This window comes from Pan troglodytes, chromosome 6 (assembly GCF_028858775.2).
Source record: "Pan troglodytes isolate AG18354 chromosome 6, NHGRI_mPanTro3-v2.0_pri, whole genome shotgun sequence".
Lineage (NCBI taxonomy): Eukaryota > Metazoa > Chordata > Mammalia > Primates > Hominidae > Pan > Pan troglodytes.
The window spans coordinates 165,932,463-166,001,955 of record NC_072404.2 but is presented as its reverse complement, the minus strand read 5'-3'; the positions used below and the strand labels follow the sequence as shown (position 1 = coordinate 166,001,955).

The 69,493-nt window shown below is 53.7% G+C and overlaps 1 protein-coding gene across 2 annotated transcripts; it reads left to right on the top strand.

The window, feature by feature from the left end:
- The first annotated feature begins 8,895 nt into the window (after nucleotides 1-8,895).
- KCNH2 (potassium voltage-gated channel subfamily H member 2) lies at nucleotides 8,896-41,673 on the top strand. Of its 2 annotated transcripts, XM_024358086.3 has the most exons (15): nucleotides 8,896-9,120; nucleotides 12,016-12,246; nucleotides 27,213-27,377; nucleotides 28,446-28,889; nucleotides 29,447-29,658; nucleotides 34,097-34,525; nucleotides 35,110-35,497; nucleotides 35,826-36,025; nucleotides 36,527-36,779; nucleotides 37,901-38,094; nucleotides 38,407-38,506; nucleotides 39,064-39,336; nucleotides 39,424-39,610; nucleotides 39,884-40,061; nucleotides 41,429-41,673. In XM_024358086.3, the coding sequence occupies exons 1-15, from the start codon at nucleotides 9,045-9,047 to the stop codon at nucleotides 41,576-41,578; spliced, it is 3,480 nt and encodes a 1,159-aa protein (XP_024213854.1). In that variant the 5' UTR covers nucleotides 8,896-9,044; the 3' UTR covers nucleotides 41,579-41,673. The 2 variants fall into 2 exon arrangements, with proteins under 2 accessions (XP_024213854.1, XP_024213855.1); XM_024358087.3 differs by lacking the exons at nucleotides 8,896-9,120; nucleotides 12,016-12,246; nucleotides 27,213-27,377; nucleotides 28,446-28,889; nucleotides 29,447-29,658 and adding an exon at nucleotides 31,148-31,554.
- Nucleotides 41,674-69,493: the final 27,820 nt, after the last annotated feature.

Genomic DNA, 69,493 nt, shown 5'->3' with positions numbered 1-69,493 from the left:
CGCCTGGCCGAAATTGTCCTTTATTCCGGGGATCCAGAGTGAGAACGAGGGGGTTTCAGGGGCAGGCTGAGGCCTCCTGAATGCTCACCATAGGTGCCCTGTCTTGGGCTCTGAAGGCCCTACATACAAAGTCATCCTATCTGCTGAGGCAAAGATATAAGGTTACCTCGGACTTGAGACGGATGGTTGTCAGGGATCCATCTGACAGGCCCTGCCCCCTTCCTGCCTCCTCCTGTCTCCCTCTCCTGCCACCCTCAGCCTGGCCCAGTTTCCTGGCATGGTTGCTGTGGCATCTCTTGGGAATTGGAGCTTTGGGCCTCAAGTGTGCCCAGCATGGAAATTCCACAGCAACTGTCACTGGGATCGTCTGGACAGAACCCTCTCAGGTGCCCCCAGGAGGGGCTGGGCCCTCTCTCCAGACCAGGGTGGGAGGAGCAGCCTTTAGAGCCCCCTGCTGATTTGTGAGATGTGGAAATCCTGACTCCAAGCCCTGGAGAACCTTCAGTCATTGGTGACTTGTCTTTTTTCCTGCTCTCCCCAAATGGATTACATGCCCCTGACTCCCAGTGACCTCCCAGAGGCGTCCCTGACATATTTGCTGTTGATGATGACCTGAGGCTTCCGAGGGGCTCCCAGGAAATGGGGTTCCCAGTCTGTCGTCTGGTTTCCTAAGCACCAGCCCCGTCTGCGCTGGGCACTGCTGAGCCGGTCACTGCTGAGCCCACTTCCTAGAGGAGATGTTGTTCTGCTGCGCGGATCCAGAAGGGGGAGCTCTCAGGGCCTGTTCTTCTTCAGCAGGGAAAGATCAAATGCCCTCTTCCTGGACATTTAGCGCCCCAGCATTGCAATAGGCCTTTGCCGCCACCTTCACACCCTCACTGGCTCTATCTGGCCCTGCACTGGACTGCTGGTCCCCCAGAGGAACAGAGATGAGGTCCTGACCACAATTCTCAGCTCAGCCAAATTCTCCCTAAGCCTTCCTCCCTTGCGAAGCCTTCCCTTATCCTTCTGGCCTTAAAACGATTCCTTCAGACCCTGAAGTCAAAGCATTCATGGTCTGTCTGGGCGCCGTGGCTCACACCTGTAATCCCAGCACCTTGGGAGGCCCAGGTGGGAGGATCGCGTGAGCCCAGGAGTTTGAGACCAGCTTGGGCAACATGGGGAGATCCTGTCTCTATTTTACAAAAACGAATAACATTTTTAGAAAAAGAAAAAGCATTCATGGTCTGCACCACTTCTTAGACTTGGGATCTAGGACTGTGTAACTTCTCTTGTCAGCCGCCATTATTTGTATTTGGCTCCTGTAATATTGTCTAATCATGGGTGAAAATATTGTCTTCTCAACGAATTGCAAATTTTGTAAGGCCAGGGACTGTATTGTATATCATATATTTTCCGTAGGAACACTTCTCAGTGGGGGGCACATAGAAAGCTCTGGATAATTGTTTGTGGGTATATCAGGGAGAAGATGGAGTGGGAGACCTGTTTGTTTATTGTTTTTGTTTTTGTTTTTTGAGACAGGGTCTCACTCTGTTGCCCAGGCTGGAGTGCAGTGGTGCTATCACGGCTCACTGCACCTGGGCATGGTGGCTCATGCCGGTAATCCCAGTACTTTAGGAGGCTGAGGAGGGTGGATCACTTGAGCCCAGGAGGTCAAAACCAGACTGGGCAACATAGTGAGACCCTGTCTCTGAAAAAAAATGCAAAAATTAGCCAGGCATGATGGCGCACACCTGTAGTCCCAGCTGCTTGGGAGGCTGAAGTGGGAGGATCACTTGAGCCCGGGAGGTCAAGGCTGCAGTGGGCCATGATTGTGTCACTGCATCCCAGCCTGGGAGACAGGGTGAGACCCCATCTCAGAAAAAGAAAAGTTAACAGGTAGCTGCAGCCTTGACTTACCTGGCTCAAGCGATCCTCTTGCTTCATCTTGCTGAATAGCTGGGACTACAGGTGTGTGCCATCACACCCAACTAATTTTTTCTTTTTGTAGAGATGAGGTCTCGCTATGTTGCCTAGGCTGGTCTTGAACACCTGGGCTCAAGCCATCCTCCCGCCTCAGCCTCCCAAAGTGCTGGGATTACAGGTGTAAGCCACCGTTCCTGACCATGCAAGACCTATTTGAACCTGAGTTCTCTTCTCAGGTCCTTGGTGTTGGCTGGCTCAGCATCTGATGATCCTTGGGATGGGCTAGGATATGAAGCTAGTGTTGGGTTAGCATTTTTATTCCAAGCTGGGGTAGGCTCTTAATTCTGCCTGATATCAGCAGAATGAACAGCAAAAGTTCTGGAGAGCTGACAGAGCAACCTCTGTATCTAGAGTTCTCTGGTCTCTCTCTCTCTCTCACACACATATCTCAAATTTCTTTAGCTCTTGTTATATGTGGTATGTAATCTCCCACCTGGCCTGGTGTGGTGGAAAAATCACTTAACTAAGAACCAGGAGACACTATTTTATGTCCAGCTCCATTTCTAACTTGTGGCACAACCTTGAGGCAGAGTCCTTGTCACTGTGAATCTCTGTTTTATTGTCTAATATATGAAAGTGTTTGCTTCTGGCTCTAATATTTCATAAAGCAACAGAAACTCCCAAAGGAAATCTCAAGAGTTGCAAGTGTAAAGTTCAGGGGTTTATTCATATCTTTTCCTGATGGCTGTCAGAGGAGTGAGGGAGGAAGGCACACTCTGAAAGCGCATGAGACATGGTTTTCTCAGCATTGACTGGCAAACCCAGCTCTTGCTTCACCCCGTGCTGCCTCCAGGAGCTACTGTCCAGCTCCAGAGGCATTTTCAGGATTTGGGGTGACCATCTAATGCACTGTGTCCTGAAGAGTGCCTCAGTCTTGTCACCTGGGCTGCCCTCCCTGGTTTTCTGCTGAGCCTGCCGTAAAGTATTTTCAGCACCTTGGACAGAGACAAAGCTCCAACCTGGCTGGAGGCATTGAGTAGCCAAGAGAGCTTGGGATCTCCTCCAGGGCCAGCTTTCCTGGCAAGGTTGCCCAAAGCATGTCTTGGTTCTTCATATTTTTTAATCCTTTGAAGGCACTCAAAAATAAACCCCCTAATATATGTCAAAACAGTGCACTAGTTCTGCAAACTGTCAGGGCATTTTTTAAAACAAAACCAACCTATTTTCTAGAATAGTGTTAGGTACACATTAAGTGCTTAGTAAATACATTTAAAAAGGAATACATGCAAATTCAACCTTCAGACAAATGTCCCAGCCTCCTTATAATAGGATTCTTTCTCCCCATCAGTCCCTCCTGTATAGTAATTCTGGAGCTTCTAGTACTTGCTAAGTTTTGCAGCCTCACTTGAAGCCCCTTCTTGTGTCTAAAAATCCCAGTCTTTAAATCAAAGGAACAGATGACTATTAAGTTTTCAGGCAGAGGAAACTGAAACTGGCCCCTTCTCTTTCTCATCTGGGGGTAAGTATAGATTGGTGGGGAAACCCACACCTGACTCCTCTTGGGATCTTGCTTTATGAAGATGTTCACCACCTTCCTTTGTACCTGAGAAAGCCCTTACCATGCAGAAGGACCAAAATCACCCAGGAAATTTTCTGAGCTGCCCCAGCCCACTCAGAGCCCTCCTTCTTCTGAACACCCCTCCACGTATCCTCAACATCACCAGATTGTTCTTCTGACATTTCATATCCAAGTTTTTTCATGCCTATTGGTTCTTTTCCCGGTTAGATAATGAATTCCCTGTGTTTGTGGTTTCCAGTAGATGCTACTGTGATGCAAACACAGCAGATAAAATGGGAGATTGATCAGTCTTGGGGGCTTCTATCTTGTCCTAAGGGGTCTCCTGCACCACTTATTTTTAGTCTGACATAAATATGCAGGATGGATCATGGTGCTATTTGTGGAGTAACCATTGGCTCCAAGTGCACCCAGGATGAGAGAGCAGAGGCAGGAGGTGGAGGTGAAGATGGCTATTGAGGAGAAACAGAGGAACCACTCATGGGTGGGTGTGTTGCTGTGTGGAATTAAGGAATCACTCACTGCTAGAGCTGGACGGGATCTCAGAGATCAGCTTGTTTGGTCTCCTCATTTTACAGGTAAGGAAAATGAGATTTAGTGGTACTCCTAAAGTTACACAACAAATGGGCCCTTTTCCATCACCTCTGACCTGGTTCAAGTGTTGGGCATCTCTCCCTTGGACTATTGTATTGCTCTATGTGGCAGATGATATTTTCCCAAGGTGGTCGTGCCAATACATATGCTTTTCTTCCAGTGTGACAGCAACACCCCTCCACTGAGAGGTGGGGGTCTGTGTTTGTTCTCCTTGCATCTGATGGGTCACGATTACAGCAGAAGTTGTTTTATGTGATTTTTTAAGGCTAAGTTATTCAAGGAGATACAGCTGCTGACTGGTCTTCTCTTGGGACACTGGCCCTTGGAACACAGCCACCATGCTGTGAGGGAGCCAAGTGGCCACACAGAAGGGCGTCGTGTAGCTGTCTGGCCCCAGTCCTAGCTGAGGTCCCAGCCAACAGCCAGCACCAACCACCAAACGTAAGTAGATGAACCTTCCAGTCTCTAGTTTGGAGTAAAGCAGAGAAAAGTGGTCCTGGTGGAAACTACCCCAGTTGCAAATCCATGAGCAAAATATATCCAACTAAACCACTGGATCTTGGGATGGCTGTTATGCAGCAATAGGTAATGGAAAAACCTCATATCCACCTCATTTTCTCCAAACTATTATACACGTTTCATTCAATCAACAAACCTTTCTTGGATACCTACTCTTTGCCAGGGTCTGTACAAAGACAGACAGAATATTTACATTCATGGATTCTGCATTCAGCTGCCACTACTGTTTCCTGCCACTACTGTGTCCCCCTTGCAGAGATAATAAAATTCATAGTCCTCATCCCTCTGCAAATGGTGCCAGCCTGCTGCTCCACTGCCACCACATCAAATTATTTTGTCCTCAGACCCAATCTCCATTCTCCTTTCTTTATATATCCTTATGTTGTCTCTTCTATCTGCAATGCTTCTGCCCTGCCCCACCTCCAACCTTCAAGGACCTGCTCTGAAATCTCCTTCCCTGGCAAGGCCCTCCAAGACTCCTCCGGTTGAAATTAACCAACACCTCCTCGTAATCCCACAGCACTGACTGCAGACTGCAGTTTCTGTCTGCCCACCGTCTCCCTCAAAACTCACTAGACTGTGAATCCCTGGAGGAGGGATCCTGGCTTATCCCTCTTGTCCCCCAGCAGTGTCTGGCACAGGGCCCAGTACTTAGAAAGCCCCCAGTAAACACTTGTCGATGCAACTAGTAGCAGAACCAGAATTAGAAGTCAGATCTCCCGAATCCTAGTCCCCAGGGCCTTACTTGCTTCTTTTGACACCACAAAGGCAGGGAAAATGTCCCACCAAAGGTGGGGATCAGGTTGTCCAGAGAAGACCTTGGAATGGACCAGGGGTTGGCGGGATTGCTACATGTGGAGCTGCAGAGGGCGATGAGTGAAGAGTGTCCTGGCTCTTGGCTAGGGGTTTCAGGCGGGTTCCTTCCATCCTTTCTTCCTTCTTTCTTTCCTTCCTACTTCCCTTCTTTCTATCAATAAGCCCTGATCATCCACTTCTGGAGGGGAAACATGCTGTTTCTTTGATTCTTTTCTTCTCCAACTCCAGTTCACATCTGAAAAAAATCTCTATTCTGGGGACCCAGTTGCACAGAAAAACAAAAAAACCCACCGTGTTCAAGCATCAAGGGACCTGCTCACTCTGTTCTTCCTTCCCCAGGGTTTCCCAGGAACCATTGCTCTGTAAGCTGTCTCTCCTGTGCCCAGCCGACTGGAACTGCTTCCCAATCCCCTGTGGGTAACCCCAGGCTCTCCTGGGCCTGACTTTGGTGGTGTCTTGCCTGGCCCGCTCCTTGGGGGACCTCTGGCAGAGTGGGCTTCCATTTCTCTTTCTCCTTCCAGGATGTCCTGGCTCCATGCCTTCGGACTGAGCAGAAGCAGAGAGCAGGGTGGGCAGGATGCTTGCTGCAGACTTTTCTCCCTAAATTGTTTCTTTTTGGGAGCTGGGAGGAGCCTGGATATCTCACTGTAGCCTCTCTGTTCCCTCAGTCACAGGCAGGGTGCGGGAGAGCTCTTCCCAGGAATGGTCTCTGAAATGGCTCTTGGAGCTGAGATGGGGGTGGGGCAGATTCTAGAGGCTTAACAGCCCAGCTCTTGGTATTAGGGTTGGGCACTTTTCTCTTTGTCCCAGATCTGGGGGTAGCAGAGGTGGGAAGTTGAAGGCAGTGGGGGCTTCTCCATCAGCTCATCCGAGGCCCAGAAATGTTGCTTTGGGGAGAGCTTGTCCCCTCTCACAGCTTCTCTTCCTCAGCTCAATTCTTGAGTGTGGGGGCGGCTAAGTGGGTCTGCCTTCAGGCTCTACCCTGAGCCTCCAAGGAAGTCAGAAATCTACATTCAGCTTTGACTTCTGAGTATGTGGAGTGGGCTGGGGGGAGAGAGGGAGAGATCTGTCTCTCCTCAGCTTGAGGGAGCAGCTCTCTTCTTGCCTCTGTGCACAGAAGGAGGGCTACCCCGTGCCTGGGCTCCTCTCTGTTTGGGAGGATGAAGGGCTCCTCTGACTCCTGTCTTCCCTTTGGGATAAGAGCAGAGGCCTGTCCCAGCAACACGGGTACAGGAGTGGAGGACAGCTGGCCAGCTCAGATGAGTGGCTCCTTCCCTTCAGGGCCTGGCTCTCCCTCTCCCTTGGTCTGGAGAGAGGGGGAGGCTACAGATGTCCCTTTCCCTTCTCGCTCTCCCATGCCCATTCTCAGCTGCTGGCCTTTGCTCACTTTCTCTCCATCCCCTGGCCTGGACAGGAGGACACTTCACTCACACATGAATCATCCTGGATTCATGGTAGGCAACCCAGCAGCCAGGGGTGGCCTTGGGGCGTGGCGGGGGCTGGGCCAGTCATGGACTAGGTTCTACCCGGAACCCAGATGTGTTGATGCACCTGATGCCAAATGCTACGCCAAGGAGAAGCTTGTGCTGTGGAAGGCCCTGGGCCCCCGGGGGGGTGAGTGAGGAAACTGCTGGCAGTGGAGAGGGCCTGAGGAATAACTGCACAGGCAAGAGCCTCTGGACTTTTTTAGCATCAGCTGTGGAGCCACCTCCTTCTCTCCCACTGGCTGCCTCCCTGAGTCACTGCCCACCCACCAGCAAATAAAAAAGAGTGTCATCTGCTGGCCAGTGGCCCCATTTGGCCCCAGTGTTTGCATCTTTGTGCTCCTGGGTGGAAGGTGAGAGTCTGGGTAGGGTGGTCTCACCACGACAGTTTTCTGCGCCTTCCTCCTTCGGGACTCCGCTTCCTTCCCTGCCCTTTGTTCTTCCCCTCCCCCCATGATGGTTCTCGCTGGTGACAAGACCCAGCCCCTGCTCCAAGGACAGAGGCAGCTGCAAGCCCTCAGGAGCCCCCACATGGCCCCATCCATCTAGACAGGTCTCTGATCCGGCTGCAGGGAGGGGACCCTCGGCTGTTCAGCTGCGACTCCTCCCTCCCCGCCCGCCCACTCAGCTGTCAACACTCGCCTCCCCGCCCTGGCCTTCCCGGGGCCCTGCCTGACTGCTAAGTCCGAGGACACCGCGCCCGGAGACCCTCACTCAGACCCATGCAGGCGATGAGCAGGCGGCGGGCAGACACCCCGCCTGCCCTTGAGCATCCCTAGGCCTCCTTGCCTAAATAAGGGAGCCGCAGCTGGAGCGAGCCAGCTGGCCGGGGGGAGGGGCCTGCGGCTAGGCCAGGGCTTTCCGAGGGGCTGGGCCGTGGCCGTGGCCGCCGCCGCAGGGCCCCAAGCCCGCCGATTGGGCGTGCAAGGCTGGCCCCGGGCTGCCGGGGGAGGGCGGGCCGCTCGCACACGGGGATCCCCTGGTTGGAACCTCGCGCTCAGGGACCTCTCTTTGATCCTGCAGCTAGGAGGCCGCAACTGCTGTCAGAATGTCCCTCTCTGTGCAGCTCCTATGCAGAGCCCCACAGAGGGCTCTCTCTCTCTCTCTCCGTGTGTGTGTGTGTATATGTGTGTGTGTGTGTGTGTGTATATGTGTGTATGTGTGTGTGTTGGGGCAGGGGGCGTGCCCCTTCTAAGTTTAACCCTCCCTTATTTCAGAGCTCTGCTGCTCTGGGGCCTCCAGATTGTCTTGCTTTTCCTATTTCCAGGGTCTCCCTTGACCCCGGGCTCGTCTTCGAGGGCCCAGGCCTTGCCCCGGTCACCCACAGTAGGCACTGAGCGCGTGCTGTGTATACCAAGCCAGTGCTCGGCGTGGTGGGGAACCAGGGCATAAGGACCCGCCGTTTCCCTTCAAATCAGGTTTCTTAGTCGCTAATCTGGGGTGGGGGTGGAATCCCTTCCCCCATCCCGGCCGCCTACAAGCCGGCCATGGCACCTGTCCTCACGGTTTCCCCTGCCTAAGGGTCCCTTCCCCCTCTTCTGGGCGCGCGAGTCCCAGGGGCTCCTTGGCAGAGCGAGGGGCTGGCGCTGGGGGAGCACTCGGCGCGGCTCAGCCAATGGGAAGGTCGGGCGCGCGCGGTGGGGCGGGAGGGGGGAGAGAGGGCGGCGCTGCGGGCGCGCGGCAGGCGGGAGGGGGCCGGGAGGCGGGGGCCGGAGCCGGAGGGGCGCGCGCCGCATTAACCCTTCCGCGGCCGGGCAGAGCCGCAGGCGCTGCCCGAGCCGCGGGCGCTGGAGCGGCTGTCGGCGCGGTGGCAGGCGGGAGCCAGGAGCCCGGGGCTCGGGCGGGCGGAGCGCAGCGCGGGGACGCGGCGGAGCGGGCCCCGCGGCTCGGCGGGGGCCGGCAGACAGGTGTGCCGGCGGCGGGCGGCTCGCGCTCAGGCGGCTCCAGGCCGGGCCCGGGGTCCGGAGCGGGGAGCCGGGAGCCGAGCGAGGACCCGGCGCCCGCAGTCCAGTCTTGGCCGCGCCCGTGCTCGGCTTGGCCGCGGGGTGCGGGGACCACGGCCCGGCCGGGCCACCCGAAGCCTAGTGCTGGGCCGGGCCGGGCCGGGCCGGGGTGGGTGGGGGCCCGCCCGGCCCGCCCATGGGCTCAGGATGCCGGTGCGGAGGGGCCACGTCGCGCCGCAGAACACCTTCCTGGACACCATCATCCGCAAGTTTGAGGGCCAGAGTGAGTGGGGGAGGGGGCTGAGCGGGGAGGGGGCTCTGGGGGCGGGCCGAGCTCTTCCGAGTGTGGATGGGGGGGCGTGCCCGGGCCGTGTGCGTCGGCAAGTGCGAGTCAATGGGGCCTGGTGGGCCCCAGGCTTTGGCGAGGGGACGGCGGGGGCAAGGCTTGGTGCACCGGGGCCGTGGGCACCGGGCCAAAGGGTTTGGGGTTGGGGCTTGGGGCGGGAAACTCAGCTCAGGCTTTTGGGATCGGAGTGTGTGTGACACGCTGAGTGTGCAGGGAAGGGATGTGGGATGGAGTGTGCAGGTGTCCCCAACTCTGGGTGCGTGGACGTGGATGGGGCTGTGTGCAAGGGCATAAGAGTGTGTATGACCCAAACCCTGGGATCCCGAGAGTCCAGCGCGCACACTGGTCTTGCCAGATCTTGACTGTGTTGTGCCTGAGGGACTGAAAAGCCGTGGATGCAGGGTCAGCCCATAATCTCTTCTTGTGTGTGCCGTGTGTATATGACCCTGAGCCCATGTGTCACCCGTGAGTTAGACCCTGTATGGGCGGTGGGGAGGTGTCTTTGACAAGGCTGCGAGCTTGTGGGCTCTGTGGAGACGGGGTGTCCTGGGGCTAGAGCTGGGCTTTGAGGGTAAGCAGCTCCCTGTGGTACCCCCAAGTTGTGGGTTTTCTTGCCCTGGACACTGTCACCTAATTCCCTTATGGGGACCGGGAGTACAGCACCCCTAATGCCTGCCTGGTAGGGAGGCTTCTAGAAGGGTCCCAGATTAGGCAAATGTCCTGGGGGTGGGCAGCATTCATGTGCCTGTCCCTAAGGCTGCATGAGCCACAGTGGGTGTGACTGCCAAGGGCCCTGGGAGTTGGGAGAGGATGACATTCCTTGCCCATGACCCTGTGAGCACAGGACAACGCGTGCTTGTAACGGTGGTTGGGGGAAGGAGGGGTCAGTCCGATGGTCAGTATTGTGTGAAGCGGAGGAACAAGATGATCCTGAGGGGGTGGAGACAATGACACTGGTTGAGGGCCTCCCTGAGAGGTGGGGGTGGGCCCAGGGGGAGGCTGTGGGCGGGCCTACGAGGAGGCTGGGATGGATGTGGGGGGGTGCTGGATTCTAGCCCTACCTTTGCCACTGACTGCCATGTGACCTTGAGTGACTCTTCCCTCTTTGGGTCTCAGGTTCCAGGTCTGTGGAGGAGGGGCAGGCTTTCTGTCCCATCCCTGTATTCCAGGATCTCAGTGAAGGGTGTGTGGTGGGGTGGGGCATGCCTTCGAAGAAACTTGCTCTTCTTTCCCCAGCCTGGGAGAGAGGACAAGGGGTGGTTTTTCTTCTATGAAGCTGGGGTGTGTGGCTGGGCCTCTGGACTGCCTTGGACTGTGGCAGAGCTGGAGGCCGAGTTAGGGGGTCTTTTCAGGTGACAGGAAACCCTGACTCCTGGAATTGATGGCTGCCTGGGAGGTCTGGGGGGCCTTGGGAACTGGCCAAAAGATGACCCAGTTCCAAAAGGCAACTTTCTGGGGGCCAGGGGAAGGGAGAATCGAGAAAGGTGGGAGGAGGCCAAGTCCCGATGGCCTGGGCCTATCTCAGGGTGCCCTGCTGCAGCCCAGCCTTGCACGTAGGATTGCCTAGGGCTGCAACCTGAGGGCTATGCCTGCTGGGGAGGGGAGGGGAGGGGAGGGGGAGAATTCCAACTGCTACTGAAAGCCCCAGCATTACAGGCCAAAGTGGCCGGAAACTTCTGTTTATAAAAAGCTCTTATCCCAGGAGCATCTTGCCTGGCACAAGTGAGGCTGCTGCCTGCCTGCTGCTCACTCGCCAGCCTGGCTCTCCGGGCAGGCCTGGAGTCAGGGAGCCAAGTCTGGCAGAAATGGAACCATGGGGGTGCTTATCCAGGATGAGGCCAAACTGAGGAAGGCCTCACATCCCTGGGCAGGTCCCCTTTCTTGGGTCTGTTTTCCTACAAGTGGGGCCAAAGTCTCAGGCCCCGCCCAGGCTCCAGGTGTGTCCAGGGTTTGGAGCTGCAGGTCCCTCTCTTTGCTTCCTATGACCTTGGGCTTCTGCCTGTGACCCTCAGCTTATTCTTCTGCCTCTGCCAGACCAAGGTTCAAAAGCTGGCTCTATCATTTACAAGCTGCAAGACTTGGGCATGGTGCCGAACTTCTCTGGAGCCTTGGTTTCTTCATCTATAAAAGGAGGATAATAACACCTACCTTATGGGGTTGTCAGAGGACCTAATGAGATGCAGCGTCCTTAGGTGTTCAACGTGTAACTTCCCTCATCCTCTCTGGCACACCCACCCCTCAGCTCCTGACTGCCCTTGGGACGGGGGTGGTGTGCAGAAGTTCTAGGGGGTACTGACCTGGTAGGATCCTCAGATAATCGGGGAGTGATTTCCTAGGGAGCCTCAGGATAAGGAGTGGCTCAGGGAGCGCCCCCCAGTCTGGAGAGCAGGGAAATTAAAAGCAGAATCCAGAGAGCCGGTGCAAAGGGAATCCTGGCCGCCATCTCTGGCCTTTCCCAGGCTCCCTTTCTAGGCCCAGTGTTTATCCCTCCGCCGCGGCTGCTGACACGCGTTGCTGACACCCGCCAGGCTGGCCTCAGCCTCGGGCATGGAGGAGGCGGCGGGCTGCTGGCGGCCTGCCCGGGGGAAGCCACGCAGCCCGCCCGCGGGCCAGGCGGAGGAGGGGGCGCGCCGCGCGGCCCGGCCGGCCAGGCACCTGTATCGGGGCACACGCACAGCTGCGTTCGCCCCCTGCTGGGGACCCCAGTCCCAGCCATGCTTCCTGTGGCGGGGAGTCCCCGGGCGGCTGTGTGAGTGGAGAATGTGGGGAAGGGCTGGGAGTCCCCGAGGCTGGGGTCCCCGCTCACGCGCACTCTCCTCCCCGCCCCCCTAGGCCGTAAGTTCATCATCGCCAACGCTCGGGTGGAGAACTGCGCCGTCATCTACTGCAACGACGGCTTCTGCGAGCTGTGCGGCTACTCGCGGGCCGAGGTGATGCAGCGACCCTGCACCTGCGACTTCCTGCACGGGCCGCGCACGCAGCGCCGCGCTGCCGCGCAGATCGCGCAGGCACTGCTGGGCGCCGAGGAGCGCAAAGTGGAAATCGCCTTCTACCGGAAAGATGGTAGGCGCGGGCCGGGGCGGGGCCACGACCAGGGGCGGGGTCAAGAGGGGCGGGACCACGGCGAGGGGCAGGGTGCGTGGGGGTGTGGGGGTGTGGGGATGTGGGGGCGGCTGGAGAACGCCCCGAGCCCGGGCAGGGTTCTGTGGGGGTGTGACGCGGGCGGGGGCCCTGCGGTGTGCCTGTGGGAGGCGCGGTTCCGGGGCCTGCGCCTCACTCTGCTGAGATGGTTTTCAGGAGGGCAAAGGAGTTGCTAGGCTGTGGGTCTGGCTCCTCTGGTCCTTTTTTTCCCTGGGCAGGTGTGGGCACGTAGAGCAAGTTGGACTAGAGTTAGACCGAGCTGGGATGGCAGGTACGTGCGTGGATGGAGGTTAAAAGTCAGACTGGCAGTTGGGCGCTGACATCCGGGCACAGGCCCCTATCTACCTTAGGGCAGTTGCTGCCAGGTGACAGGTCTGGGAGATGTCATGGAGGGACAGGAGGGCTGCAGGACTCTGGCTGTCTCTGCTGCCCCCCTCCTGCCCTGCGCTTCAACAGCACCTGGGGGAGGTGCGTGCCTCTCCCCGCAACCTCAGTTCCCTTTGTCTCAGCTGTCGAGCGCCCCGCCCTGCCACCCTCTCCTGCGCCAGGTGTCTTTACTCAGCCACCGCCTCCCAGCACAGCTGCTCTGGGCTTCCGGAGAGCGGATAAACAGAGCCCGGGGTGGGGCTCCTCCCACACCGTGAATGCCCTGTTGGGGTGGGCTCTGGTCAGGGCGGGCAGAGCAGGAGGACTGGGGTCCTGTGGGCAGAATCCGGCTGCAGAGGCGGCTCTGGAACGCGTGCAAACCTTGCTGCTTCCTAGCGTGTGTCCCATAAGCATTGACTCAACCCTTGTGAGCCTGGCAGGCACTAGGCTCTTGGAGATGGGCAGGACAGATGAGGCTCCTGCCCTCAGGGAGCTTGTCTGCTGTAGACAGTGAGCACGCTCTGCTTTCTGTTTGGGACCAGGCCAGCCAGCTCCATGTGCCAGCCCTGTGTGCTCAGGGTTGGCTGGGGTGGCCCTGCAAAGCTTTGCATCCTCCAGGCTGTGCTTTTGCAGGCGTGCACAGTCTGTGGCATCACTGGACGGCACTAGAGGGGGCATGGTCCCTGCACCCTGTGGAAGAAGGTTCGCTCACAGCAAATCAGGGTTCTAACTGGCAGGAGGCAGGGGCTGTGAGACTAGACTCAAACCCTGAAGGCAGTGGATGGTTTCTAGGGGCTAGACACTGGGCCAAATGCTTTACTTCTCTTATCTCAGGCACTCTTCACAACCCAGGGAGGTAGACACTACTGTTGTCTTCATTTTGGGGGATGAAGAAACTGAAGTTCACACAGTCACACAGCTAGAAAATAGCAGTTGGGAACGGAGCCCACATCTGTCTGACCGGAGCCCTGTGCGCTCTGTTCTGTCTGTCGTATATTGAAAATGACACCAGGTAGTTGCAGGTCTATCTGTATGCTGTACATTATCTCATGTGAAATTTTATTGTAGAAGTTTGCCAACCACAGGTGTACTGAAGAGAATGTGAACCCATAAGTCCTGGGTTTGTGTCTAAGACAATGCTGGAAATTATACACTACTGGACAAGTTGGTTGACTTCCCTGGGCCTGTTTCTACTTCTGGGATAACGTGCCTTGCTTTGGACCTTCACAAGGGTGCTGAGCTTTCATAGAGAGTGCCTGCAACGGGCTGTGCTCTGTAAACACGGTGCCAGTCCCACTACGATGTAGCTGTGCTGGGGATTTGGCCTCTTGGCAGCAGCGGCTGAGGGCTCTTTCCTTTGGCTGTGGTATGTGTGGAGTGCTCTTAGGTGGAGCTGGCCCTCCCTCCCAGTCTAGGCTGGCCCCTTCTGGAGAGGATGGCTATGGGCCCCCTTCTGCAGAGAAGTTATTTTAGGATCACCTAATCCAAGCCATTCGACTTGCAGGTGGAAGGACGGAGAAGCAGAGGTCTGATGACCAGTGAATCAGTGGAAGGAGTGGGATTAGAACCCAGATCCCCAGCCCAAGTTCAAACTTGTCCCCTCTCCAGGTTACAACTCCAAAAAATGGGGCTGTGACCCAGAAAACTCTGTGCCAGCAATCTCTGTCTGTCCCCTTCTTCACTCTCACCTAGTTTCCACGGGGCTCAGGTGTCTCCTGTTGGCCAACAGGCTGGCCTGGCACTCAGCCACCTAGGACCCCATGTATCCTGGCATTCTAGGCCTGGGGTGATGCAGACAGATTTCCTCAGCCTCCGCTTCTTCTGCCTTGAAACAGTCCCTCCTGTGATCCCCGGGACCTGGCTTGGGCTGCGTGTGTGCGTGCCTGTGTGTGTACTCACACATGGGCCCAGTAGGGAGGCGGAGGTGAGGAATGCCTGTGCCACCCCTTGTTTCTGTCCAGGTCTTTCTCAGGGTCTCTGCCTGGGCCAGCCTCGGGTAGGGGGAGCTGGGCAGGAGGGGGAGCTGGGCAGGGGGTGGAGCCTTCTGCTGGCAGGCGCCGCCGTGGACAGCTGTGCTGTGTTGGTGCCTCTAGCCTTGCTCTGCGCAGTGTCAGGGCCTGGAGCCAGACAGCCCCATTATTTAGTTGCTGGGACTGCTGGGAGGTGGGGAGGCTAGACTGGGGGAGTGTGGGCTGAAGGGAGAGACACGAGGTGCCTGGGGCTCACTGGCCCTGTGCCCCTTGAAGTCAGGCCCGGGATTAAGGTGGAATTGGGGGCAGAGTCCAGTGGTGTGAGGCTGGCTGGTGGTAACATCCCCGCAAGGCCCTGGGGAGGCACCCCGGGCAGCAGGTGCTGGCTGGGTCCACACCTGTGCTCCCACATCGCCATGGGGGCTGTGGCTCCTCCTCTGCCAGTCCTCACAGAGTCCCTTCTCTCTGTGCCCCTGCATCCTCTCTGCTCTTTGTTCCTGCCTCTGCTCCCCTGCCACCGTGCTCAGCCAGCCTGACTGTGCCCACCTTCTCGGCTCCTCTCTCACTCCCCACATCTCCTTGCCTTTGTCTTCTGCCTGCCTGGCTTACTGTCTGTCCCTTGGTCTTTATCTCCTCTCTGGTGCCTCCTCCTGTCTTCTTCCCTCGCCTCAGCACCCCGGAACCTTGCTCCTTGCCTCTCTCCCTCTCTCCCATTGTCCCCCACCCCTCGGAGCCTCTATCTGGAAGGCTCTGTCTGGCTGCTCATACCTCGGACTGGCCTGGCCTGGCTCCATGTCCCTGTGTCCCCGGGAGCTTGTGCGTGGGTGGGGACGGTGGTGTCTCTGGAGAGGAGTCTATTGGCTTCTCCACTCCAGCTGCAGGCCGGTTGCCATGGTAACAGGGTCAGAGGGCCCCCCCCCCCTGCAACAGCTGATGCTGCGGCTGTTGGGAGGGGGTGGAGACCTGCTGTCCAGGCCTGCTCCCCAGTGCACTGTGCCCAGGGCCTCAGAGGTGGCCCCATGCCCAGTGGGCTTCGGTCCATCCCCGGCCTTGGACCCCAGCCTCCCCAGTGCTCCTGCAGGCCTCAGACCTCAGACTGCCTTGAAATCCTCAGTACCTCCTGTGATCAGCCCCACTCCTCTGGGCCTCCTGCCCTTCTCTGTCCCCCAAGGCCGTCTGTCCTGTCCTCTTCCTCGCCTTCTTCATCTCTTCCTGTGCCCATTCCTTTAAATCAGACGCCCTGCTCTTGTCACCACCACGCCTCACCTTCTCCCTCATGGCTGACCCCTCCCCAGCTCAGATACCCACTTTCTGCTTCCTTTCAGCCCCCTAGGTCTGAGCTGAGGATGAAAGAAGCTTTTCCTTGAAGGGGAGCCTTGAGGCTGGGAAGGCAGGTGGGACAGGGATTGGTGCATAAGCGGGTTTTGTTGTCTTGAGATAGGAGGCAGACCAGAGCGATCCCAGAGGATGGGGCTTAGACACAGGAGAACTTTTCCTGTGGCACTGAAGCTATCAGGGGAGCGCCCTTCATCGTGGGGACAGCGGTGTTCCTATCCTTCTGGTCAAGGCCTGGTGCAGCCTGGAGACAGGGCTGAGTGGGAGAATCTGCAGGGCTGCCCGGTGCGGGCGGGGGTCCATGGGGGCCCTGCTTCTGAGCCAGTTGCCTCTTGCCCTGCAGCACCTTCCCTCCACCTTTCCCTTCTCTAGCTGGATCAGAGGCCTGTTGGAGGGGCTCCACGGGGGTCAATCCTGAGCTGCGGCTGTCTGTCCTGGTCTGCCGGGGCTGCAGTCTTCCTATCCCAGTCCTGCTCCAGGGGTGAGGCAGGCATGACGCAACTGAAGGGTGCTATCTACTCCTCGACCCACCCTGGGGTCTGGAGAGCGTCGGGAGAGCGGCTTCTCCGTGTTGCGTCTTCTGCAGCCCCCGGAGAGGAGCTATGTAAATATTTGCGAAGAGCTGTCTGAGATGGGAGCAGAGTTTGATGGTGGCCTTGGGCTCTGGGGAGGGGGGCCATGGGGCAGCAGAAGGGCCAGCTTGGGGGTGTGTGAGGGGGGAGACTGGGCCTCTTTTCTCCCCAGAGGTGGCTTCCTGGGTGGGGTGATTTTGGAGGTTCCAAGAAAGCCCTTCACGTGTTGGTATTTCCCTGAAGCGTTCCTGAAACTCCTCCCTTAGAGAACTTCTGCGTTTAGAATGCTCCTTTTTCTTTAAAAACACATTCTCGCTCATTGCCCCCTCCCAGTATAGAGACAGAAAGTATTTAGCCCTTTAGTGTGAGGGAGTTTAACAGAACTTCCCTCCCGACGTGGGCAGGAGGGCCATGGGAGTCAGGGTCAGTAGAAGAGGGAGGGGTGCTGGGACAGGTGATGAATGTGGGGTGCTCCCCTAAAGTCCCCTCCATGTCCTTAGTCTTGCCCATAAAGATCTCTATGCTGTGGCCTGTGGTTGGCCTCAGATAAACCCCTCTCCTTTTTGGGTGCTTATCCAGGATGAGAAACACCTTGGGAGCCAGGCAGCCTTGGTCCTCCGCCTCCTGCAGTACTGGAGGAGGTTCCCTGTCCCTCTCCCCGCCACCAGGCCTTGAGCTCCAGGTGGGTGGAGAGCAGCCCATCTGCTTTGTTCTCTGTTGTATCTGCGTGCTCAGTGCACAGCGAGAGCTCGGCACTGTTTGCTGAATGAATGAATGAATGGGGTGGGCAGTGTGCTGCGTTGCAGGAGCCTTCCCTGGGAGTCAGGTGACTTGACAGGAGTTTCCAGCTTGGTTACAGACTTGCTGTGTCTGGGAGTCCTCTAGCCTTGCTTCGCGTGGACATTGTGGGGCACAGGAGCATCTGGGGGCTCCCAGCTTCTTCACCCTCAGAGGTGGACCGAGGAGGATGGGGTGGGGGGACAGACAGCACAGCTGAGGTGGGGGTGATGCCACCTGACCAGCAGCACAAGGCACTTCTATTGTTGTGACTGCACTTTGTAGTTTGCAAACTGGGGAACCACGCTTTACCGCAGGTGGTCCTCATGGCCCTGTGAAAGGCAGGATTCCTCTCCGTCACTTTACGGGAGGGAAGCTCTTGCTTAGAAAGGCTGAGGCACTTGCCCAAGTTTACCCAGCTGGCGGGTGGCCTGAGTGGGAACCCGAGCCTAGCTGTCCCCTCCCTGCCCAGCGTGGAATGCCACTGCACCAGCTCTCTGGCCCCCAGAGAGCCCTTCTGGGGCATGATGGGCTCAGGGCCTCAGGAAACTTGGATTTTAGCTGGGGTCTGCAAACCTCCATTCCTCGTTTGCTAAGTGGGATCATAGCACCTGTCCCTGATGCACTTTGGGGTGTGAGGGTGTTCCTGGAATGAGATGACAGACACCCACAAAGCAGCGTGCGGTGCCAGAGCTCATTCTCCTCGCCATGAAGCAGGGCGTCACCTAAGTGGCTGCAGCTTCTAGCCCGTGCTGTTGCAATCGTGGGAAATGAGCCTGACCCAGGGCCTCAGCACCCCTGCTCCTATGGTGCACCCCGCCCCATCCCGCATGCTGCCTGCCTCTCCCCTTCCCTCCCCGCAGGCTGCTGCTGGCCCCGGGTCCTGCCTTTCCCCCAAGTAATTGAAACCACAGCATTCGTGTTATTGCTTTTTCCTTTCCCTTTCATTTTATTTTTCCTTTTCCCTTTTATCTCACTCTCCAGTCTCATTACCCTCCCCATAGGCAACTGTTCAAATGTACTTACTGTGAATGTGTTGCTTGCATATGTTCTTGCAAATGTGTATTTTGTCTGGATATATGCATATAGATTTAATTTATGTAAATGATATTGTGCTATATGTTGTATTTTGGTGTTCGCTTTTCTTACTTGGGAATGTGCTTTAAGTCCAGCTGGGTTGCTGTTCGACATCTAGTCTGTAGGTGCGTATTCAGTGGCATGCGGCCGCCACGCTTCACCCACCCACTCTCCCGGGTGGGTGTCTCCAACTCCCAGCCACTGTAAATGAGGCTGTAGTGAATATCCTTGGACATGGTCCCTTCTGGACTTGGGTGAGGATGTCTGTGGGATACACGCCCAGGAGTGGAATTGCTGGATCGCAGGACATGTGGACACTTAACTAAGTACTGCCATGCCTGTCATCACCCTCCTTCTCAGAGCTCGAGATTTCCATACCCGCATATCTCGGCCACTCTCGACATTATCTACCTTTCTAAATTTTGCCAATCTAATAGGTGACAGTGATTTCTTGTTGCTTTAATTTGCACTCCTTTGATTTCTGTTGAGTCTGAGCATCTCTTAGGCCTGGTAGCCTCTTGGGCTTACTTTCCCGTGAATTGCCTGCTCATGTCCTTTGCTCATTTTAATTTTGATGTCGCCGTCTTTTGTCCTTGTTGATTTGCAGGAGTTGCTTGTGTACTCTAGAGATACCAATGCATACTGTTAAACATTCAGTGTATTTCAGATTTTAATTCCTTGTTGAACTGGAAACAGATATTGCAAATATCTTCTCCCATTCAGTCTCTCTTCAATTTATCCAACAAAGATACTTAATTTTGATGCAAACAAATTCATTGATTTTTAGCTTTGTTTGTACTTTTGAAGTGTCTCAGGCTGCAGAGGGTCTCCATTTTCTTCTGTTCTCTTAATTGTTCTGCTGTTCTCAGTTAGGTCTATAATCTGTCCTGAGACTACCCCGTATGTGGTGTCAAGTAGGGATCGAGTTTTATTTTTTCCATGTAATGTGCCAACTTTCCCAACGCATCTTGTAAACAGTCTGTTCTTTTCCACTGAATTGTGGGGCAGCCTTTATCAGGTTAATCTCCCACATAGCCATGAGTCTGTCCCTGTGCTCTCTGTTCTGTTCCAAATATTTATTTACTGGCTCTTGCATTGATATAGCTTAACAAAAACCTGTAGCCTTCCGTATGTCTTAGCGTCTGCTGAGGCAAATCCTCTCTCTTCATTCTGTTTTTTAAAGGCTGACATAGCTATTTGTGGATCTCCCTTGTTCTTCATAAACTTTATTTATTAATTAATTAATTTTTTCAGATGGAGTCTTACTCTGTTGCCCAGGCTGGAGTGCAGTGGCATGATCTCGGCTCACTGCAGCCTCTGCCTCTTGGGTTCAAGCGATTCTCCTGTCTCAGCCTCCTGAGTAGCTGGGATTACAGGTGTGCACCACCACATCCGGCTAATTTTTGTATTTTTAGTAGAGACGGGGTTTCTCCATGTTGGCCAGGATGGTCTCGAACTCCTGACCTCAGGTGATCCGCCCGCCTTGGCCTCCCAAAGTGCTGGATTACAGACATGAGCCACCACGCCTGGCCTCCCTTTTTCTTCATAAACTTTAGAGAAAGTTTATTGAATTCTTGGAAAGAAAACACCCACTAGATTCTTGATTGGAATTAGTTTGGTTCTATAGATTAATTTGGGGAGAACTGACATCTTTGTATTTGTCCCACTTCAAGAGCCTGGATTGTCTCTCCATTTACCAGATGAGTTCTGTATTTCTTGCTAGTTTAAGGTTTTGTTCCCTTTTGCCCTGACTCCAACAGGGGTCTTGTACCTTCTTGGTCAATTCCTGGACACTTAAGAGTTTTTGTTGCTATTGTAAAAGACGTATTGTTTTTGACTATGTTTCCTAATTGCTTGTGTAGAAAAATGCTTTATATTTTTGCGGGCTGATCTTGTATCTCGCAACCTTGCTGAACTCTCTGATCTAATTAGTTCTAATTGTTTATCTGTTGATTTCTTGGGGGTCTCTAGGCAAGTGACCCCGTCATCTGCAAATAATGCCAGTTTTCGCTGTTTATGTTTGGATCACCGTCACGTGTTTTGATGCTCGAATGTTCCACCTGACTTTTTGGGGGCTTTTCATTAGCACTCGTATTTGTTTGTTGGTGCTTCACAGTGTCCTGTGTGTGTGTGTTGGGGGGGGCAAATCAATGAGGAATTATAACTCTTGGCTTAAGCTGTGACTCATGGCAGAGCTGGAATTGGGACAGGGCTTTATCAAAGCCTTACCAGGCTGTCTGGGGTATGCTAGGAGCCAAGACAGAGCACAGACCTAGAAGCCTACAGGCCACTCACTAGAGGAGACCCCAGAGTGTCCCCTGGTGGACAGTGGCAGCTGTGTGCACCTTCACTGCCCTGTGGCAAGCTGTGTGTGGGGTCACAGTGAAGGGGGGCTGAAGGGGACTGAGGCTCAGACGTCTCACACCTGGTGCAGTTCCTGCTTTTGCCGCCTTCCCTTGGGTTCCTGGGTGCCTCTGTGTTCCATGAAAACTGATGACCAGGTTGAATTTTGCTTCATCAAAAGGCACCTTAATTCCCATGGTTGCTCCATCTGCTGTCCAGACTTGGGCTGGAGGGCACCACGGGCTTGAAATGGGCAAATTCTGCTGTGAAAGGGTGGGCTGTGCCCCTGGATCTGGAAGGGAGCTGAGAGGGTGGGGACATGGCCTGTCCCCACCTGTTATGACTGCAGATCACCAACCCTGAGTCCACCCTCAGTTCTTCTGCAACTGCCAGTCCTGCCCTGGCCTCAGGGCTCTGACTCGGATGGACGGGGAAGCCCGGCCAGTGTACAGTGGCCTTCTAGACGATGGGCATTGTTTGGACAAGTTCTCCAAGAGCAGCGTCCATGTGGGTCAGACGGAGCAGTCAAGGAAACCTTTCTAGAGGGGGTCCTAGAAGGCTGGGGAGGAGTTGGAGGGAAGAGGGGTGGGGGCCATGGGGAGCAGGAGGGAAGGGCTGAAGCTGGGGCGCAACTGCCCGGGACTCACGTGCCTGTGCAGGGAGCTGTGGAGAGCTGCTTCCTGGCATCAGCGTGCCCTTGTTTCACCTTCCCAGGCTTCTCAGCAGGAGGGCAGGGGGTGGGACTTCCAGTTCATGCACCACCCGAGAGGCAGAGCCAGGCCCCAGAGCTTTAGAGAAGCTAGAGGACAGAGATCTTCTGAGGCATTGCTGTGGTCCGGGGCAGAGATGGCTCAGGCATGCCACATGCAGTGGATTTGGGTGGGTCTAGATGACTACAGCGGCCCCCAAGACCCTATAAATGATCCCATAGATTGCTGGCTGGGTCTCAGGCTGGAAGGGGTGGTGAAGGAGTCTGTCTGGAGATGCTGCTTCTGTGGGGTCAGGGTCTGAGCTTGGGGCCCCTCAACCTGCTGCATTTCCCAGATCCTGGAGGCAGGAGCTTAGGACTGGTCTCTGTCTCATTCAGCACACACACACACGCGCGCACACACACACTCTCTCCCTGTCTCTGTCTCTGTCCCTCCCTCTCTCTCATTCACTGTTTGGCCTCTTGGGCTCCCTAACTCTGTCCCCTGGGCCTGCAATGTCCCTGGCCTTTCCTAGGCCCCTGGCTGCCCATGAGAGCTGTGTTAGTGACACGGTGGCCCCCTGCCAGGAGCGGCTCCTGCTGCATCTTCCTGTCGCCGCCACCAGGCTAAATATAACCTGACACTGCACAGCCCTGGGCTGCTGCTCCGGAGACAGCCTCTCTGCCTGGGGGCGGACAGGCCGACTGGAGCCCCAGCCTCCTGCCCTCAGCGTGACTTTGGGCCTGTCCTGGGCACAGCTCCTCCTGCTCCGAGCGAGGCAGGAAGGCGACCAGGGCGAGGATGGCTGCCTCCCTGAGGTCACCTTCCCTGCAGGGACCCAGCACCCTGCCTTGTTAGAGTTCTGGATGCTTCCACAAAGCCATCTGTCATCTCATCTGGCACCCAGTGCAGGAATCACTTGTCCCCACAGTACCCGCAGGGAGCCTGAAGCCCAGGGAGGTGGGTGACCTGCCCATAGCCACAGAAAATAGAGGGAACGCAGGAGCCACCATGGCTGGGGTAGAGTGGCTCGGCTCCCTGGGGCTCCTCCACCTGTCTGGCTTGTTCCCTCTCCTTCCCTCTTGCCCCATGCATCAAACTGGGGTCCTGTTGGATGGGTGGTTCACTGGGGGCAGGTGCCAGGCGTGTCTTGTTGGTCATGGTGGCTCAACACTTCGTGGGCACGGATGTGCTTAGTGATTTGCAGAGGACTGGGAGGAGCTGCCTGGGAAGAAGCTGTGATAGCACCTCATTTACAGAGGAGCGCACGGAGACTCTGACCCCAGAAGGTGCCTAAGGTCACTCAGGGCCATCTGCAGCCTCTTCCTCCCCACCTGGTGCTGACATGGGAGATAAGGCCTGCCCCTGCCACAGCCAAATGTGGCTCCTGCCTGGGGCCTGGCCTAGGCTAGCGGTGCCCAGAGGTGGGGAATTGGGTGGAGCCCCTGACCTCGGATGGGTTGGGATGCTGGGCAGGAACAGTGCCCCCCACCCCAGGTAGACTGCTGGGTGTGGATTGGCACCAAATGAAAGCAAGCTGGCGTTGTGTTCTGAGAAGTGATGGACACCTTCTGTGGTAGCAGGATGGCGCTGTACCTGCCACTCTGGGAATGTGTCCAGGCCTGGCTCTCCCGCTCTGCTCTGAGCTGCATGGCCTCTGGAGGCCTGCTAGGTGGCCAGCCTGCCTGCCTCACCCAGGCCATTGGGCCCAAAGGCACGGGGGTTCTAAGGAGCCACGGAGCCTGTGCAGGGATGGTTGCGTCCATGGGTGCCTCCCCTTACAGAGGGCCCAGGAAGCAGAACTGGGCCAGGCAGGGAGAACCTTCTCACCCAAAGTAAGGTGTCTTCAGCCAGCGCTGGGGCTGAGGCTGGGGCGGGAGTGGGGTCGGGACTGGGGCCGGGGCGGGAATGGGGCCAGGGCAGAGTGTTCTGGCATTAGCCACATGAGCCAGGCTGGCCCTGGGGCCTCTCATTGCTAAGCTCCCTCCACCCTTGTCTGCCTCTCTTCTGTCTCAAGCTTATGGTGACCTCAAGCCAGGCTCTGAGCTTCACATATCTTAGGCCATTTCACCCCTACGGCCCTGGGGGGTGGGCAGGATCACCCTGTGTTGCAGATGAGCGCCCCGGGGCTCTGGGCCGGTAAGTGACCGGCCCAAAGTCATTCTAATGCAATGTGCAGAGGCCACCTGACTCCACAGCCCATGCCCCCTCCTTTTGAGACTGGGAACCCTCTCCCCTGTTGCACCCCCTCCGCCCTCCTTGTCTGTCCTGGCTGCCCCCTGAGTGCGCCCAGTGCTGGCTGCCTCGGGAGTGTGGGCTGTGCCTGCCACGGAGTGGCTCTCAGCGGAACTGCAGCCTGCAGCAGCTGGGTCCTTCATCTCTGCCCTGGGGAGCTGGGGCCACTGGCAGGAGCCAGGGCGAGTCGGTGGGAGAAGGGAGCAGAGCGAGGGCCTGGGGGTCTGGAGTAGGTGGCACTGGGGCAAGTGAAGGGACTCCCATCCCCCCGTGACCCAGCCAGTGGTGGAATGGAGTCTGGCTGGGAGGCCTGGCTGAAGAGCTGGGAGCAGGTGATGTGGCAGTTCACCGAAGCCCCAGCCGACCCGGCAGGGTGGTTGCAGGCAGTGCCTCTGAGAGCCCAGGCCTATCTGGGGCCCCTACTTTCCTTCCTTCCACATCCCCTTGATGATCGCTAGATCTCCCCCGCCCCAGCCCCTGCCATCAGGCAGGGCTCCAGTTCACATTTTTTGAATAACCAGGCCTTTGACAGGGTTATTTTGAAAGGAAAAATTTCTTGAATCTCGACAAAGGAAGAGGGCCAGCAGTCACTCCTCTCTCTCTCTCTCTCTCTCTCTGTCTCTCGTGTGTGTGTGTGTGTAAGTGTGAGTTACAGGCTTGTGCTGTGAGGTGGCGTATACCTAGAGTTTCTGCGACCCTGGCAGGGGGTTTTGAGATGTGGGGTCCTGGACTGGGTGGGCTTCAGAATGCCATTCTGGGCTGTCTTGCTGAGCAGCTTGAGCTGAAGAGGGGACGGGCTGCTGAGGTCTCAAGGTTGGAATTTCTGGGGCCCTGTGTTGGGGACAGAGTCTCCAGCCCATTCTGAAGGTTGGGTCCATCTTGGCTCCAGACTCTAGACTTCTCTGAGGCAAGCTCCCTGGTGGAGGACTTAGGTTCGAGGGCCTGGCTGGCTGTGGTCCCTGGGGTGGGTGCTGGGGTCTCTTGGGCTAAGGCTTCCTGGTCTCCGGCCTCTCCTCAGTCCTGGTGAGGCGCATCCCTGTTCAGGCCGCTGCCGGCCATCACCATATTAGGGCATAAACTCCAGGCAGGCTGTCTGGGTGCCAAATGGTCTCCAGCTGGGCCCAGCCCCCTGCAGCTTCCAACACCACTGCTGTGTGTCAGAGGCCGGAGGTCAGGGGACAAGAGTGGCTGCTGCAGGGAGACCCAGACAGAGCCCCAGAGCTCAGGGCCCTCGGGCGGGGCTGTGAGGGTCTGGGATGTGGTGAGTGGAAGAGCTGTGGGGTGGGGCGGAGAGTTCCTGGCCAGCCCCTTCACCTAGTGCCATCCTGTTTAAGCTGGTTTCAGAAGACCTCGTTCCCCTAGATGAATCCCCAGCGGGTTAGAATCCCCGAGCCTGGCCAGCATCTGCCATGCATCAGGCCCTTCCCACCTGGCCTGCTCCCTGCCTCCCCAGCACGCAGCCCCTTGGCCTCACTGTCAGGCTTCAAGCACCAGCTCCAAGTCCCAGGGGTGGTGTCGCCTCCAGGTTGCCGGTGTCTGTTGCCGGCTTCTACCTTGACTCACAGCACCACCACTGTCGCCCCTGCTGTGGGTTTGAGATCAGGAGTAGGGGTGAGCCAGGGAGGCTCTAGGAGGTAGAAAGGTGAGGAGAGGCTGGGTGCGGTGGCTCACACCTGTAATCCTTGCACTTTGGGAGGCCGAGGCAGGCAGATCACTTGAGGCCAGGAGTTTGAGACCAGCCTGGCCAACACAGTGAAAACCCTGTCTCTATCAAAATATACAAAAGTTAGCTGGGTGTGGTAGCATGCAGCTGTAGTCCCAGCTACTTGGGAGGCTGAGGCAGGAGAATCACTTGGACCTGGGAGGCAGAGGTTGCAGTGAGCCAAGATCATGCCGCTGCACTCCACCCTGGGTAACAGAGTGAAACCCTGTCTCAGAAAAAAAAAAAAAAAAAAAAAAAAAAAAAGGGAGGCTGGGTTGCTAAGATGGAGTGGGACTGCATGGTTTGTCACCCTCGCCTCTCCCCCATGCCTGCAGCCTCCCTGTCTGCATGGCCTGTCACTGACACCACCAGCCAGTGCTGGCCCCAGGGCGTATGACTCTAGGTGCTAGGCACTAACGTGGGGACGGGAGACACTGGGAGGCAGAGAAGACAGCTGAGCAGAGGGGGAGCTGAGAGGAAGGAAGAGGCTCCCTAGGGAGAGTGGGAGATGAGGAACCTGCCTGGTGGGTCCCTGGGGGGCCATAGAGGAGCTGGAGCGGGCTGTTAACTGCCTTCTGGTTTCATTAAGGACTTCCTGTGGGCAGGAGGTTCTGAGCTGGGCCTTAGGTGGAACTGAGTGCTTGGCCTAAAAGGGGCTCCTTCAGAAATCAGCACGGGTAGGGGGGCGGGGGGCGGTGGGGCAGCAGGGGGCCCATGTGCTCAACAGGGAGCTGAGGGAGACCAGGGGTGCTTGGCGTAGGGGACTGACCTCATCTGGTACAGGGCCTTTGGCGGACAGAGAGAGACTGGAAAAGAAAAAATCAAGGATCGAGGGGAACGCGAGGCGAGGTGAAGATGAAAGATCTAGAAGCAGTGCTTCTTAGACTCTTTGGTGAAGGATCAGTGTTTTTTAATGCTAATATGTTATAGGCTGGTACATCTGTGAAATACAAGAGCACATGCGTGGATTTTGTGGTGATGCCAAATTGCTGTAAAGTTTTTGAAATTCTTGCTCTCAACGTCTGTCCTTATCTTGTGTGCTGACACAACGGCTGGTGCTAATCTAGAGAGAACAGAGAGACAGATAGTAACAGCTAACCGTCTGTAGTGTGCGGCATACGCCAGGCATTGCCTAAGCGCTCAGCATGTGCTGACTTGGTTAATCTTTATAACTCATGAGAAAAGAGTTATATACATTATGTGTATCACAACATCACTGTGTACCCCATAAATATGTACAATTATTGTGTCAATTAAAAAGTTAAAACATTTTAAAAAGAAAAAATTATTATTCTTCCCATTTTATAGACGGAAAAAATGAGGCACAAGGATGTTAAATAATTTAGGAAAAAAGCATAAGTGATTAAGCAGCAGATCCGGGCTATGAACCCAGAGATCGTAGGCCTGAAGTCTGTGGGCTTAAGCACTGTGCTACAGCGCCTCGCGTGAGGGAAAGGCAGAGGTGCTGGGAGGATATGAGGAAATGAGATAGGGAGGAAATGAGATCAAAGATGGCGGAAGAAAGGATCATAGCCAGCGTGAGAGAAAGTGCAGCTGGGAAAGAGCTAGATAAATCATATAGGCAGAGAGAGGGGTAGGGGAGCCTGGCAGCAACAAGCTGGGGTACACAGATTGAGGGGAGCCATAAGGGCGGCAGGCACATGGCCGGGTGGGGGATCAGGACGGGAGATCCCAGAGAGGAAGGGCCATACGGGGAGGCAGAAGTGGACGGGCCCACTTGGGTTCCAGGGTCCATCCTGCCTGGCTTTCTGCTCTGCCCACTGAGAGGGTGCCAAGGGGGCTATGTCCTCCCACTCTGCAGGGAGCTGCTTCCTATGTCTGGTGGATGTGGTGCCCGTGAAGAACGAGGATGGGGCTGTCATCATGTTCATCCTCAATTTCGAGGTGGTGATGGAGAAGGACATGGTGGGGTCCCCGGCTCATGACACCAATCACCGGGCCCCCCCCACCAGCTGGCTGGCCCCAGGTAAGTGTACTTGCTTTAGGGCAGGCTCAGGGGTTCGTGGTCTCACTTCTCTGGGGCTGTGAGCTGTCCAAGGTCAACGCTCTGCAGGAAGGGAGGATGTAATGGTTGGGTGGGGGGTCCCCCCTTTGGAGGTGGGAAGTGAACCCTGTACCCTGAGGATGTGGCTTGGTTCCCCTGGCCCAGGATGGACACATAGGGGTGGAATGACAGGGCCCAGAATCACAGGTCCTTGGCGTGGGCTAGCACCGTTTCCCTAGCTTCATCTGTTGGGCTTCCCATCCCAGCATCCCCTGGAGCGGTCCTCTCTCCAGCCTGGCTTGAGCAGCCCAGGGTGGGGAACATGACCACCTGGGAGCAGCTCCTCCCCTTAGTAGGAAGCTGTGTCCCATGGACTCAGCTGTGTGTAGTTTCTTTCATCTGCTCCTTGTTCATGGACTGGCCAAGTTTCCTGGGGGTCTGGGCTAGCTGAGGAGAGGCTTTGAGGGAATGCCCACCTGGGCTGGACCATCCCCTTGACAACAAAGGCTCTGAGTCCCTTCCTCTGTCAGGATGCCCTCTTTGGCTTAATTTTAATCTTTCCCTCAGCATCATGACAAAAGTGCTCACCTCTTGGTTTCTTACACTCTAAAATGACAGTGTCAGTAAAACTGGCCCTACCTGCTCATCGGATGCCACCCCTGACGGCAGGGCCCCTGGCATTGCGTCGCCCACTTAGGCGCAGGCCCCACGCACTGGCTGTGTGACCTCCAGAGAGTGACATGACGCCTTTGTGTCCACACTTCCTCATGTCTAAAATGGGGACGCTGGCACCCAGTGGCCGGTGTGAGAGACAGGGATGATTTATGGAATCCGCCCTGAAGTGTCGCTTCAGATATGGCGGTTTATGATGACTGGATTCTAGAATGATTTTTGAGACTCGAGGTCAAAATATTGTGAATGGAAGTGGGGATGGGGGGTTGCCCGTTCCCCTCCTTCCCTTACCCAGCGGCTGGGGGTCCATTTCCCAGGCCTTGCCCGCTCCGGGGCTGCTCGCGGTCCCCACGACCACGTGCCTCTCCTCTCCCGCAGGCCGCGCCAAGACCTTCCGCCTGAAGCTGCCCGCGCTGCTGGCGCTGACGGCCCGGGAGTCGTCGGTGCGGTCGGGCGGCGCGGGCGGCGCGGGCGCCCCGGGGGCCGTGGTGGTGGACGTGGACCTGACGCCCGCGGCACCCAGCAGCGAGTCGCTGGCCCTGGACGAAGTGACAGCCATGGACAACCACGTGGCAGGGCTCGGGCCCGCGGAGGAGCGGCGTGCGCTGGTGGGTCCCGGCTCTCCGCCCCCCAGCGCGCCCGGCCAGCTCCCATCGCCCCGGGCGCACAGCCTCAACCCCGACGCCTCGGGCTCCAGCTGCAGCCTGGCCCGGACGCGCTCCCGAGAAAGCTGCGCCAGCGTGCGCCGCGCCTCGTCGGCCGACGACATCGAGGCCATGCGCGCCGGGGTGCTGCCCCCGCCACCGCGCCACGCCAGCACCGGTGAGGGCGCCGCGGGACCCGTTCCGCCCCAGCCCACGCTTCCTCTGCTGCCAGGCTTGCTGCATTCTGGGCCCTCGGCTTCTGACCTTTTCACTACGTCCTGGGTGCCTGGGAGATGGAAATCCCATTAAGCACTTATTTAATTCCATTAAGTGGCTTGTTGCGCTATTAAATGTCCATTCATCCCATTACATTCTTCCACTCCCAGAGCCCTGGTGGGCCCCTGGAGCTGGCTGTCCCGGGACGGCCTGGAGCAGGGATGCCCTGGGCAGGAGACGTGCCCAGCCTCCGAACACCACCTGGCCCCCTGCCTGCCAGCGTCCTGGGGCAGACCGTTTCCTCTTCCTCTTCCTGGTCTCAGGGCTGTCTCCTGGCTGCTTCCTTAGAGTGGGACAGGGGTCTGACCTCTCTTGTTTCTTGTGACTCCCCTGGCCTCTTGAGCTGACCCCATGGACTCCTGACTGTGCAGGGCCTGGTCTCCACTCTCGCTCTATGGGTGGCCTGCCTGGCCTGGGGCCCTGGGCCTGCTGGCCTGACCACGCTGCCTCTCCACCTAGGGGCCATGCACCCACTGCGCAGCGGCTTGCTCAACTCCACCTCGGACTCCGACCTCGTGCGCTACCGCACCATTAGCAAGATTCCCCAAATCACCCTCAACTTTGTGGACCTCAAGGGCGACCCCTTCTTGGCTTCGCCCACCAGTGACCGTGAGATCATAGCACCTAAGATAAAGGAGCGAACCCACAATGTCACTGAGAAGGTCACCCAGGTAGGCGCCCAGCGGCTGGGCTCTCCTCTCACCTTGGAGGAGCTTGGTGAGGGGGTGGGAGTGGGCTGTGGTCCAGAGCCGGGTGGAGGGGGCTAGCCAGTGAGGGCCTCTTGGAGGGAGGCAGACCTGAGGGTTGGGGTTGGCAATCTATTCCAGAGCTGGGATGGGGGGAGAGGGGACAGTCTGAGAAGTCCTGGAGAGGGGACTGGAGGGGTCTGGTAAAGGGCTGGGAATGGCAGATGCGGAGGTCGGGTGGATGGGGTGCGTGCCTTCAGGGCACTGGGTGAGGACAGGGCAGTTGAGGCTGGGGACATGACAGGGCCAGTAGCAAGGGGGGAAGGCGGCCTGAGGGACATGAAAGGTCTGGCTGCAGGGTGTGTGAAGGAAGTACTAGGGGCCAAGCCAACTGGGAGGCTTCAAATGAGAAGGGGTCACAGAGGTCAAGGACAGGAGGGTCCTAATTCTTCCAGGCCAAGGTGATATGCCAGGCAGAGGGTGGGCCTCAGTCCTGTGGGGATGGCCAGGATGGCCTCGAGGGGCCCAACTATGTCCCTAAAGCATGGGAGAAGCAAGTTTTCTTCTCATAGGGAGGTGGTGGGTACAAAGATATGGAAGGGTCAGGTCCCTGAATCCTGGGCCAGAGAAGACCCCTCAGCCTTGGGGGCATTAGCCAGCCTGGTCTTCTGTCCCCTCCTGGGTTTGGGGTCCTCCTGGCAGCAAGAGGACCTGCGACCCCTCCATGGCTTCATCCACCCGACACCTTATCCTAGCCTTTGGGGGCTGGGGGTGGGTGGGTCAGGAGTGCAGATCTCTGCAGTGAGTGAGAAGCCTGGGATAATGTGGAGGACTCCTGTCCCAAGCTGTCCCCTCCTGCCCCTTCCACAGCAGCTGCCTGGGTTGGCTCATGTAAGGGAGCTGCCCTGCTACCTCGGCGGGCTCCTGGCCCTGCTCCCACCGCCTGGCTCTCTGGGTCCCTGCCAGGTCTCCAGCCCACTGGCCTTGACTCCAGAGCATTCCCCCTCACCCCAGGCCCTTATCTGGCCGCCTACCCCTCTCTTCCTCCTCCCTTGCTTCTCTCTTGGTTCCCACCTGAGCCCCTGGCATCTGCCCTGCTCCTGTGCCCGCTGCATGTGCCCGTGAGTTGCGGTGGGTCTGTGCATGTGCGCCTGTATGTGTCGGCCGGCGTGTGTGTTCCTGCCGGTCACTAGCAGTCTCTCCATCTCTGGGTGTCTCTGTCTGACTCTGGCTGGCTCAGCACTGGACCGGCTGGGCGGGGGTGTCAGGGAGACCATTAATCTGCGGTGACAGGCCCGGCTGCTGGCGGAGGGGGAGGGGCTCAGGCTGCGGGAGCGCCACTGCAGGAGCCCGGGCGGGCTGCGGGGGAGGGGGCCGCTGGCTGGGCACCGGCGGGGCGGGGGAGCCTAGTGTGGCGGGGTGGGGGTGGGGACCTGGTAGAAGGAGGGGCCGGCTGGAGGAGCTGAGGTTCCGAGTGCGGCCGCTGCTGGGCTGGCGGGCGGGCAGAGCACGGCACCCTGGCAGCAGGGCCCACGCCACGGGGCCATGGGCAGCTCGAGCCAGGCAGGCTGCTGCCCACGCTTACTGCCAGGGTGACCCCAGCCCCGGGGCCCAGCCACAACCACCCTGGCTTCATGCCAGGGGCTGCTCTGGTTGCCAGTCGGCCAGCCTCGGGGGTGCAGCCTGGGCTGGGACTGCTGCTGGGGTGCAGGTGAGGCAGTGGCCAGGCCCTCAGGCCCCAGGGCAGGCAGGCTGCAGGGAGCCAAGTCCTCCATGGCGGCCCCAGCCGGGAAGGCGAGCAGGACAGGGGCTCTGCGGCCCAGGGCCCAGAAAGGCCGGGTGAGGCGGGCCGTGCGCATCTCCAGCCTCGTGGCCCAGGAGGTAGGTGACACCCGGTCCTTCCTCTTCTTTCTGGGGCCGGCACGCTGAGGCAGGTGGCTGGCCCAAGGGCTCTGACTCCAGGCTGGGGAGAGGGCTGCTGGGAAGTAGGAAGCTTTGGGAGCCGTGGGGCCTGGCCCTGCTCACCCGCGCCTGGCTCCTGTTCTCATTCCCTCCCAGGCTGGGCTTACAGAGTTTCCCTTGCTGGGACTTCCCCGCTCCTGTGGCTGCCATGGCCCACAGTCCTGGAGCTCAAAATGCAAAGTGGGGAGATGACAGGAATGAGATGGGTGCCCAGAGAGATGGTGGGGAGGCGGAGTGGGACAAAGGAGCCCATGGGCAGGACCAGGAGAAGCCGGCAGGCGACAGCTGGGCCTGGCATGGAGGCGCTGGGGCTCCTTTGCTCTGTGTGCTGGGGTTGGACCCTGTGGGCAAAGGAGGCTTGTGCTGTTTTGGGGGGTCGAGGAGGCTGGAATGTGCGGAAGCCACTGTGTGGGTGGTGAGGGCGCGCTGGGCTGAGGCACCTGGCTCATCTCTTCATGCGCAGCCGAGGTGTGGTGGCTGGGCCATGCACTACTCTGTGACCTCCTGGGAGCCATCCAGCGGCTCTTCTGTCAGCCTGGGGCAGGCTTGGGCCGACAGTGGAGGAGGAGTGGGAGGTGGCTCAGGGCTGAGTCTGGGAATCCCATCCCTGCCCCCACCACCCCACATCTGCGCATTCTGCCTTGACTCATACACTCTTTCCAGCTGGGGGACAGGTACGGGTAGGTCTTCCCACCCACAGCTGAGGAGCCAGGGTTTGGCTTAAGCAAGCCAGCTTCAGTATTCTATAGGACAACAGGCTGGGGGGACAGACCTGGCCCAAGGCCATAGGTGAGCTGGTGGCTGCAGAGCTGGGACTGGCCCCTGTCAGGTGTGCCCCATGCACGTGTGAGTTTGTACCCTGGGGCAGTGTTGCTCATGCTGTGTGCAGACTCAGGGGTAGGGTCACTGCTGTTAGGGGTGGTCCTGACACCTCCGCCCAGAGGCTTGACCTCTCAGGCACAGAGAAGAGCCCTATCCAGGGGCAGCTACCTTCTTCTGCCCCCTTATCAGCAGGGGCCTGGCCAGTGTTTTCTTTTTTTTTTTTCAGTCCCCACTTGATCACTGAAGGGCCACCCACCCATGGGCATTTGCTCTCTGCCTTAAGGAGCTGGGCACTTAGACAGCAGACAGAGCAGAAATGGAGCCTGTGAGCCTGTCCATGTGTTCCCTCCCTGCTCTAGGCCTCAGCTGCTCCCGCAGCCCATCTGGTACCGCTGGAGGCCCTGTGTCCACCCCAGGGTGGTCAAATCTTTGACTATGACCCGTCTTGACTTCTAGTTATTTCCTCTAAGGAGATGTTCTCCCAGCAGCGCCATCTGTGAAGGTGTCTTGGGCAAGCCCAGCTTGAGTATGAAGGGGAGTCTTTGGGACTCATCAACTATGGCCTCCCCAACCCGAAAGCCTGAGGGTGTGGGGGCCTGGGAGTCGGTGCTTCTGGGAGCAGGGCCAGCACCTCTGGAATTCATGGGGGCTGGGCAAGGCCTTGGGTTCAGCTGGCTGCCCAGGGATGGCAGGGAGAGCTTGGGGAGGGGGCTTTTGGGTTGAGCTGCATGCCTGAGAGAGGATTCTAGGGAGACCCAGAAGCTTCTGGGACAGTGTGGAGAAGCTGGCCGGAGCTCTTCTTAGTTTGCCTTGGGAGCAAGAGGGACGTGCCTGCTGTCACCGGGTCCGGATGGCCAGCCTGCCTCTGTCTGATGACTGTGGAGGAGGCAGAGTGTGAGTGTGAGCTGGTACAGGGGCTGTGTGTGTCACCGCTGAGCAGTCCCTGTGTGCACGTCCCTCTGTATAAGTTGGGTGCCATCTCCTCCCTGCTGGGCTATGTCTTCTTTGTCCCTTTGTAAGAGGGTGGGAGGATGAGGACTGTGGGCTGTCCCGGACCTGTGTGGAGAGGGGGCTGAGGGAGCGAGCTGTGCGAGTGGAGGGTGGGAGTGTCTTGGTCTTTCCCCATCCTGGTTGCCTGGTGTCCTCGGGCCTGTGGCATGAAGAGGGGCTGGTAGGAACTGCAGTGACTACCAGTCAATGGATTGGGGCTATGGCTCCTGGGGCCACTGCCCAGGTTGGGAGCTGTTGTCCTTGGAACCCTTTCCGGTCTGAGACTATGGCGTGTGTGGTTGGGTGTGTGGGCCAGCGTCTCAGGGCAGTCACAGTGGCAGGTCTGCATCTGCATTGCTGGCGGGGAGCAGCACTGGGTGTTCCTGCCGAGTGGCCTGAATCCACGTCTGCCGGGAAATGTTGGAACTGTTTGGAGCCAGTCCTGTGCTGTGTGGCATTTTGGGAACCATGATGCCCAAACCTGGGGGTGGCCATTTGCTGTGGTCGCTTGGCTGAGGGGTGGGCATTCTGATGGAAGCTTTTTTTGGCCTCCTCCTCATTCTGCTTGGCCCCGGCAGAGATGTCATCGCTCCTGCCCCCGAGGTCCCATGGCCTGCCTCACCCACACCTCCGCCTTCCCCGGGTGCAGGTCCTGTCCCTGGGCGCCGACGTGCTGCCTGAGTACAAGCTGCAGGCACCGCGCATCCACCGCTGGACCATCCTGCATTACAGCCCCTTCAAGGCCGTGTGGGACTGGCTCATCCTGCTGCTGGTCATCTACACGGCTGTCTTCACACCCTACTCGGCTGCCTTCCTGCTGAAGGAGACGGAAGAAGGCCCGTCTGCTACCGAGTGTGGCTACGCCTGCCAGCCGCTGGCTGTGGTGGACCTCATCGTGGACATCATGTTCATTGTGGACATCCTCATCAACTTCCGCACCACCTACGTCAATGCCAACGAGGAGGTGGTCAGCCACCCCGGCCGCATCGCCGTCCACTACTTCAAGGGCTGGTTCCTCATCGACATGGTGGCCGCCATCCCCTTCGACCTGCTCATCTTCGGCTCTGGCTCTGAGGAGGTGGGGTCAGCAAGGAGGCAGGTGGTGTAGGGAGAGGAGAGGCCAGGAATGTGGTGGGAGGTAGTGGGGTGGAGGGGGTGGCGAGGAGGACAGAGAAAGAGAGAGAGAGAAAGAGAGAAAGACAGTGGGAGAGAGACGTGGTGGCAAGGCAGCTGCAGAGGCAAGGTGGGTACCCCAGCAAACCTATGCTCCTTCTCTCCACACAAGCTCCTCGCAGGTTGCAGAGGGCCACACAGGACACCTTTTTTCTAATTCGTCCATCCCAAGGGGCCATTATTTTGTAGCGTCACCAAAGTGCCCTAGAAGCTGGTGGGAGTGGGCAGGCACCCTAGGGTGATCACTGCACCTGTCAGTGCCTCTGTTTCCTCATCCACACTATGGGGGCTGCCTCTGTCCCAAAGCTAGCACTAAGATTAATGAGACACCTGTGCTGGGCCCAGCGTGGGCTTCAACTCTTAGGAGGAGGGTCTAGGAAGTCTTGGGGGATCTGACCTCTGATGCCCGCTCTGAGGGCCGCAGCACCTCCCCTCCTCCCTTGCCCCCCTTGCCCCATCAAAGGAATGTGCCCCTTCCCTGTCCCCCAGCTGATCGGGCTGCTGAAGACTGCGCGGCTGCTGCGGCTGGTGCGCGTGGCGCGGAAGCTGGATCGCTACTCAGAGTATGGCGCGGCCGTGCTGTTCTTGCTCATGTGCACCTTTGCGCTCATCGCGCACTGGCTGGCCTGCATCTGGTACGCCATCGGCAACATGGAGCAGCCGCACATGGACTCACGCATCGGCTGGCTGCACAACCTGGGCGACCAGATAGGCAAACCCTACAACAGCAGCGGCCTGGGCGGCCCCTCCATCAAGGACAAGTATGTGACGGCGCTCTACTTCACCTTCAGCAGCCTCACCAGCGTGGGCTTCGGCAACGTCTCTCCCAACACCAACTCAGAGAAGATCTTCTCCATCTGCGTCATGCTCATTGGCTGTGAGTGTGCCCAGGGGCGGGCGGCGGGGAGAGCCCACGGTGGAGGAACCCAAGTTGGAGGAAACTGAGGCTGCTAGCCGGGCCAGAGTGAGGCCCCTGGAACTTAGACACTCCAGGGGCCACCATCGTGACATGGTTTGGGGGCTGGGTCACCAGGGCGGGGACTACTGAAGGGTGGGGTGTGCTGGAGCGCAGATGTACAAGGGCGTCTCGTGGGCATGTCGACGCTGAGACTGAGACACTGACCTGGTGCGGGGCCTGAGCAGGGTCCCTGTGGGTGGGTGGGGTCCCTGCAGAGGCTGACGGCCCCACGTGCCCACGCCCCCAGCCCTCATGTACGCTAGCATCTTCGGCAACGTGTCGGCCATCATCCAGCGGCTGTACTCGGGCACAGCCCGCTACCACACACAGATGCTGCGGGTGCGGGAGTTCATCCGCTTCCACCAGATCCCCAACCCCCTGCGCCAGCGCCTCGAGGAGTACTTCCAGCACGCCTGGTCCTACACCAACGGCATCGACATGAACGCGGTGAGGCCACCAGAGCGTGGCCAGTGGGTGGCAGGCTGGGAAGAGTGGGGTGGCAGAGGGGAGCCTCTTGGCACAGCAAACAAGTCTCAGGCGGTCACAGTCAGTAGTAAGGACCCTGGAGGCACGTTGCCCCTTTTTGCCCATGAGGAAATGGAAGCCCTTGGAACCCCTTCCCTGGAGAGCTCCCCTTTTGGGGTGGGAGGTATATGTCACATAGGCGATGGGGTTAAATCCTTGTGACAGCCCAGGGCGGGAATGGTCTCTATGCCTTACAAATAAGAACATGGAGGTCTAGAGCCCAAGGGTGCTCGGCCAGGCATGGTGAAGCTGGAGTGGGGTCCCAGGTCCTTCCCAAGACACTGGGCCCCCTGATGCTTCCGAGATCTCCCAGGCCTGGAGATTGAGATTTCTCTGACATGGAGGGGTGGGATGGTGGAGTGGAGTGTGGGTTGGGGGGTCCCAAGGGAGGGTGTGCTGAGCTGCCCCCCACCCTGCCCCCAGGTGCTGAAGGGCTTCCCTGAGTGCCTGCAGGCTGACATCTGCCTGCACCTGAACCGCTCACTGCTGCAGCACTGCAAACCCTTCCGAGGGGCCACCAAGGGCTGCCTTCGGGCCCTGGCTATGAAGTTCAAGACCACACATGCACCGCCAGGGGACACACTGGTGCATGCTGGGGACCTGCTCACCGCCCTGTACTTCATCTCCCGGGGCTCCATCGAGATCCTGCGGGGCGACGTCGTCGTGGCCATCCTGGGTATGGGGTGGGGGGCGGGCACTGGACTGGAAATGCCCTCTGCAGCCTCAAGAGGTGCGAGCCTTCTGAATATGCAGTCACTGGGGCTGCGGACCTGGGACTGCCTGCAGGGTCACTGGGCTCCTTTAATTCACCTAAAGTCAGGCCCTCCAAGCGGGGCCATGGAGAGGAGCCCCACGTGGGGTGAGGCTGCTGAACTCTGGGGTTCCCACATTCTCCTTCCCTTCAGGATCTGCCACAAACAGACACTTTTTGCTTCCTTAAAGTAGGATCAAATCTAGATCCTCTAGCCTGGGCAGTAGAGGAAGAAATGCTAGCCTGGAAGCTCGGCATTTGGTTTCACTAAGGGCCATGTGGTTCCCTGCAGCCTCATGCCTGGCCCCTTGACACATCCAAAGCAAAGGGAGTCCTGCCCCCTCCCCCCACTTCCTTTCTACCCTGCCTGTGCACAGTGGGTGGGTTGGTGTGTCTGGACACTGAGGACTTCCTCCCCCTTTGCCTGTCCTTCCCTTGGCCCTGTGTGCCTCAGGGCAGATATAGCAAACTCTTTCCACCATAGTTGATGGTAGGACATTTTAGATTTTGTTTCTCAGCTCTGTACAAACACAAATACACACCCCCACAAAACTAAAATCAAAGTTTCACTACATAACACTGGGCCTTACTGCATGTGGTTCATTCTAGCATTTCTGTTCTGTGCTGTGCCTAAGCTATACTACTGTATGTTCTTTCAGTAAAAAAAAAAAAAAAAAAAAAAAAAAATGCTGGTTTTGATTCACTACTGTGTTCTGATCTTTGGTTTGAAGAACATTGCTTATAAGGGTGCAGTGATTGGCTAAGAGGGTGTTTGGGACCTGGGGTTTGGGGTAGTCCTGCTGGCTGGGTCTCATTTGCTGGGAGACCCTGGGCTCCTGGCCCCTCTGGCACTGTCGTGCCTGCTGGGAGCTGAGGGAGGGTGGGCTGGCAGATTGCTTCCCCGGTTGTGTGGGTTGGGGGCCGGCTGGCAGGCGACCCAGCTGAGGGGACATGCTCTGCCCGGGGTGGGGATGCCGGGAGAAGGTGCCTGCTGCCTGGATGCCGCCCCCCGGGGCTGAGCTCCCTGTCCTCTCCATGGCCTCCAGGGAAGAATGACATCTTTGGGGAGCCTCTGAACCTGTATGCAAGGCCTGGCAAGTCGAACGGGGACGTGCGGGCCCTCACCTACTGTGACCTACACAAGATCCATCGGGACGACCTGCTGGAGGTGCTGGACATGTACCCTGAGTTCTCCGACCACTTCTGGTCCAGCCTGGAGATCACCTTCAACCTGCGAGATGTGAGTTGGCTGCCCTGAGCTGGACCCCATCCTCCTGCTTCCAGCTGTGTGGCTGCCCCTTTGCTGTGTGACATTGAATGTGATGCTTCTCTGTCTCAGTTTCCCTGTCTGTCAAATGGTATCATAGAGCAGCCTACAAAAGTCCCAAACTCAGTCTTTGCCTGGGGCAAAATCACACTGGGGGCAGGGAAGGGTTTTCCCAGAGCTGGGGCGCCCAGCCCTACTTTTTCTGTGTTAAGGAGGGAGCTTGGGGCCTGACCCTGGTGGGGCAGGAGAGCACCGAAAGGGCCCTGATACTGATTTTGGTTCCAGACCAACATGATCCCGGGCTCCCCCGGCAGTACGGAGTTAGAGGGTGGCTTCAGTCGGCAACGCAAGCGCAAGCTGTCCTTCCGCAGGCGCACGGACAAGGGTGAGGCGGGGGAGGGGAGGAAGGGGGAGGGCGGGGACAAGGTGAGGCTGGGAGCTGGAAGGCGGGGTGGGCCGTGTCTGCTTTACCCAGGCCTCAGACCTTCCCATCCCTTCCTCCAGTGTGCCCACTCCACACCCCAGCTGTCCAGATGCTGCCCATCTTTCAGGGCCCCTGCAGCTGTCACCTCCTCCAGGAAGCCCTCTTCCACCCTCCAGGGCAAGCCTAGGCTTTTTGGACTTCACGGGGCTGGGGTCTCTGTGAGCACTGAGGAGGAAAGAACATAGAACAAAGGAGGGCCAGGGAGCCAACGATGGGGCTGAGGCCCCGCAGTCCCGGAGATCCGCCAACCCCTGAAGCACCATTGCCAGTGCTTGGGCAGTCAGGGGGTCCTGGGAGTTCTTGGTCGGCTTGACAGTGGGTGCAGAAGAAGCGACTGGGGACAAACCAGGGCGTCCTGCCCGGTCCTCTCTCAGGCTCGCTCCTGTCCCCTCCTCTACCCTCGCCCCCTCCTCTCTGCTCTCCTCCCCTCTCTGAGGCCCATTCTCTGTTTCCCACAGACACGGAGCAGCCAGGGGAGGTGTCGGCCTTGGGGCCGGGCCGGGCGGGGGCAGGGCCGAGTAGCCGGGGCCGGCCGGGGGGGCCGTGGGGGGAGAGCCCGTCCAGTGGCCCCTCCAGCCCTGAGAGCAGTGAGGATGAGGGCCCAGGCCGCAGCTCCAGCCCCCTCCGCCTGGTGCCCTTCTCCAGCCCCAGGCCCCCCGGAGAGCCGCCGGGTGGGGAGCCCCTGATGGAGGACTGCGAGAAGAGCAGCGACACTTGCAACCCCCTGTCAGGTATCCCGGGCGACGGGCGAGGGAGGACCGGGCGTGGCAGCGGTGGTGCGTCTACCCCGCTCACCCAGCTCTGCTGTCTGGCTGCAGGCGCCTTCTCGGGAGTGTCCAACATTTTCAGCTTCTGGGGGGACAGTCGGGGCCGCCAGTACCAGGAGCTCCCTCGATGCCCCGCCCCCACCCCCAGCCTCCTCAACATCCCCCTCTCCAGCCCGGGTCGGCGGCCCCGGGGCGACGTGGAGAGCAGGCTGGATGCCCTCCAGCGTCAGCTCAACAGGTGAGGGAGTGCAGGTGGGGTGGGGGGGCACGCCCTGGGGTCTGGTCCAGGTCCTGGCGGTGTTGTCTGGTAGAGGGAGAGGGCCTGGCTGTGTGTGCAGCAGCTGGATCCCCTTCTTCCATTCCTAGCCCAGCTGGGGGCTGCCACACCTCTAGCGTGGAGGGCCTGGGTTGACAGGCTGCCCCTCCCCCCTCCCCTTCCCCTTCCCCACTCCCGGTGGAGGCTGTCACTGGTGTCCCCACTTCTCTGAGCATCCCCCACTTCCTGCCCCAGGCTGGAGACCCGGCTGAGTGCAGACATGGCCACTGTCCTGCAGCTGCTACAGAGGCAGATGACACTGGTCCCGCCCGCCTACAGTGCTGTGACCACCCCGGGGCCTGGCCCCACTTCCACATCCCCACTGTTGCCCGTCAGCCCCCTCCCCACCCTCACCTTGGACTCGCTTTCTCAGGTAAGCTCCAGCCCTGCTTCCTCGATGTACCCCTACCCGCTTGTTCCCCGATTCCAGCCCAAATCTGCTTTGCTGCCTTTCTGCTGGGCTCTGTGGCCCAGCCTCCCTGAACCTTGTTCCTGCCCTCCTCCCACCCCTGTCCTCCTGGAGGAAGGCTGCTTCAGGAGCTGCAGGCTCAGGGCAGGGCAGGAGAGTCCCCCGTCCAAAGCCCCTAGACAGCTGGGTGCAGGGAACCTGTAGGCTAAGTGGCCCGCAGCCTCACTCCCCTAGTGTCCACAGCCTCCACCGCCAGGCCCCGGAGCATCGCCTGAAGAGCCAGCTCCAACTGTGGTGCCTGTGTCACGGCCACGGGTGGTCTCCAAGAACTGACTGAACCCGAGATGTGGCGGTGGAGGCTGCATACCAGAGTGTCTAGGGACAGGGTCCCAGGTCCCTTCCGTGAGCGACACTCCCTGGTCTCACTGTCCTGCCCATCCTTGCCCTTGGCAGTGGCTGTCACAGGGTCATCTTGAGGGTGCTTGGCATTTCCCAGGGTGCAGAGGCCAAGCCTCCAGGGGAGGACTTCCTGGGCCTGCTTTGCCCCCTCTGCTAGAGATGGGCCTTAGTTGCCCCTTGTCCTCTCCTGGGTGGACCTGCATGTTCCTGGCCTCTGCAGGATGGCGGTGTCTGTGCCAACCTCCGCGTCCATGGTGGGGACTCCTCTGGCTGCCAGAGGCGGCCTGGGATCTGCTCCCTCCCCACTTCCCTTGGCATCCGCTCCCCCCTCCCATATGCTGCCTGCTCCTGTTTGCAGACACCAGGGCCCACGTCAGCAAATGTGCCAGTCTCCCTTCGCAGCCGCCCCCGCAGAGCTCTCACCAGCAGACGCTCAGTACCCACAAACCCCTCCCGCCTGCCCCGGCCCTCTCCCTGGCCTTCAGATGCCTGGCCGCCAGCCTGCCTCTGTTTCTAGGTCCCCGAGTTCTTTCTGGATTGCGGGAAGGAATCTTGTCTCTTTTTCTGTCCCAGCTTCTGTCCCAACACAGAGACTGCTTGTTCCAGGTTGGGTTGGGCTGGGCTCAGCGGCCACATTCCCTCGGGAAGAGACAGGGGCCTAGGGTTTTCCCTGCTCCCAGCTCTCTTGTTTGGCTCCTGCTCTCAGAGAATGCCTTTCTCTACTTCCCACCTTGGTGCCTCCCCTTGGTGGCCCCTGTCCTGCTCTCGCTGCCTTGGCTCTTGTCCCCTCCAGCTTCTCTGCCCACCTGACTCTCCTCTTGGCCCTCCTGTCCTCCCGTCCATCCTCTGTCCCCGGGTTCTCCTGCCCCTTTCCCTCCCCTTCCTCCTCCTCCATGGCCTCTTTGCCTGCCCATGCTCTGTGTGTATTGCAGGTTTCCCAGTTCATGGCGTGTGAGGAGCTGCCCCCAGGGGCCCCAGAGCTTCCCCAAGAAGGCCCCACGCGACGCCTCTCCCTACCGGGCCAGCTGGGGGCCCTCACCTCCCAGCCCCTGCACAGACACGGCTCGGACCCGGGCAGTTAGTGGGGCTGCCCAGTGTGGACACGTGGCTCACCCAGGGATCAAGGCGCTGCTGGGCCGCTCCCCTTGGAGGCCCTGCTCAGGAGGCCCTGACCGTGGAAGGGGAGAGGAACTCAAAAGCACAGCTCCTCCCCCAGCCCTTGGGACCATCTTCTCCTGCAGTCCCCTGGGCCCCAGTGAGAGGGGCAGGGGCAGGGCCGGCAGTAGGTGGGGCCTGTGGTCCCCCCACTGCCCTGAGGGCATTAGCTGGTCTAACTGCCCGGAGGCACCCGGCCCTGGGCCTTAGGCACCTCAAGGACTTTTCTGCTATTTACTGCTCTTATTGTTAAGGATAATAATTAAGGATCATATGAATAATTAATGAAGATGCTGATGACTATGAATAATAAATAATTATCCTGAGGAGACTCCAGTGGTGCTGGGAGGGTGTAACTGTTACTTGCTGTGTCCTGTGTTCATGTCTGGACATGCATAGGTGTGCCTGCACAGGAATCCGGGTCTGTCTGCATGCCCAGGCCCACAGGGCTGCCCCTGTATCCAGGTCTGGGTGTGTGCAGTGGGGGTGCTCCCTGGGGGCTGACACAGGTCATCTCCAGGGAGACAGAATCTTGTCTCTATAGGGCCCTGGATTCAAGATAACAAAAAACCCCCTGAACCACATGCATTTAGAGGCAGTCCTGATGGGACACTGACCTGGTGTCTAGCCCCTGAGGGCCATGTGCCTCTGCTGGGTGGGGCACCCTGGCTCCCACAGCTTGGCTTCACACTGACTGTGGAAGCAGCCCTGCACTTGTCTCCCTCACCCAGTTCCTGAGCCTGCGTTGACCCTAACCTGAAATTGGTCTGAGTCCTGGCTCCCCCTGCCACCCACAACTTAGCCTTATCTTATCCAATACAACTGGGCCCCGGACACACTGGTGACTCCAGCCCTGACCAGAGCTCACCTGGTGTCTGGCTGCAGATGGACCTCACTTGTATCACCTTGGTCCCCTGTGATCCTGGATCTCAAGAGGAGCTTCCTGAAGAGGGTGCAACCTTCAGGGTGACTCATTCCCATGACCGGGGAGCAAGGCAAGGCAGATGTCTTGGGGACAGTGAAGGGTGTATGTGCAAGTGCCTGCGTGTGCCTGTGTGTGTGTACATGTGTGTGCATGTGCTGCTGGGCTTGTAAGGATGTGCAGCCCCCAGAGGAATGTGGTGCAATGACCGAGGCTAGTGTGGAGAGCCAATGGGTGGCGGGCAGGCTGTGCCCAGCTGGGCGGGTTTGCAGGCAGGGAGCTGCCAAAGGCCTCCAGAGACAGAGCAGCTTCTCACTGAGTCTTTGAAACCTCTGACCCTTGGAGGTGGGTTTGTTGACTGTTTTATTTTATTTATTTTTTTTTGAGATGGAGTCCCGCTCTGTCACCCAGGCTGGAGTGCAGTGGCACAATCTCAACTCCTTGCAAGCTCCGCCTCCTGGGTTCAGGCCATTCTCCTGCCTCAGCCTCCTGAGTAGCTGGGACTACAGGCACCCACTGCCACGCTCAGCTAATTTTTTGTATTTTTAGTAGAGACCGGGTTTCACTGTGTTAGCCAGGATGGTCTTGATCTCCTGACCTCATGATCCGCCCGCCTCAGCCTCCCAAAATACTGGGATTACAGGCGTGAGCCACCGCACCTGGCTGTTGACTGTTTTAAAGACAACTGTGCCGTTCTCACTGCCCATGCCTGGGTGGGGCGGCTGTTGGTCTCTGAGCAGCCTGGAAGGTTCCCTGTGCCCAGAGCAGGGAGGAGAGAAGGAAGGGATCTCCCCCTTTCCAGGGCCTGGGAGAGACAGGGAGAAGGAAGAGATCCACAGGTCAGAGGGGGAGAGGGGTGACAGAGAGGGATGCCAGGCAGAAAAGACAGGTTTGTGCATCAGGATCTGTCCCACACATGTACACACATGCACATCAGGATCTGTCCCACACATGTACACACATGCACATGTGAGTGTGAGCTTGCTTCTGCTCATGGTTTAAAAGTTTAACACAGGCCTTCCTGGTTGGTTGATGTGACTGTCACTGCAGGTGGGGGCCTAGCTGGGGTGGCCTAGATTTGGTGTCAGTGGGGCGTGGCTCTGCTTATGGACTCTGGAGCCCAGGGCAGGAGACAGACCCAGGCAGTGGCTTATGGGGAGCAGTGAAGGTACATACGAAACTCAATGCTCTTCGCATGCTGGGCTGTGAGCTGAGCCAACTCCCCGCTCCCTGGTGCTGTTTCATCCTTGTCATGGTCTGCCCTTGTCCTTAGAGTGCCTTCATCTTGGGAGTCTGCCTGATGCCCACCACTCCGTGTCCAGCAGCCGGGCTGGGTGTTGGCGGACACAGAGAGGAGAGGAAGAAAGGGCCTTTGCCCCACTCCTGGCTTTGTAGCAGAGGTGCCACCGGTTATTTCTTTGCGGCACCATGCCAGCACCACGGTTAGCTATCTTCCCCTAGGTGAGGGCCCTGCCTGGGCGGTGGAGGTCTGGTGTGGATTTTGGTGCTCCTGAGGAGTGGATGCATGTGTGTGAGTGAGTGTGCATGTGTCTGTGCTCAGGATGGGGTCTGGCCCAGCAGAAGGCAACCTGTCCATGCTGGTCCTTGATAGAAATACACGGGTGTCCCGGAGTCAGTTCAGTCTGGATGGGTCAGGCTGCCCAGATGCCCCTTGCCAAGTCCCTTCCAGGACTCCCCTGCCAAGGCTGGAGAGTGGGTGAGGGGCAGTCACAGTGGCTGCGTTTGCCAGGTGGTCCCTCGGTCTGGTATGCAGCTGGGTGCTCTGCCCTTGTGTCCTGAATCCCTACCCCAGCGGAGGGCATGTTAGCATCCACATGAGGACAGTCAGTTTCTGGCTGGTCCAGTGACTGGCTGGAGGTCACATCCCTAGTTGGTGGCAGGTGCGTCAGACTTCAGGTTCTCCCCACCCATCCTCCCGCCTGCACTGCCCAGCCACAGGCAGGCCTGCTCCTTGGCTCCTCCCCTCATCTGGGCTCCCAGAGCGACAGGAAGTTTGGTGGTGAGGACAAGGGCAAGCCGTGGTGGTGCAGTCCCTCCCCTCCCGCAGGGCTGGGCACCTGGCTGTTAAGGGCCTGTCATCCAGAGCTGAGGGTTTTCCCCAACCAAGAGAGCCAGAGGGTGGGACGGGAGCTGGAGGGAGCTGTGGCAAGAGAGGAAGGGATCCATGTGGTTGTCAACACCTGGCAGAAGCCTGGCGCAGGGCCCCAAGCTGGAGTCTGGTCAGGAGCTGGGAGCAGGAACAGAAGCGGGAGGGCAGCGTGGCCTGTCTCGCCTCCACCTCCATCCCCAGGCGTGGAGGGATGCCCAGCCTGCCTATCCAGGTGCAAGCTGGTCTCCAGCACCTGTCCTTACCTAAGATCTCATCCCCGCTCAGCCGGGTGGTGGCAGCTCTCACATTTCACTGACAAATAACAGCAATGGATAGTTCCTGAGCACGCCCTTTGCGGCAAGCATTATTCCAGCCACCTGAAACCAAAGCCCCAGAGGCTGAGTGACTTGCCCGAGCATACCCCACTCCTGAGAGTGGAGCTGGAAGGTGAGCCCAGGTGGTCTGAGTCACATGCCTGCTGGTCCTGAAGGGACAGGTGGACTTCTCCCCCTTGCCTGCAGGGCAAAGCCCTCTGTGCCAGTTTTGCACAGAGGTTCTCATCTTTCTTTCCAGACTCACCTGCCCTCTCCCCTCCCTGCCATGTGGGTCATGCTGCAGCCACGCGAGCTTCCGTCCTGTTCACCATGTTCTTGCATCTGCCCTGTCTTGCTCTCTTCTTGTGACGCAGACTCCCTCATCCTTGGTGTGGAAAGACCCTTCTGTCTTCCCAGCCCTAGCATGGACGTCGCCGCTCCTGAGGCCTTCTGCAGGTTTCTCAGCTGGTTGTGGCACTCGCTGGCACCTGTGTTAGGGGCTCCCCACACCCTGCCTGCTTGCTCGTCTGTCCTCCATAAAGGGGAAGGGCTGAATGCTGGTCATCTTTTCGCCTATTCCCACCCAGCATCTAGCACAGTGCCCAGGACCTGATGTGGCCACTAGGCAGCCCACAAGACCCCATGTTTGAGGATTTTGCACAGAAAAGGGAGATGTCTTCCTGACAGAGTTGGCTGGGCTAAAATTTGCTTCTGTCCCTGGAGGTCGCTTTCTTCCCAAAGGCTTGGCCTCTGGATTGTGGCTGCCTCCCCGCCTGCCTCCCCGCCTGCCTCCCCAGGGAGCACAAGCCCCACGCCTTCACTGGCAATGTGGCTACAAATGCTTATCTTTTTTTTTCTTTTTACTTTAGCACAACCAAGGTAAATATTAAATATTTGAAAGAGAATAATGGGAGCAGTGGGGAGGATAAACCAGAGACTTGGACCGAGAGCCTCAAGACCATTCATTTTGTAGATTGAATGTTGGGGCCTGTCCGTGGCTGCCCCAGTCTGTGGGCTTGTGGGCCCCACCCTGTTCCCATGCTCTGGGATGCCTCTGAGGTGGAACTGGGGATACTTTTTTGCAGGGGGGTTTGCTCCCAGTTTCCAGTTTCCAGGTGGCCTCTGAGTGGAGGGCTCCAGCTCACCGTCCTCTGGGTGGTTGTTCATTTGTCCTTCGATGGTCAAGGCTGAGGGAGGTTACACCGAGGGCTTTGCAGTTCCAGATTCAGGTCTGTGGGATCTACCTTTTCCCCTGGTGGTGGACAGTCTTCTGGAAACTGAAACCTGATTGAACTTGCTTTTCAGTGAGAGCTTACAGTGCTGTAGGAAGAGGTATTTCTTTGTAGGAGTCCTGGCAGCTTGACAACACAAGGACCATAAGAGGACACATGTGGTGTGTTAGTGTCTCTCAAGTGCTCAATGATGTTGAAATAAATGGAAAACGCAGGGCCTTCCAAAGTGACTGTTTTGAGGCATTTTTAGATAATTGTATATCATTAAAGAGTGGTTAGTGTGAAAATTGATTTAGTAAAAGATTAAATAGTAACTATTTTCTTAAAGCTGCATATATGCCTGGTATTAAGCGATAAAAACTCAATTTAAGGCTGGATGCGGTGGCTCACGCCTCTAATCCCAGCACTTTTGGGGGCCCGAGGCAGGTGGATTGCTTGAGATTAGGAGTTGGAGACCAACCTGGGCAATATGGCAAAACCCTGTCTCTACAAAAAAATACAAAAATTAGCCAGCATGATAGCACGCACCTGTAGTCCCAGCTACTTGGGAGGCTAAAGTGGGAGGACAGCTTGAGCCTGGGAGGCGGAGGTTTCAGTGAGCCGAGATCGCACCACTGCACTCTAGACTGGGCAACAGAGCCAGACCCTGTCTCAAAAAAACCCAACCCTCCCACCCCCAAAACTCAATTTATCTTGATCTTTTTATTACAGTAGCATTTTAAAGAGGGTGCTTCTTAATCACTTTGAATTACTAAACATCCAAGTACAATTCTAGTTTTTTGTTGTTGTTGTTGTTAACTTTCGTCTTCCAAAAAAAGAAAAAGAGAATGCATTCTGAGGCACTTGTTTAAATAATCAGCTTCATTATTTTATATTAATAATCACACCTTATAAGTGAGTTGGAAGTCTGCAAGAGACATTGCTAAGAAACCAGAGCAGAAGAATTTAGCATGATCCTCTTACCATTATTTTAAAATTAGCAATAGCATAAGGTCTGGCTGCAAAAGACTTAGATGCTAACTGGCAAGAAAATCACTCATTAGGGAAACAGTCTGGAGAGGGCTCTCATAGCAACACAACCATATGTGACAGCTCTGCTTCCCCTTTCTGCTCTACCAGGTGATGGCAGCCAGATAATCAGATGGAACTTGCTGATGAGGGACACTAGGAAGGTCAAATCAGGGTGGTCTCCTGGTCTTAAGCAGCCCAGGTGGAATGGAAGTCTTAGCAGAGAGGCTGTATTTAATGTCAAGTTGCCCTGGGTGCCCTGGGATGATGGCTCTTCCGCTGGGAAGTTTGGCTTTCTGTGGGGCTCTAAGTGACCTTAGGGAAGTGTTATTCTCAGGCTGGAGAAAGGAGCATGGAGGAATGAGGATTAGGCGACATGGGAATGAGTGAAGGGACTCAGCTGTCCTCCATCCTCTGGCCCTGGGGGAGCTTTTTCTTTCAGATACTGAGAAATGGGTTGAGCCCATGTGCCTAGTGCCACCCCATGTCTCTGGGGATGCCTGAGGGGCAGGGGCGAGGCTTATGTTCTGAGTCAAGGCACCTGAGACGTTGGAGTCAGCAGGCACTGGCTCCTAAGCATGCAGCTGGTTCCTGTGCCTGGGAGGATTGCTTTAGCTCGGGGTTCAAGACTAGCCTGGGCAACAGGCTCTTAAAAAAATAATTTAAAAAAATCAGCTGGGCATTGTGGCATGTGCCTGTAGTCCCAGCTACTTGGGAGGCTGAGGCAGGAGGATTCCTTGAGCCCAGGAAGTTGAGGCTGCAGTGAGTCATGATCGCCCCACTGCACTCCAGCCTGGGCAACAGAGCAAAATACCCTGTCTCCAAAAAGAAAAAAATGTGAGGGGCCTTTGTGAGCACTGGGGAAGTTACCTCACGATACAGGCCAGAAAACAACTTAAAAGATGATCCCAGACCTTCAAGCCCTAAGTTCTTGGCCACCCTGTCAGTGCCACCTCACTGGTGACCTTTTTCCTTGTCCTCCCACAGCCACTGGGATGCTATCCAGATGCATCTGATGAACCCCAGGGAGGAATTAAAACATGGCCCTGGAAGGGAGGAGAGGCTGCAGTATGGCTTCTGTCTTGGTCAGCAAGCAGTTTTCCCATAATAATAATTAGCCATCATAATGAGGCAGCACGTTGCAGAGATGCGGAGCTGGCAAGGATGAGGAAGCTGCAAAGGAACTGTGCTGAATGGGAGGCACAGAACCTCCTGGGAGAGCAGAGCCTGGTGCAGGTCTGAGGGTTGGGCTGGGCTTGGCTCAGTGGCTCCTGTCATGCCTCAAAGGCAGTCCTGAGGCGCACAGGAAGTGGTGCGTGATCGTAGGCTGAGCTGTTCAGCTCAGGGCTTGCAAAGCCCAGGTCTTAGGAATATCCCTTCCTGAGCCAATTAGCTTCCTACTTGCCGAGGCAGCTGCTGCAGCTTTAGCCCAGGCTATTCTCTTGCAACCTCAGGCATCAGGTGAAGGATCAGTGTTTGGAGGGGACGGCAAGTGCCATTGCTTATTAGAGACTCAAGTCACACCAGACATGACTGAGGAGGTGTTGGGGCACAGCGTTGCTTGCTAAGGACAAACTCCTTGAAGTTTCCTGCTAACTTTTCACCAACTGGTAAACGTTGAATGTTCTGGGTAACTGCCAAATTTGTGGTTCAGAAATGGAAAAAGTGCAGAAAAGCTGAAAGTGACTTTAGCAAAGAGGCAGCTCCTTTGGCTGAAGTGCTTGGCAGGGTGGACGTAACTGACGCAGCAGGACAGACACGCCTCTCTCCTCAGCATCCCCTGTGGGTGGCGTCTCCTTGGTCCTGGGTCTTGGGTTAGCCCCGCAGCTGGATCTGGTGCTGGTGAGGCTCCTGTCCAGGTGGCCTCACTCCAGCAGAGCAGACTGGGCCTTGTGGGTGCTTACCATGCCCGGGATCCCCCGTGGAGACTTTATACCCCAACCCAGGGCAGGAGAGCTTTCACTTAAAATGTTTTCCTTGAGCCCCACCTAGAATCACAGAAAGTCGCCAAAAGTCATGAGAGAGCACAGTCCACCCCGTCGTTTTTCAGTGGGGGAGAATGAGGCTTAAAGTTGCTCAAGGCAGGAGTTTCCAGAGCAGCACGGCCCCTCACTTCCCGTCCTGCTGCAGGCTGGATGGGATGCAACCGCACCCTTCAGTAGCTCATAATTTAGCTGGGACCATATAAGAGAAATAAAAGAAAATGACCATGGCCCCACTTTTATGAAGTGCCTAACAGAGCTTCTTTTATTCCTATTCAAGTCCTCCTCATTCTCCAGGACCTGGCTCCTGGCAGCCCTCTCCATAAAGCCTCTCCATGAACCCTTGTCAGTCTACAGCTATCCTCTGTGGCATTGCATGACACACGAAGCCACACCGTCCTGTAACTTTTTTTTTTTTTTTTTTTTTTTTGAGATGGAGTTGAGTTTTGCTCTTTTCGCCCAGGCTGGAGTGCAATGGCACGATCTCACTGCAACCTCTGCCTCCCGGGTTCAAGCGATTCTCCTGCCTCAGCTTCCTGAGTAGCTGGGATTACAGGCATGCGGTACTATGCCCAGATAATTTTGTATTTTTATAGAGAGGTGGGGTTTCACCATATTGGCCAGGCTAGTCACGAATTCCTGACCTCGGGTGATCCACCCGCGTTGGCCTCCCAAAGTGCTGGGACTACAGGCGTGAGCCACTGTGCCCGGTCCTGTAACAGTTTTTTTAAATTAATTATTATTTTTTTAAGAGACAAGGTCTCCCTCTGTTACCCAGGCTGGAGTGCAGTGGTGTGACTATGGCTCACTGCAGCCTCAACCTCCTGAGCTCAAGTGATCCTCCCGCCCCAGCTTCCCGAGCAGCTGAGACCACAGGCGTGTGCCACCACACCTGGATAATGTTTTCTCACTGAAAGTGGAAACAGCCATTTCTGTCTTCTATATTAGCAGAAAAAATATTTTTAAAAACCCGAAGGACTGAACTTTCAGTTCTTACTGCAAAGCCCGCAGGGGCAGGGTTATCTGGACCGGAGGGATGTCCACTCTTTGCTCACAGCCTGACTTTGATACTGTGTTCTCTGTGGCCTAAGGAACTTACAATGGGGCTTCAGTAGTCTCATATCCTAAACACGTTATCGAGTTGTCTTCATTTTCAGAAATCATTAAGGGACACATTTGACCCACATAGAGACTGGCAGGGTCCCAGTTGCCTGCTAAGTTCTCAGACAGGGCCAGGCTGATGAAAATTCAACTTAAGTCATTAATTGCTGCATAATAGCAATGGTGCCGTTGTGAATGGAGGTGGGGTCCTTAGAAACTGGCTCTGGAGGATGGGGCAGGGACTTGGCTCTTGGAGATGCGGCCATGAGAGCTCCTGGGAATGACATGGAGGGAATAACAGGTGTCTTGACACTAGCACCTGGAGGTGTGTGAGGGGCCAGGATGGACTGCGGATAGACCAGTCAGCGTACCCAGCGCAGTCAGCACAACCAGATGGCCATGTGCTCCGGGGCCAGAGGGAGACGGAGGGACACTGTGGCCCAGATGTAAATGATGGATTTGCTCTTTTTGTATTTTATTTTATTTTTTGAGATGGAGTCTCACACTGTTGCCCAGGCTGGAGTGCAGTGGGGCGATGTCAGCTGAAGCGATTCTCTGCCTCAGCCCTCCCGAGTAGCTGGGATTACAGGCGTGAACCACCATGCCTGGCTAATTTTTGTATTTTTAGTAGAAATGGCATTTCATCATGTTGGCCAGGCTGCTCTTGAACTCCTGACCTCAAGCAATCCTCCTGGCTCTGACTCCCAAAGTGCTGGGATTACAGGTGTGAGCCACCATGCCCGGCCGCATCTTTTTGTATTTTAAAGTGAAATTTAAAAGCACATGTTAAGGGTTAAAATTATGAAACAGACCTGATATAAAACATGTTATTTTGGGGATAAATTTTCCTGGTTGCTGTTGTGGAGAAGGTGGAATAGTTCACCTTTGGTGAAATAAACTAGAAATGTGGTGTTAGTCTTGTCTACCTAACACGACTATAAATTCTTTGCAGCCAGGGCCGAGATTGCGGTGGAGATGAAGTGAGGGTCTGTTTGAGGAAGTCTCTCTCCAGAGATGTGCACGAAGGACCAGCAGCAGAGTGGCACTGCCTGAAGGTGTCTTTGTGAACATCCCTGCCCCTGAGGATTGGAAATAGAAACCTGGGGTTTTAATTCTGTCCATTTTTGTCATTGTCACAGAGCTCAGTGAAAGCTGACTGGCTACTTGAAAATATCAGGGTTGGAAAGTGGGCTTTTGAGAAAACTTATCAAGCGATAGATCACTGGAGGCTGGGAGGGGCACAAGATCAGGTGCTGGGGAGCTGAGACCAGCAGACTGGAAGGCTCTTGAGAGTGCAGGGCTCCATCTATTTACCATGCCGAGCAGGAGATGGAGTCCTGGAGGCAGGAGGTGGCTTGCCCAAGGCCATAGAAATAGAGTCAGGGCCAGGTTTAGGACACAGCTCTGGCCCCTCAATTCCACAAATGCAGAACTGTGATGCTCCCAACCCTTGGAACATAGCTTTGTAAAACCCAGATTTTTCTTTTTTTTTTTTTTCTTTTTTTTTTTGAGATAGGGTCTCCCTCTGACAGCCAGGCTGGAGTGCAGTGGCATGATCACAGCTCATTGCAGCCTCAACCTCCCTTGGCTCAAGCGATCCTCCCAACTCAGCCGCCTGAGTTGCTGGGACTACAGGTGAGCACCACCATACCTGGCTATTTTTTTTTTTTTTTTTGGTATTTTGTAGGGTTTCACCATGTTGCCCAGGCTGGTCTTGAACTCCTGGGCTCAAGAAATCCACCTGTCTCAGCCTCCCAAAGTGCTGGGATTACAGGTGTGAGCCACCATGCCTGGCCTGGCCTGTTCTTGGGTGTGAAGGTATCTGATGTGCTGAGTGGCCTGTGCGTGGGGTTCTTTCTCCAGGGTTGGAGAGGGATGGTGCAGAGCCCTTTAGCTGCTCCCATTCATTTCCACAGAAGGTGTTATGTCTTTGAGAAGAGGGAAACAGTGGAATCTGTTTCAATCAATATTTATTTGGATAATCACCATCTGGCTGGAGCTCCCAGGCCCTCGCCCTACCCATCTCTCCACTTCTCTGGCTGCCTGCCAGTGGATCCCAGTTACAGGCCTGGACCTCAAGGGAGGGCGAGGACAGTCTCAGGTCAGAAGGAACAAAACTAGGCTGTCTTGTCCTGCTCTTATGTCCAGGCGGGCATGTCTTTCCTCCAGTCCACGGTTTTCAACCAGAGGTGATATTGCCCCCCAGGCATGCGTGGCAATGTCTGTGCACTTTCGGTTGTCCCACTTCAGGGTGGTGGTAGATGGGTTGTTACTGGCATCTAGTGGGTAGAGGCCAGTAACATCCTGCAGGCACAGGACAGCCCCCACAACAGAGAATCAGCCAGCCCCAGATGGCTATAGTGCTGAGGCTCAGAAACCCCGCTCCAGGCCTGTTCTTTATGATTTTTTGGGAAGAGGGGTTTCCCAGCTGCCTTCTTCCCCTACACAACATGACAGCAAGCCACTGCGGGGCCTGGTTTCACCTCCTACCTCAATGTTTTCTCACTGAAAGTGGAAACAGCCATTTCTGTCTTCTATATTAACAGTAAAAATATTTTTAAAAACTGACTGTAGTTTAAACTGAATGTCCTGGGAGAAAGGCAGGTTATTCCTGTGAGGAAGAGATGGCTCCTTTTGTTCAGGAGTACCCTGCAGTCTGTTTGGTTATTAACGATGAGGTCCTTAGAGAGGGGCCTGGGTAAGTGAGAGCTGGTCAGAGATGGTACACCAGGAATCGTTTCGGAGTCTTTTTTTTTTTTTTGAGACAGAGTCTCACTCTGTTGCCCAGGCTGGAGTGCAGTGGCACGATCTTGGCTCACTGCAACCTCTGCCTCTTGGGTTCAAGTGATTGTTGTGCCTCAGCCTCCCCAGTAGCTGGGATTACAGGTGTGCAGCACCATGCCCAGTTAATTTTTGTATTTTTAGTAGAGACGGAGTTTCACCATGTTGGCCAGTCTGGTCTTGAACTCTTGGCCTTAAGTGATCCGCCTGCCTTGGCCTCCCAAAGTGCTGGGGTTACAGGCATGGGCCACCCCACCTGGCACACTTTTGAGTCTTTAAGGGCATCCTGGGAGAGATGAGGCCCAGCGGTGAGAAGGAGAAGAGACTTCCATGGCCTATGAAGACGTGCGGAATTATTTTTTGGTGGGAAATGGCCAATGAATATTTAGGAAAATTGATGTTCGACATTTAGTGTTAGGTTACTTCGCCCCAGTGGTTCTGTTACCCTCCTAGTCCTCAGTAAACGCTTGTCACACACATTGCTGTTTGTTAGTGGTGCTTGGGGCAGTAGAGGAGGGGACATTTCCTGGAGGACAGAGCTACACGCTGAGCGGAGGCAGGGTAGAGGGAGGTGGGCAGCAGCCGGCCACACCCCCGCATGGCTGCAGTCTGCTCCCAGCATGGGTGATGCTAGGACATTCCCTTGGCCCCCAGATATACTACTGAAGGTGACTTTAAACATTTTTTATTTAATTATTTATTTATTTCTGAGATGGAGTCTCGCTCTGTCACCCAAGCTGGAGTGCAGTGGTGTGATCTCGACTCATTGCAACCTCTGCCTCCCTGGTTCAAGCAATTCTCCTGCCTCAGCCTCCCGAGTAGCTGGGATTACAAGTGTGTGCCACCACGCCCAGCTAATTTTTGTGTTTTTAGTAGGGGCGGGGTTTCACCATGTTGGCCAGGCTGGTCCCGAACGTCTGACCTCAAGTGATCCACTTGCCTTGGCCTCCCAAAGTGCTGGGATTACAGATGTGAGCCCCTGTGCCCAGCCCCATTTCAAAAATTTTTAAATTTTCATTTTTTAAACTTTTATTTTAGGTTCAAGGGTACATGTGCAGGTTTGTTATGTGGGTAAATTGCATGTCGTGGGGGTTTGCTGTACAGGTTGTTTTATTACCCAGGTAATAAGTGTAATACCTGAGGTAGTTTTTTGGGCTGCACCCTCCTCCCATGGAAGATGACTTTTTTTTTCTTTTGAAACAGAGTTTTGCTCTGTCACCCAGCTGGAGTGCAATGGCATGACCTTGGCTCACTGCAACCTCTGCCTCCCGGGTTCAAGCGATTCTCCTGCCTCACCCTGCTGAGTAGCTGGGATTACAGGCACCCGCCATCATGCCTGGGCAACTTTTGTATTTTTAGTAGAGATGGGGTTTCACCATTTTGGCTAGGCTGGTCTCGAACTGCTGACCTCAGGCGATCCACCCGCCTCAGCCTCTGAAGGTGCTGGGATTACAAACGTGAGCCACGGTGCCCGGCCAGAAGGTGACTTTTTAAGGGGCTTGCTGGGAGGAGTGCAGCAGACAGGCCAATCTCCATTTTGTATGTGTGGGCCTTCCCCATGGTAGACACAGGGGTTACATATATCATCACAACCCTTTGTGACCACAGCTGCTCGTTGCCTGCCCCAATATCCATTATTCTTTTCCTCTTCAGTAATGGAACCTCCAATGTTGAGCTCATCCCATGGCTTCCTAGAATAACGACCATTCACCAGCCCCCTTTGCAGCTTGGTGTTGCCCTGTGATTAAGCTTGGGCCAGTAGGATGGGAGTGAAAGTGCCATGTGTAACTTTTGGGAAGCGCTTTTTAAGGGAGGAGAGTTTCTCCTTCACCTCTCCTTCTCCCTGCTGACTGAAGCGTGAGGTGTCACTCTCAAGATGGATGAGCCTCATGGACAAAAGCTCCCAGGTTTCTAACGATGGAAGAGCTTCCACACTGTGCTGACTGCCGCAGCTGCTGCCCACTGGCCCGAGGCAGTTAAGAGAGGTAGGAAGAGGAGTGTATGGGACCAGCCATGCTGCCTCCCTTCTCCAGCACCCTTTTCTCTCTCCTGAGCAGAGGAAGGCAAAGGGGACTCTCTCTGGGTCTGTGAATTAATCACAAGCCACTGGCCTTCATAGGATGCTTGGGACTAATTCTGGAGCTTATTCATGGCTGTTCTGCCCTGAATTCATGGCCATTAGCCCCTCTTCCCTCAGCTCCTGGCAATCCCATACCCATCTTTCTTTGCATAAGCTTCTTATCAGCTCTACACCTGTTATAGCTGCTGGTCATCTGGTGTCATGATGTATCAGCCAGTGTGCAGTTATAAAAGCAGACATTACTCCAGATATTTCAAAGAGGATTTAGTTCAGGGACTATTGGAAACATGGGCTACACATGTGGAAGAAGAGCTGCCACAGTGAACAGGAGGAAAGGGTGATGCCAATAGGTCAGGAAGCTGCCACTGCCCCTCGGAGAGAGCCCACAGCACACACTCACTGCTGCTGCTGGAGAGCTGCCGAACGCAAGCTGCTCTGTGGTCCCCACGAAGCCACCAGCGCTGCTAAAAGCCACAGTGGCCTGCTGCAGTTGTGGCAGAAGCTTAGTGGCTTCTTTCTCCTCTCCTCTCCTGTCATTGATTCTCATTGGTGAAACTCAGCCAGAACCCAGTTGGTGAGGGAGTCTGAAATGTAATTTTTACAATTCAGAGGGAAGTATGGAAAGGAGTGTGGGTGTCAGGGCTAAAGGCCAATAATTGGCTCATGGAGGAAAGTGCGCAGCTTTCCAGGTGAGCCTCACCCCTTGTATTTTTTCATTTTCGAATTAAAATGTGTTTTTATTGAGGAAAATTTAAAATATATACGAAAGCACTAAGAACAGTCTAATAATCCTTTAGGTATTTATCAGATAACTTTAACAATGATCAATTCATATCCAATCTTGTTTCCACATACCCTCCACTCCCCAACACCAGATTATTTTGGTGCAAATCCCAAACACCATATAATTTCTTTCTTTTTTTTTTTTTTCTGAGATGGGGTCTCAGCTCTGTTGCCCAGGCTGGAGTGCAGTGGCGCGATCTCGGCTCACTGCAAGCTCCGCCTCCCGGGCTCACGCCATTCTCCCGCCTCAGGCTCCCAAGTAGCTGGGACTACAGGCACCCACCACCATGCCCGGCTAATTTTTTATATTTTTAGTAGAGACGGGGTTTCGCCGTGTTAGCCAGGATGGTCTTGATCTCCTGACCTCGTGATCCGCCTGCCTCGGCCTCCCAAAATGCTGGGATTACAGGCATGAGCCACCGCGCCTGGCCCAAACACCATATAATTTCATCTGTAAATATTCCAATTTTTCTAAAAGATGAGGACTCAAAAAATACATAGCCACAATAGCTTACCACATCTAAGGTAGAGTAATTCCCTGATATCATCAAATATTCCGTTAGCAATCAAACTTCAGTTGTTTCATATATCTATATCTCTGTATATGTATATATACACACATACATATATTTTATAGAGACAGGGCCTTGCTATATTGCCCAGGTTGGACTTGAACTTGTGGGCTCAAGTGATCCTCCTGCCTCATCCTCCCAAGTAGCCGAGGATACAGGTGTGCACCACTGCATCCAGCTTCATATATTTTTGAAATAGTTTTCTTTATTTGAACCAGAAACCAAATAAGATCCATACATTGTAACGAGTAGATATGACTCTTAAGTACCTTTTATTCTATGGGGTCCTCCTCCATATTTTTCTTTGTGTTTTGTTTTGATTGAAGAATCTAGGTTGTTCATTCTTTAGAGTTTTCTACAATCTGAATTTTGCTGATTGTATCCTTATGATGTGGCTCAACATTAGAGGGGACCAACAGGTCTTGGTTTTACCCACTGCTAAAACCAAGAAAGTCCTGAGCAAACCAGAATGGTTAGTCACTCTGCATTTTTCTCTGTCACCCGTATTTCTCATAAGTTGGTAGTTAAACCTAGAATTTTTATCAGACTCAGGCTTCAATTTTTGGCAAGATTATTCCCTAGTTAGTGGTGTATTATTCCAACAGGAGACACAGAAATAGCTGGCTGCCTCTCTTCTTGTGATTTTAGCAGCTATAAACGATGGTTGCTTAAACCTATGAATTCATTACAGGTTGCAAAATAGTGATGTTCTAATTCTGTCTTCCTTTTTCATTTATTAGCTGGAATTCTCTTATAGTGAGAAATGAACTCTCAGCAACTCTTTGGTTACCCAGAGGTAAAGTTCATATCGTAAAGGCAATATAAACATGCAGTTCATTCCCTTTATTTGCTACCTTTCAAAATATGGTTCTCTGACATCTCCCCAAAGTGAAGAATGATATTCCTCTAGTGGTATTATAAACTCATAGGCTGGAAAAAAAAAACAATGTATTTCAACACTTCCTAGTTATTATCCTTATTGATCTCACATGTTTCCATCTTTGGCCAGTGGGAACTTATATTCAGGTTGGTTCCTGAGTTATTTTGACATGACCCTGGTAGGTTTTTTTTCCCCCCAAACACAGCTTTATTGAGCCGTCATTGACAATCAAAGGATTGCACATATTTAATATATATAATCTAATGAGTTTGGACATATGCAAATGCCTGTGATAGCACGTCCACAATCAGGGTGAAAGATCCAAAACCTCCCAGAGTTTCCTTGTGGGCCCTTGTGTGTGTTAAGAATACTTAGCATACAAACTTGATAGCTTCCTTGTTTTATGATATTACAAGATGTTCCAAACCAAATCATTTTGTACCTTTCCTGTCCTGATCTTGGAAACAGCCATTTCTCCGATGAGTCTCGGTTCTTTTTAATAGGAAATGTATTTATAGCTAGGAGTTCTCATTACTACTAGGCTGGTCTCTGTCCTTTCGATGGCTATAGCTAGGAAATAAGCATTCCTTTTAAGACATTATATAATGTGTTCATGCTGTTATCACTAATTCTCATTCAGAACTACAGAGTTTTAATTTAACCTCATTGATCTTACATCTTTATCCCCTTTTCCCCACACTGAAAATCCTGACTCTTAATGGCACCAACATCATTACTCATTGGCTTTATCTCACAACAAACACACATGCAGTAGTCTCAGAGCAGTAATACCAACCACCACAACTAACACTATGGTGACTGGAAATCTCTTTGTGATATTTTTGAAGTTCTTTTTGTCCTTAATATATCCCACTAGGGATGTATAGTGAAATTACTGTGTTTAAGTCGGTTGGAATAATTCCTTCTTGCATGGTTATGTTCCGTAATTATGGTTCATTTGTGTAATTTCCCTTTTCATTTTTAGGACTTGCATTTTAAGTTTAATTCTAAAGTTGAATCTACAAAGCAAAGTATATTCAAAGAAGTCTCATTTCTATGCCTGTCTACTCCCCTCCTCTCCCATAGATAACCGTTAAGGTATTTGTGTTTGTCCTTTCAACATTTTTTAAAATAAGCAAGTGTACGTATGTATGCCTCTAGTTTCCCTACTTGTGTTTTTTAGATGAATGAAAGTGTCCATACGTACTTTTTTCTTCCTTGCTTGATCCACTTAGTATCTGGAGAGGAGTCCACATCAGTAAGAAGAGACACGCCTCATTCCCTCACAGCTGTGTAGTATGTCATCATTTGGATGTAGCTGACTCAAACGGTCCCCTGGTGGTTGCCATTTGTTTCCAGTCCTTTGTTGTTATTACAAAATTCTGCTACAGTACATAGTCTTGTGCATACATCCTTTCATATTTTTGCTAGTATATCTTTGGGAGGAATTCCAAGATTTGCTGGGTCAAAGGTCAATGCATATGTAATTTTGTAAGATATTGCTAAAGTTCCCACCAGCAACGTGGGAATACTTCTTTCTTTAACCTCGCCAAAAGACTATGCTGTCACACTTTTGGATCTTTGCCCAATTTGATAGATGAGAACTGGTATCTGTCTTTTTAATTTGTATGTTTCCATCGCAGGTTGAATTCCCTGGGAGCAGACTCTGAGACAGAGACTGGAAGGAGGGAGAAGAGGGAGGACTGGGTAGAGGGACAAGTCCGCCTGTGACTCAACCTCAACAGAGAGCCCAGCTGAGCCCACAGTGACCTCTAGGGCTGGCAGGGCCCTTCAGAGAGGCTGCGTAGGAATGATGGGCCTGGCTGTTCTATCCCCGTGTTAATCCATCACTGAGTGTGGGCTGCTCCGGAAGGAGGTGTGACCTTTGGTGAGGCAGTTTTTTTCCTGCCAAGGCAAATCCATGGGAGGGTGGACAGCAGAGGGCCATCCTCTGGTGGCACTTTCCATCATAGGTAGGGATTATGACATTCATTTCAGAAAGACAATCTGGGTGACACATCACGGCATCCACCCTCATTGCTTAATTTACCTATAATATCTACTTTAATGATTTTGTTTTCTACATACTATCTATCTATCTATCTTCTATCTAATCTATCTATGTATCTATCATCTATCAATTATCTACCTATCATCTATCAATCACCTATCTATCTCTGTTATCTATGTATCTATCTATCTTATATCTATCAATCATCCATCTATCATCTATCAATTTTCTTTGTATCTATCAATCAATCATCTATCTCTGTCATCTCTCTCTTCTATCTATCTATCTATCTATCTCTATCATCTATTTATCTATTTATCTAGTTGATTTGTCTTGGATTGAGACAGGTGTGTTAAATATTCTTATTTTTTTTTTAAACAACATGTTTCTGTATATTTCTCCTGTCATCTCTTATATTTTCTGCTTCATGACAGTTGTTGCTAAGCCACTGCCATATAAGTGGCACTTACTGTTAGATCTCCATCATGATTGCAGACTTTGGGATTCTGTAGCCTCCTTCTGTGTCTCATATAATGCTCTCTGGTCTGAATCCTGCCTTGTTGGATATCAAGATGGTGACTCATAATTTCTTTTAATTTTTATTTGCCTGTTTTATCTTTCAATTATATTGAACATTTTGATAAGCTTTTATTTTTAAACTTTTGCAATCTCTTTGTATTAGTATTGCCTCTGATATATAGTATAATATTGGATTTTTCCTTTTTTGCCAATATGGATACCTTTTTCTTCTAACAGCTGAGTTAAGCCCCATTATATTGATTGATCTGATCTATGTGTTTGACCCCAGTTGTCACATTGTTTTATTATACATATCATTGTATACACATATCTATATCTATATCGATATATCAATGTGATCAATTTTTTTAGCTTTCTTTTGGTATTTCGAAGGTTTGAATTTTTGTTCTAATAAATACCTTTATTCTAATACCTTTATATGACACTTTTAGCTTCCTAGTTTTGGTTATTTTGTATTAGTTCCCTACTTCAAGCAATATTAAAATTGGTTAGTAATATCTTCTCCCTCCCTTGTCTCCTCCAGCATATATTCTGAAGCGATACTCTTTGAATTTCTGTTTCTACCTATAAGGCAACCAGCAAGCTTGTTTTACTTTTTATCTACTTTCCCCACTCTCTCCCCTGTTTTCTTTTTCTCAAGGGATGTGGTCTCTCTCTGTCATCCAGGCTGGAGTGCAGTCGTGTGATCAGAACTCACTGTGGCCTCGAATTCTTGGGTTTCTGTGATCCTCCTGCCTCAGCCTCCCGAGTAGCTGGGGACACAGGTGCCACCACCATGCTGGGCTCCCTCCTGGATTTTTGACTGTTGTAATCTATCTACAGTGTCAGAACACAGCCGTCACCTTCTACATGACCGCCCTTATAATTATCGTTTCATCTTGGCACTGAACTTACAGCCAGTCCTTGTATGAACGGCTTTCCAGTCATTTGTGTTGTTTGAAGCTTGTTCTTTAGTGGATTCTTCAGTAAAAGTGCACGAGAGTGACACTCCCTGAGTTCTCCAACATTTGCAGACATAACTAAGATCTGTCAATAGCCTTTCCACTTAAAGGTTGTCTTGGCTCACATTGTCTTTCCTTGAGTACTTAAAATATTTTACTTCACTGTCTTCTGGCATAAAGCATGGCCATTGAAAAATCTAAATGCAACCTAATCTTTCCTCCACTTCCTTCCATAAGTAACTTGGTCTGTTAAACTGGACATCCAAAGATTTTTTTCTTTTCAAAGTGTGTAGTCCCACTAGCATATGTCCCTGTTGGTGGTCCTGTGACGACTTTCCTATTGTACAATATGCTTCCATATCCAATACAGTATGCAGTTTTAAGTATCTTTATTTCAGGAAAATTCTAAATTTAGTTTTCCATGTTATTCTGTTCTGCGGCTTTTGTTTTCTTCTTGGGGATTTTTATTATATGAATACTTCATCTTCTTAGTCCACCTCCTGTTACTTTCTCTTGTATTCTTTTCATTGCCTTGTTCATACCTTTTAACTAAAACTTTTTTCTTTTCTCATCCTTTATTTCATTTAAGACATTATCCACTGTGTCTATTTGCACCGACAGTTCTTCTAACTTAGACTTCATTTCTAAAATAATTTTTATTTCACATCTGAGTCTCTTCTGTCTTTTCATACTATTGTTTTATTTCCTTATTTTGGATCTTTTCTACTTCTGACTCATGCTGGTCTTCATAGCGTCCATCACTTTGTGTATTTTTGTTCATTTTGAACTATGAAGGGCCAGTGTTGGTTTGTGCTTTGGCCAAGTCATTCTGGTTGGTGAGCCTTCATTGTCTGCAGGATAGTATTTGGCTCCTCATCGCTTTTTTCTCAAATTAACTTAGAATGATATTTATGTGAAATTATTTCCCACTGCTCATGCTTAAGTAAAATGAATTTTCTGTACTTTTAGGGAAGAAGCTTGGGCTAGGATAACTTTTTTTGGACTTTATGACTCTAGAGTCTGGTTTCTGTTCTTTCACTTGGGGTTAGAAGATACGAACCCCACATTCTGAGCACTCTCTCTCCTTTGATCTCCTCCCTCACTTTAAACTGGGCCTTGTCTTCTCTTTGTCCCCATTGACCCCAATCCAATCAATTCACATTCTTTTCTCAGCAGTTTTTCCCCAGTGCGAGATTTGGACTCAGAAGGCAGCTGTGGTGTGTCAGTGTGCTGAATTCCCAGGGTCCAGGTCACTCCAGCACAGTTCCATCTTACTGAGGTCCCCTTGTTCTCACCTCTGACTCGGCACCTACACACCCCCTGCCCGGTGTTGGCGGCTGTGCTCCGACAGGCCTGCAGGGAGTCCCTGGACACGCACCAGACGGGCTGTGCTGTTATGATCCCCGGGCCCAGCAGAGGCCCAGCTGTTTTTCCTGCTCTTCCTCCTTTCTACACAACTGTTTACGTCACGCTGCTCTTGAAGCTATCAGCAGTTTGCCCGGACACATTCATAATTTGGGTTTGTGAGTTTGTGGGGACACCTTGTCACCCAGATTTGTTGTAGATATTCTCCATAGATCTACAACAGGAAACGTTTTCAGGAAGGGTTTTGGTTTTGCTATTCTGGTTCTGTTCTCTTTTATGTGGTGATTTGGGGACATATATACATATATATATATTTTTTTTCTTTTTCTTTTTAGAGACAGGGTCTCACTCTGTTGCCCAGGCTGGAGTGCAGTGGTGCCATCGTAGCTCACTGCAGCCTCAAACTCCTGGGCTCTGACAATCCTCCTGCTTCAGCCTCCAGAGTAGCTGGGACTATAGGTGTGAGCCACCAGGCCCAGCATTGATTTGAGGATATTAAACAAACAAGCAGTTGTGGGCCATTAATATCCATATCTGGTCCTGTTTATTAATTGAAATTATTAAGAAATTTTAAGTGTAATATATACCTGGTGATGTTAATGAAATGCTAGTTAACTACTGTATCCTATGTGCTGGAAATGTCCTATTTAGGGCAATGTGTCCAAAGGGCACAGACTGAGTAAACATAATAAAGATTTCAGGGTTGAATTAAGTTTTCTAGGGCTGCTATCACAAAATGCCACAAACCTGGTAGTTTTAAATGGCAGAAACAGACTTTCTGGCAGTTCTGGAAGACAGGAGTTGAAAGTGTTGGCAGGCTATGCTCCCTCTGAAGGGTCCAGGGAGGAGTCTTCTTGCCTCTCTCAGCTTCTGGTGGTTGCCAGCAATTCTTGGCATCTTGATGACATCTGCAAAGGCCTTATTTCGAAAGAAAGCCACGTCCACAGGGACCAGGTGGACATGGATTTTGGGGGACATGATTTAACTCAGTACAGGGGTCTTAGGTTAGGTAATTATATAATAGGGGGACTTCCTAGATAAAGAGAAACAAAAATATTCCAGAAAAAGAGTCAGGAGACCTAGACCCAGCTCTTCCAACCTCTGGCATCGGCAAGATGATCACTGAATCCCTATTAATGAGTTTCTTTTTAGAAGCCTGAAACCCTCCTGTAGGCTAAGAAGGAAACGAGTCAGAATAGGTGCCAAGAGCTATAGATTTTCTCTGTCTGGGGTCATTATTCCATTGCCTACAGGCACATACTTGGCAGCTCAAAGTAAATCAGTCACATTCACCAGTCTAGGTGGATGCATTGGTTATTTAATTAATTGGATGTACATAGTTCAGGGTCCTAGCTCTTGATGGGCACCTGCCAAATTCTTGGCAGTCTAGAAATATCCCAAGGGAACTTTTCTGACTTATAAATAGAATTCTCATAATCACACGTGCCACCCTTGTTCTACCACCAAGCCTACACCTCATCAGTGTATTTTAACAACAACGACAACGACAATGAACAACAGCAGCAATCCTATTCCAACTCACCATTTCTGGACAGTGTTTTATGTCTTCAGAACATTAGTAGCTGCTTCACAATGAATATGGAGCAGTCTCTTAGCTAGTTGGCATGGTCCTACGAATGATTAATATGCTCTTTGTCTTTCTGTATCATTTTTAAAAGATTTGAGCAGCTTCTCCAGGAACTTTAATTCTACTGGACACACACTGAAGTTGTGATATTTGAGGCCCAAGGTAGGATAGAGTTAGCTGTTTATTCCCCCAAGGTCACAGTTATCCAGTGTATTGCACACTGTCCTCCACCATTCTCAACAACTTTCCATTCATTCTCTGCTAACGTCATACCAACTTCCCACCAGCCTCGCAAGTCAGCCTCCCAATTTCGTATTACTAACTGGTCATCTCTCAACTGTGGGCCATTGTCCCCAGCAAGGCCTTTTACCTTTATGTGGAGCATCCTCTTGGGTCTTAATGAATAGCAATTTGAGTCATTTTTGCACTTGCATCTGTCCCTGCATGCATCTTTCTATTTCTGCGTATCTTTTCATACGTCCTTCTCTCCTACTGGCCTTCTCTTTAATTCTCCTTTTCCTCTGGTAACGAGATCTGTCTAGTCTACTTTCCTTCTATTCCTTTCTCTAACAGGGGTATCAGGCAGACTTGACTTGCAGACAATAGAACTAACTCTAGCTGTTTAAATCAGAAAAGGATTTAATACAGAGAATTAAGTGCCTATAAAAATGTTGCCAAATTGGAAGACTGTTTCCAGACCCACTCTTAGAACACCAGCAAGGAACTGGCAAGGGAACTGCTACCTCTCCCATCAACCAGGAAGCGGACACCAGAATCACCCACTAGCTGCAATCCAGGATCAGGAAGCAATGGCTATGCCTGTTTCTCCCCAAACACAATGCCGTTCATTGCAATCTGCAGGCAGAAATGTTGTTGTCACAATTGTTGGTGGAAAATGGATGCCTTCCATGCTGCTGCCTCTCTTCCTACTTAAATCAGTTTTGAGATCTAGTCTACGGGCATGCACACTTTACCTGGAAGAATGGATGGGCTGGAGTGAAGCTCAACAGTAATTCATGGGCAATGGAAAATATTTGGCCAGAGACTCAGAGGCTTGGCAGGGACCCAGATAGATGATTGGTGATAGAACAACCTGAGGAAGAGGGAGGTGGGTGAACCCTGAACATGTGAGGATATTTGTGTCCCATGTGAATACTCCAGAAGAGGCTCTCAGTAAACGCAACCCAGCCTGTGGACATTGGTCAGCCTCCCCTCCACTTCCCCCAGCCATCCCAGTGATCTCTCAATGGGCCCGTGTACAAAATGCCTGTGGCAGCAGAGACAGAGGCCCAGATTTGGGCTCAACGCTATGGATTTTTCCATCACCAAGTCTGGTCTGCATCCTGCTAGCACTAAGTGCTCAGCTTCTTCTTTTTTTTTGAGATGGAGTCTCCCTCTGTTGCCCAGGCTGGAGTGCAGTGGCATGAGCTTGGCTCACTACAACCTCAGCCTCCTGGGTTCTAAACAATTCTCCTGCCTCAGCCTCCTGAGTAGCTGGGACTACAGGTGTGCACCATCATGCCCGGCTAATTTTGTATTTTTAGTAGAGATGGGCTTTCACCATGTTGGCCAGGCTGGTCTCGAACTCCTGACCTCAGGTGATCTGCCCACCTTGGCCTCCCAAAGTGCTGGGATTACAGGCGTGAGCCACTGCACCCGGCCTCAGCTTCTTAATAAGTGTCTTCTTGACCATGACAGTATTACATACAAATTACTTCTAACCAAGGAAGTGATTTTACTTCAAAAGAGTGAGATGCTGGAGGGACATTCACAGGATTCCACTGTCTGGCAATGTCCTCAGATCACCTGAAGTGCTGGCCTGATGGAGGGGTTGGCCTGTTGGAGATGCATTCCAGGCACGGGCCTGCTCATGTCACAAGGCCCAGGCTGTTGCTCTCCTCTGAGCCTTATTCTTACTCCCTTCTGCCCCATCTATCTTAGCCTTTTTCTCTTTTCCCAGCTTCCTAAAATTTTCACTCCCCAGTGTGTCCTATGAACCATTGTTCTACTGGTGGTAAAGTTCAAGGTCAACTCATTTCTTCCCCTCACTCTACCTTCATATTAACTGAAGCCTTGCTCTCTGTCTTCTGAACACATTTTTATTAGACAAGGCACTTTATGTTGGAAGTTGCAGAAACCCAGCTCCAACTAGCTTATGCTAAAAGGGAATCTGTTGGCTGCTATAACAGAGAAGGGCAGGATATTACTGGTTTTAGGTTAGGCTGGATTTACATGATCAACTGATGTCCTGAGAGCTCAGTCTGTTGCCAACTTTGGCTCTGCTTTACTCTTGTTGGGTTCACTCTCTGGCAGTATCTTTCTGTGGCTTTAAGAAAGCGACTGGTAGCTCCAGGTTGTGATCTTTACAAATGCAGCTCTCATGAGGGAAGCCCTGTTTCTCTTTAATAGAAATAACCAGGCTGGATGCAGAGGCTCACATCTTTAATCCCAACATTTCAGGAGGCCGAGGTGGGAGCATTGCTTGAGCCTAGGCATTTGAGACCAGCCTAGGCAACATAAAGAGACCCCATCTTTACCCCCACCAACAACAACAAAAAGAATTAGCTGGGTGTAGTCCCAGCTACTCAGGAGGCTGAGGTAGGAGGATCACTTGAGCCCAGGAGTTTTTGAGGCTGCAGTGAGCTAAGATAGTGCCACCGTACTCTAGACTGGGCGACAGAGTGAGGCCCTGTCTCTAAAGAAAAAGAAATAAAATTAAATCAGCAGCATCAAATGGAAAATTGGCCCTGCTTGGGTCATGTGCCCATCCTTCTTGAATTAATCTAGGATGACCAGGCATGTGCCATGTGATTCTTCCTTTGTGGGGTAGTTGAACCATGCAAAGCTGTGTGAGGGGCAATTTCCAAAAGGAAGGAGAGCTGGGCCGCTGGAGCATAGCAGAGCCCACTGTGATTCTGCGTTTCATACCCCTGCCATTTATGCCACAAGTGACTTTCCTCTTCTTCCTTTAGCCTGCATCTGCCTTCTAGCTGCTCATGTCCTATTTCTTGCTGGTGAGTGTGCCCATATTTTCATACTTGATTCACTCAGACAACCAACATCTAGGTTGGGAAATCGAACTCACCGGCCCCCTAGAAGCTCCTGTGTGATGCTTCCTGATCACAATCTGTCTGTGAAAGACAAAACAAAAAATACCTTTAGAAAGTAATAGCAGGAAACTAGAAGCACTAAATCTAAAGGAAAACATTAGTTCATATGACTACACTAAAATGAAGAATTTCTGTTTATCAAGAGACATCTTTAGAGAGTACCCATACAAATTCCCACAATGACAAGGACATATCACAAGGATAGAGGAGCCAGCCTGAACGAGCTTCCAGTGGCCAAAGCTGGAACAATTTGAGCAGGAAAGTAAATAACAATAGTAGTGAATTATAAACTAAAGAATACAATAAATATCCGTGAGTACAAACTGATATAAATACATGATTGAGTATGTAAATAAAATGGGAAGACGGGATAAGTCTTCCATACAGAAGAATTCTAAAGTAGGTAGACGCTCCTCCCTCCAGAAATATGAGTTTCAGCATGAGCTAGACTTAGGGACTTGCTTCCAAAGAACGGAATATGGAAAAGGGAGAAGAGTCACATTACAGTGGGAAAGCCTTAACCAAATGCTCAAAGCTAATATTCCCCATGATGAGCCATGCTGAGATCACGTGCCCTAGATATGAAGTGAGGAGAAGGGCGCCTCTCGTCTGTGGTTCGCCTCTAACACATATGCCCAGTCTAATCGTCCAAAGACATCAGACAAGCCCAAAATGAGGGACATTCTACAAAATACTTAATCTTCAAAAGTGTCAAGATCCTAAAAAAGGACTAAGAAATGGTCACACGCGGGAGGAGGAAACCTAAGGAGACATGACAATGAAGTGAAACGTGGTGTCCAGGATTGGATTCCGAAACAGCAAAAGGACATGAATGGAAAGAGTGGTGAAGAGTGTTTCGTTTAATTAATAGTATTGCACCACTGTCAGTTCCTCAATGTTGACAAATGTACTGTGGTAACTTAAGATGTTAACGTTAGGGGAAGCTGGGTGAAGCCTATGTGGAACTCTGCATTATCTTTGCAACTTTTCTGTAAACCTAAAATTATTCCAAAATAGAAGTTTATTAAAAACACATCTGTATGGCCAGGTGGGGTGGCTCCCGCCTGTAATCCCAGCACTTTGGGAGGCTGAGGCGGGCAGATCACTTCAGATCAGGAGTTTGAGACCAGCCTGACCAACATGGGGAAACCCTGTCTCTACTAAAAATACAAAAATTAGCCGGGTGAGGTGGCGCATGCCTGTAATCCCAGCTACTCCGGAGGCTGAGACAGGAGAATTGCTTGAACCTGGGAGGTGGAGGTCGCAGTGAGCCGAGATCACGCCACGGCACTCTAGCCTGGGTGACAAAGTGAGACTCTGCCTAAAACAAAAAACAAAACAAAACAAAACAAAACAAAACATCTCTGAGAGGAAAAAAAGCTGAGTCACAGAGGGGAAGAAGGTATGTGCAGTGCACATAACCTACAAAAGACTCCTATTCAGAATGTACAGAGTCCTTACAAATCAACATGAAAAAGGCAGTGGAATCAATAGAAAAATGAGTAAAAGAACAGAACAAGCACATTGCAAAATAGGACAGCCAAATGGCCAAGAAACATGAAAAAGTGCCTTGTCTCATTAGGGAACTGTGCATGAATTATTTTTTAAAATATTTGTTTTGTGGCTGCGTTTCTTCTTCGTGCATTCCAATTTTGTGGGAGTTGCAGCTCCTCTGCCTTCCTTCATAGCTGTCACTTTCTCTCTTTGTTTGCCTTTCATTTCGCTCGCCCGTCTAATCCGTTTCCCCCTTCTGGGTTCCAAAGTACTTTCTCGTGCTGCTTCCAGTTTTGTCTTCATTTTTGTGATGATTTAAATTTTGATTCTACTCTTTCCTGGGTTTTGCCAGCTTTCTTTTCATATCCTTCTGTTTTCTCACCATCTCTTTCTTGAGCTGTTACTTCATTAAGTTTAAAAAATTCATGGCAAAATATTTGGATATGCTTTTCATCTGTTCATTGCAACACATTTTTGACAAGTGTTTTTTATCTGCCATTTTTCTCTCATTTTTAGTCTATAATATTTTTGTATAGATTGTGTATAGATCTAAATATTATCCTTCTTTGATGCAGACAAGTTTTTCTTGGACCAGATATTTGCAGGAGGTTCATAAGAGGTAGGGGCCGGGGCCATTCTAGGCTGACACAAATGAACCTGTGAATTATACATATATTTTAAAAAATAGAATTTGTTTAAACTTTTTCTTTTCTCCGCTCAGCAGGGATAGGAAGGTGTAGAGCTGTCTGCAATGCAAAGTCTTTCTTCTGCTGTTGCCTTAGGGTGTGTATTACTTTCATGTTTGTAGTAACAAACACTGCAAACTTAGAACAATGCACATTTGGCTTAAAATAACACAACTTTATATCTTACAGTTCCACAGATCCAAAAGGGGTCATAGTGGGCAAAATGATTTATGACCCCTTTTGGATCTCCAGAACTGTAAGATATAAAGTGGTGTCAAGATGTTTGCAGGGCTATGTTCCTTCTGGTGGCTCTAGGGGAGAATCCACTTCCTTGTCTTTTTC

What these genes read in the sequence shown, in the direction of transcription:
- KCNH2 (XM_024358086.3), top strand. Translation starts at nt 9,045, where the DNA reads ATGCCGGTGCGGAGGGGCCACGTCGCGCCGCAGAACACCTTCCTGGAC. An exon ending in TCACCTTCAACCTGCGAGAT is followed by an intron (nt 38,095 to 38,406) that starts GTGAGTTGGCTG and finishes TTTTGGTTCCAG; the next exon opens with ACCAACATGATCCCGGGCTC. An exon ending in CTCCAGCGTCAGCTCAACAG is followed by an intron (nt 39,611 to 39,883) that starts GTGAGGGAGTGC and finishes TTCCTGCCCCAG; the next exon opens with GCTGGAGACCCGGCTGAGTG.